General features: G+C 56.4%; 1 protein-coding gene across 1 annotated transcript; it reads right to left on the bottom strand.

Annotated features, from left to right (window-relative positions):
- Positions 1 to 6123: 6123 nt before the first annotated feature.
- Positions 6124 to 29371, bottom strand: ONECUT3 (one cut homeobox 3). The gene is made up of 2 exons (XM_074851419.1): positions 28342 to 29371; positions 6124 to 6416 (listed from the first exon to the last, which is right to left on the bottom strand). Exons 1-2 carry the CDS (start codon positions 29369 to 29371, stop codon positions 6124 to 6126), a joined length of 1323 nt encoding a protein of 440 aa, XP_074707520.1.
- Between the last annotated feature and the right edge of the window lie 31577 nt (positions 29372 to 60948).

Below are 60948 nucleotides of genomic sequence, written 5' to 3'. Positions count from 1 at the left end.
GAGACCTTCTTGAAGTTGGACATGAGGTCTTGGCCTCTAAAGCTTCTCATGCTGGAAAAGGTCTCATAGGAGGAAATGGGACACAGCAGGGATGCAGAGCTCCCCAGAGGACAGGAGGATTGGTTAGTAGATGAATGGTGCTGCTGGAATAAACATCTCTTCCTAAAACCCAGGTCCTCAGTCAGTGGGTCCCATGTCTTCCACCACCACCTGGTACTGAGCATCTCAGTGCTGGCCACAAAGGAGGCAAAGGCTGCAGGGACGCCACATTGGATAATAGATGCAGATTGAAAAAACCCAAAACCTACTCTGCTTTTGGGGGCCACTTTGTTGGAGCCCGAAGAAGCTGCATTCTCCTTTCTCGCAGTGGGCTGAGCTTTGAGGCCACCTCTAGTGACAGAGGCTAGATGGAGGGGTGAAGAGGCTTGAGAGGGATGAGGAATCAGCATTTTAAGATAAATGCTCTGATAATGGTGGGAAAGCAGAAAGAAGCAGGTACTACTGCCTCCTCCAGGCCCCCATCACCTTCCTGACCTCCAAAGACATTACTCCTTACTGCTGCTCTCCTCCCATCTTTAAGCAAGGAGAGGAGGAAGACCAGGGGGAGGAAGGAGTGGGGGATGCAGCCTGGTTCAGGGCAGGCTCTCTGGACATTTGCAGAAAGCTCCCTGGCTGTCTAGGGCAGGCAGGGAGACCTTCCAAAGTCCCCCGAGACCTACCAGTAGCCAGTACCTCTTCCACTGGCTGGACTCTTCTTCTTCTTCCCCCTTCAACCAGAGTGGGTGTCTTTGTGCAGGGCGAGAGCCAGGCTGGGTGTGCTGGGAGAGCCTGGCAGGGGCAGACACTGTGCTGTGTGGTGCTTCTGACCCAAACCACACCCTTGGGGAGAAAAACCTCTGAAATGGGCCACTCCAGTCCATCCCTGGGTCCGGATGGGCACTGATGCAACATCATCTTCAGCGCCTATTTCCATGCAGAGCAAGGGCAGAGGCAGGTCTGTGAGGTCACCCCAAGGATGGGGACTTGGGAGCATCACCTGGAAAGGTCTCAGCCCTGGGGGGAGGTTTGGGCTCCCTGGGGGTCATTTCCCTTGTCTCAGAGCACACGAGGAGCCCTTCGGCTTTTCCAGCTCAGGTCGTGGCAGCTGATTGTCTCTCCTTCTCTTGTCTGCACTTGGGATTTGACTCACAGAGCTGGATAAAGCAAAAGAAATCCCAAAAAACCAAACCCAAAGCACGGCAAAGAGCCAGACCCCATGACAACTGGTGGGACAGGTGGGCACGCACGCCGAGGTCCCGTGCCCCAGATACCCTTACCCTGTTTGCCGGGCACGGGGCCACGCCATGTGCCCCGTCCTCCCTGGGGGTCCTGTGAGCAGCCCCTGCCTCCCCGCGTTGCTGCCACGGGATTTTCAGCATGAGGAAAGAAAGAAAAGAGGCAAAGGAAGAAACCGAGGGGATAAACAACGACTCTCCCATAGTTGCGCGAGTTGGAAAAAAACATGATCCATGCAGAAAAGTCCTCATCACCTGAAAACTCATGGACAAAAAAAGCACAGTTTGTCCCCTCCCGCTCCCACCCGACCACCCCTCCCCGAATAATTATTACATTACTTCAAGAAAGAGTATATTTTTTTCATGCATAAATCAAATTCTCATCTTGTCTTTTTTTTTTGTCTTTTTTTTTCTCTTCTTTAAATTACATTTGAACACAGAACACATATAATAAATACTCTTGTACGACATGACTCAGAGAAAAGTAACACATCTGAACGCAAAGGTATCATCATTATTAGTTTTTCTTTTTTTTTCTTTTTTTTTTTTAAAAGGACTTGTTTAAATATGAAATCTGTAAACTCCAAGGGTCCTTTTTTTAATCTTTCTCTCTCTCTTTCTCTCTCTCTTTCTCTCTCTTTTTTTTTTAAATCGTGAAACTATCCAGCTTTCATTTCCTTAACATTCAATATGTCTCCCATTGAACGCATCAAAGAAATAAGAACATGCCGTCTTCTGCAAAATTATAATTTAACAGTATAAAGCTTCAAGTCACAAATTCCAAAAACTAGCTAAGTAATTTTTTTTTATCACATAAACTATACATTAAATATTTTGAGGTATTTCAGAGAACATTGTCAAAGGCTTGTAAGGTCTGTGCTGGGTGGAAAAGAAGGCTTTCTCCTGCATAGAGAACGTCTTTGGTATCACAAGCCATGTGGGTATCGGGTAGGAGTGGGTTGGCGCGGCCACGGGGTCGGGCAAGATCTGGCCAAGGCAATAGTGTGGAGGGAAGAGGGGGGATGGGGAGGGGATGGGGTCAGGGATGCTCTGACCTGCTCTGTCAGTTTGCCCAGCGGGATGCAGGACCCTGCGGAGGTCCTGGCCGGGCTTGTTGTTACTAGGGGTGTTGGCCCTGGGCAAGTTTGGTCCAACTCAAAAGGAGACGCCTCGGCTGGAGCCTGAACCAAGTAGGTACAATTCAACCCAAGATTTCTCTAAACTAGACATTCTGGAGATTGCTGTGGAAGAGCATCTTCTCCGTTGGGTCCTCCTGTTGCCTTTTGTTAAAGCCGAGTGTTGGAGTGGGGTGGACCTGGCTGTGCCCATCACCCCCAGTGAACCAAAAATGCCCCTCTGGGGATTTGGAAACAGTTCCTGCTGAAAGGCTTCACAGCTCCAAACCATTCCCTAAAGAAGGGGTTTGGAGGAAGCCCAGGGTGAGGCTTTCTACTGATCCTATCTTTGTCTTTCCAGACAGAAATGCCAAGAACTTTCCCTGTGCTACCAAAAAGGGAAACCGAAGCCCAAGTCTGAGCTGAGCAAGGAAGAAACACCCCATGATGAAAACCACGTCTTCATCTTGTGGGCTTCTGTGGGGTCCCAGCACTGAGGGCTGGCAAAGGAGCAAGACCCTTCCCCAGGAGTGATGCCCCAAGAGAAGGGACCCAGACACCAGGTCAGTGCTCCAGGGGCAGGGGGGCTGGATGGAAGGACCTTGCGGACCACGCCAGGTTGGGGGACGCAGGGACATCCAAGAGGGGGGACCACTGGGGAACCAGCACCTTTCCTGCAGCGGGCGGCAAGGGGGATGCTTTCTCTTCAGTTAGGACAAGGGTTGGGTTTCTTTCCTTTATCCCAACACTCAAAGACTACAGAGTTGCCAGAATCCGTCCCTTTGGAGAGCTGAGGTAATAGTGAGTCTTTAGGATCAAAGCATTGGAGCAAAGAAATGGCCACACACCTTTGGTACAAGAAAAAGGCACTCATCTACCACGCTGCCATCCCGGAGTCGCTCGCTTGCCTTCTCCCTCGCTCTCTGGGGACTCGATGGGGCTGGGGGGGGCTAGGGGCAGCGAGGGGCTCTTGGCCGGGGTGGGGGGTCTCGGCCGGCCTGTCCGCGGGGAGCAGGGAAAGTGGCATTTCCAGCACAGACCAGACAAGGCAACAAAATCTTTGGTATCAGACGTGATTTTCAAATCACAAAAATTGAAAACTCAAGTGAGGTAGCCTTTATTCTCGGGTTCTCACTAGAAATGTCTTTGCATCCTTGAGGGCCTGTGGCATTTACTCTTTTTTTTTTTCTTTTCTTTTCTTTTTTTTTTCTTTTTCTTTCTTTTCCTTTTTTTCCCATTTTTTTTTTCTGTGTGTTTTTCACTTCCCAAACCAAGGCCCCCTTCCTGGCTTTTCAGCCCTTGAGTACTACTCGATGGGGTTCAGGAATCCACCACCATCGTCACCACATCACGACAAGACAAGAAGAAACAACGTTAGGGGAAAAAATCAGTGGCAGGGAGTGGGGTCGTGGGGGGATGAGATTCACTTTGCCGTTAGTTTTTGGGTTGTGGTTGGCAAAATACGCTGCGGCACCTGCCCCTTCCCGCTCCTTCACTCTCTCCATCCCTCCCTCTCGCCCTCTCTTTCCAGCAAAAAATTGGTTTAGTTTGGTGTGACCATGTCCAGTCTGACACCCCCAACCCCTCCACCGCCCACCTACCCCAGGAGCTCTTTGGTTAAAGACGTCCTCTAACCCCGCCGGTGACCGCGGCCAGTCAGGGCTTCATGTGCAGGGGTTTTTTTCTTTCTTTCATTCTTTTGTCCTTTCTTTCCTCTTTTTTTTTGGGGTGCTTTTTTTGGGTTTTTTTGGTGAACACATACACTTTTTTTTTTCCTTTTTTCCTTCTTTTCAACAAGGTGCCTTCCTGTTACACAACAGATCGCTCTCAAAGTAAAGTGAATCGAAGAAACCATAGCGCTAGAACACAGATGGTACTATTTTACCCGCATAAATTCAATAGTGTCCCTTTTCTTTTTTTGGTTGATGGTTGGTTTTGGAGGAATTTTTTTTTTCCCCAAGTGGTGGGGGAAAGAGGGGACCTTGCCTCCCCCTCCAACCCCAAGCCTCTCCCAGCCCTTCCCCATCCCTGGCGGCACCTCCTGCTCCTCCCGAAGACACCCCAGGCTGGCAAGGAGCCCGCGGGGCGGCTGGGATGAGGGCTGATTGTAAGGGTTTGGCCTCGTGATTGCTTTTTTATATGGCACAAGTCACCATCGAGAGCTCGGAGGAAACGATCATTTTGAAGCTAGTACCATTGCTCCAGAAATTCGCGTTTTAAGGCAGGTTGTTAATTGGCACAAAAAAAAAAAATCTGGCGTCTTTTTGGTAAGTTGCCGGTCTTTGCGTTGAGCTTGTTTGGTTGTGGTTTCTGTTGTTATTCCTTTTTTGGAGTTGTTTCTTTCCCTTTCAATCTCGTCGGGGAGATTTCCCCCTTCTCACACCCAGGGCTGGATTTCACCACCAGATCCCTCGGATTTTTCTTTTCCCACCGTACACCGATGTTAGTTCCCAGGAGGGAATTTTTTTTGTGGTTGTTTTTTGGTTTTGTAATTTCTTTGGTAACAGAGATGAAGAGGGGGTACGGGAGGGGGCAATAGTGTGTGTCGAGGGGTGGATGGGGCGAGACACAAAGCCAACAAATCTGCTTTGTCTGTGTACATTCCTCAACCGAAATGTGAACCAGAAATCCAGCAATGAATGGTGGAGCCAGTCACCAGGAAAGATCAGATCCTTCGCTCCAAGTCTCTCCTCCCGTCTCCTTTCAAATATTTATTATTTTTAAATACCCGATTTCTGTAGCTAAAATGTGCTTCTTTGACCTGCTTGGGCGCCAGGCGACGCGGTGCAGCCGTGGTCCCCCTCCGGCCGTGGCGTTGGGGGATGCTCGGGTGCATGGAGGCGGGAGGCCACGCCGAGGTGTCTCCTTTGCCATGGAGTTTCTCTGGGAGGGATCCGGGCATGGGTGCTCTCGTGGGTCGGGGTGCATGTGTGCATGAGGGGCTGGGGGTGTGAGTGCTCTTGGGGGTGTCCAGGGAAGAGGAGGGGTCAGAGGAAGATGCCCGTGGAGGAGACTGGGGCTACAGGAATGCCCTTGACCAGGTTTTCAAGACCTTCAAGGGAGAGAAATGCCTGTGTGTCAAAGGCAGAGAGGGGTCTGGCTGCCTTGGAGGGGGGAAAGTTTCGGCAGCCAGAGAGCTGGCAGGAGCCCGGTCACCCTCCAGGCACACAGGGAGCATTTTCCCTGCTCATCCCCCTTTGAACCACAGCGGGTTTGGCCCTGGTTCGGTGGGATTGTGCCAGCCCCATGACTCCACCTCTTGTAACTCCCCCACCCTTACCCCTCCACCGTGGGAGCCGTAAGGGTGGCTGTGGCAGAGATCACAACTGGTGGGGGTGTCAGGGGGTGCCCCTCTCCCCAAAGACCCTGGTGGGCATGAGAAGACAAAGTTCTGTAGTCCCCAAGGACCAGGGATGCTTCCAAACAGCACCTCACCCTCTCCCTCCATCCCACATCATCCCTTGCTCCACAGGGTTTTCCTCCAAGCCCTCCTGGGGACAGAGCTGACCTGGTTGCAAACCCTGTCCCTGCTCCATGAGCTGGGAGGACGTGGCAGCAGGATGTGGCATGAGGCCCACGTCCAGGGGTGACGCCCAGCTGAGGATTTGGGAGGCCAATGGACCCGCAGCATCCAAAAGCACCCACCCCGGTTGGCTCAGGGCATGAGTGTGAGTCTGGGGTTGGCTTTGTCATGAGGAGGATGTCCGGGAAGGGGCAGGGAGGGCTGGGGGACATCATGCTTTGGAGAAAGTGCTTGTAGAAGAAGAGGGGACTCCGGGGTTGGTGCCTGGCTCCTCCTGCCAGCGGTTCATACACCGCCGGCGGGCATTCATGAAGAAGTTGCTGACGGTGTTGAGCTCCAAGCCCAGCTGCTGCGAGATGGTCATCTGCATCTCCTTGGATGGGCGCTTGTTCTCCTTGAAGATGGCGATCAGGGTGCGGCGCTGGAGGTCTGTGAAGACCAGCCGCTGCTTCTTGGGCTGCAGGCTCCTGTCTTTCTGCTGCTCTTGCTCTTTGCGTTTGCAAGCTAGATGTTCAAAAGAGAGAATAGGGCCATTAATTGGTGCTCACCACCCTGGCCCACTTGCACATTGCCTGGCTGCCTCACAAAAACCAGGCCCTCCCCTCCAGTAAACCTGTTGGCTTGTTGCCCACCACTCCCTAGGCTACCTCCCTCCTCTTCCTCCCTCTTCCTCCTGAGTGCCTGCTGAGATGGGATGACATCCTCTTACGACATCAGTATGAGAAAAGCCTGGGTGAAGCCCATCACCTCTTCAGATGCCCAGGAAAAGCCCAAGTCTCAGCATCTCCAGCTGACCCTGGGACTAGAGACCAAGGAAACTCCTGGGCTGACTCTGGTCCCACAGCCTGACCACTGAGACCTGTTCCATCCCTAAATTTTGGAGGTCATCCACCAGCCTCCCTCCCTTGCTGCACTCTGGCGTGGTCTCCCTCGCCTCCTCGTCACCTCTGTGGATCTCGCTGGAGGACTCAGGGAACCAGTGTCTCTTGGCCATCACATCCAGCTGCCACTTCCGAAACACAGGGAAGAGCCAGGGACAGGGACGTTGTGAAAAGGCTGGTCTGCAGCCACGATGTCCCACGGCAGATGGCCTGGAAGGACCGTGTGTAGTTCCACCTGCTCTTGGAAGGGGTTTTCCTACCTCCAGAGGCTGGAGAACAGCCTGAGCTACCTGAAGCTCCAGCAAATTCAGTCTCCCCTGTGTGCCTTTGCTACTGGATACTTTGGCATGTGTGTCAAGTTGAGCCAGCACCAAATTAAAAGTCTCCTCCTCTACAGCTTTGGCTTGAGCAGTAGGTCAGGACAGATGTGCTGTCACACAGGGATGGGCTGCCAGGAGCCAGGAAAGCCCCCCTGACACTGCCACGCTGCACCAAGGGAGGGAGGGCGATGGAGTACACACCTTTTGGTAAATATGTGAATTTTAATTGCAGGAATATTTAAGCACGCTGTTGGTGGAAGGGGTGAGAAAAGGAGCCCTTTGCTATGATATTTTTCTGGAAAATTATAGAATAACTGAGGTTGGTGGAGGTTGCTGGTCCAGTTCCTACTCGAAGCAGGGACAACCTCAAAGCTGTTGAGGTTATATCAGGGTACTCAGGGACTTCACTGGGTCAGGACTTGGACAGACATGTGCAGGCACTGCGGCAGCACAAGATGCCCATGAGCAGGGCAGGGCACAGATCTGACCCTCCAAGGCTGGGGACACAGTTTCCTCCTGGAAAGCTCAGAAAACAGCCAGGAAACTGTGGGCTAAAGACTTTCTGAGGAAAGACCCTCTTGCCCCAAACAGCAGCAGTTTTCAGCCTTTGGAGCTTCTTGGTTCCAATCTTCTAAAGGATTTTGCAGGGAGGGCACAGGTCCTTCAAGACATTTGCTGTCGGAATGTTGCTGGATGACAGTTTTCAGCTTGTTTCTCTCAGGCACTTCCAGGAGCCTCTTTGACCTGTTGCGCAGAACTTGGAGGGCCCAGAGGTCACAGCTGAAAGCCACTGCTGGAGCAATGGGATGGCATCTTGGGTCCACGGGACAGGTATTCTCCTCAGGCTAACCACCTGCCTGCTGTACAAACACACCTCCGCGGCCAGGCTGAGTAAAGGGTAGGCAGCAATGTAGCCTAGGAGTAACGGGAGGGTGTTTGAAGTCACTTCTTCCTCACTAAAGAACAAGCAAGGTCTTCCTCTGTATTTTCTTCAGCTGGCCTGCACTACAAGTCCTCTTTACATCACCTTGAACTAAGATAGAAGGATGACATCCACCCCTTCCACCCAAAGCTGGGGAAATCTAGAGCTCAGTGAAGCAGATAATTTATCCAACAAATTTAGCCTTGTTTCCCCAGTTGCTGGGCTCAGCCCTTGCCCCGTCTCCATGCGGGTGGTGGGAGCCATCGGTTCTGCTCCCACTGGGACAGGGGACAGGAGGCACCGAGCTTGGCACAACCAACCACACTCAGCCAAAATCAGCCATCCCTGGTAAAGATGGCTAGTGGAGAGCCTTCCCCTCCCCTTCTCCCCCCCAGGCAGGTTTGGCTGCAAGCCACCATCCTTAGGGACAAGGGACAGTCTGAGCCCTGGTGATGCCGGGGGGACCCTGTCCCAGGGGTGCCTTACTCAAACAGCCAGCAGAGAATGGTTTAGTGAAAACCTACCCTATGACCATCAGATGCTTGCAAAAAGAACAAACAAAAAAAGCCTTTATAGAAAATTTGACTTTTTTCCAGACATGAATTTAAAAAAAAAAAAAAAATGACCCCCCCAAACACCCCCCAAACCAAACCACGAACAGAAAAATTCCCCCCCACACCGTACGTGCACATTTGGAGCAGCGCGTCTTCGCCCTGCCAGACCACCCGCCCGCCCGCCTCCCGTCCTCCCAGTGTCCCCGCCGCATGCTGGGCTCAGGCCCCGTGCCGGTGGCTCGGGTGGGACCTCGCGTCAATAGCGGCCACCTCGCACACAGCCTGTGAGCACAGCTCTGGCTCTGCGTGGATGGGACTTGTATCTCTCCACCAGGAACATACAAATACATGTAGGTGTGTGTAAATACATCCATACCCCCATGGGAGATGGGGGGTGATGTGCTGACCCAGCTGGAACCCTCGCAAAGCCACTGGGATCTGGGTTGTCCTCTTGCTCCCCTGCCTGCTGGCTCCCATTCCCACCAGCGGTGCTGGACAGACAGCCTGAGACCCAGCGTTTCAGCTTTTCAACCTCACATCCCCACCCTCCCATTCAATTTTTAGGAGTAATTATTACACACCAGTCACCCATTAATAACTCAAAGCTCTGAGGCAAACATTAATCATCACGGTCTTGCTGGTAAAACTGTGATCCAGCATTTAAACCAGTGCCAAATATTGCTTAGACAGAGGCGACACCCTGCTCTGCACCCCTTGATACCCCTGTTATTTTTGGCCTCCAATGCCAGCGGCGGACGCATCCCACATTTCCTGTGCTCGTTTGTTTATTTATTAATTTCTTTTTCTGCTGACGCAGCCCAATACCCCTCTTCCCCAGTTCAATCTAATTACAGCTCCGCACAACAGAAATCAATAGTGACGCTGGTCAGATCTATTTACGGCGGCCATCAACCCCCCAACGGAGGATCTTTTTCCTATTCCACATTCCACATTCCCCAGGTGCTGCTTTCCCAGGCAGGCTGGAGGTGGCCGTCCCTGTGTCCCCGCAGGCAGTGGGAGCCAAGGGACAGCAGACAGTTGGGGACACAGCTCCAACTCCCACCCAGGTCAGCGCAGGGTGAGGGTTTTTCTCTGTGCTTCAAAACACCTTTTTTCCAAGTCCCGAGCGCCAAACGACTCCTCCTTGGCTTAATGCAGTTCTTCAGTCACATCCCTCTGGGGTCTCTGGGCCTGGCCGCAGCCTGTGGGGATGGGGACATGCTTCAGGGTGCTTCCACCCCTGCCTCTGCGTTATCTCCCCAGCAAATGTCCAAAACACGAGGTTTATTCCCTGCCTTGTCCTGCTCCCCGCTCCTCCTGGGGCACAGGAGACCGTGGTGGTACCAGGGCCAACAGTGGGCGAGAAGGAGCAGGGTCCCCCGTGGCCAGGGGAACGCTCCAACGGCCAGTAAGGGATTGAGCTCACCCACAGCAGAGGTCTTTCTCTCCTCTCTCCATCTCTCCCCAGCTCATTTCACAACACCTGCACCTCTGAGACCTCCACAGCCCAGCCAGGCTTGGCTGAAACCAGCCAGCAAGGGCAGGAGTGACAAGGAGGGAATGTCAGACGCACTGGGACGGGGTGATGGTACAAAGCACCTTCCTCTTGGACACGGAGCACACAACCCCAGCAGATTCCATCCCTAAGGCAGCTGACCTGGCTGCAGAAAAAACAGAGGGAGCAAAGGCAAGGAGGAACCTCGGGGGGAAAAGCAGGAGGAAAGACCTCCGAAAGCACAGGCATTCCGCCCGCTTCCCCGGAGGATTTCTGCTGAGGGTTTCTGCCTCCCTGGAGACTTATGTCAGAGGGAACTCGTTTTCCTTGACTTAACCTTGACAGCTCAAAGCAAAATATCTCCCAAATCATTTCTAAAGGGACATAATAGAGACAATCAAATGGCTGCTGTTCAGAAGCTGCGATTATGCCTCGCAGCATGAACTCCGAGAAGCATTTAACTAATACCTGATGGCTTTGCAGGCTTCCACAGCCTGCCAGACACTGGTTTCTCTATTATACCCGCAAACCTCTGTTTTCTCAGCCCCAGCGTGCTCTCCCTCTCCATTCACTTGCAATACAACCTGTAATTTTCTGCCCACTTTGCTTAAGTGCTGGTGATTTGTTGAAATCACAAAAGACAGCCAGGGGCTTTCAGAGCCAGCATGCTGGCTGTAAGCGAGGTTAGGGGGAAAAAAAAAAAAACCAAACCACCAGCTTTTCTCTTTTTCTCCCTGTCAAATTCACTCGCAGCAGTGCAAGGGGACTGAGGAGCGTTTAGGGGCTCAAAGGGAGGTGGAGGGAGGGATGGAGAGGGGGTACCTGGCTGTGGTCGGCAAGGTTGGGACAGGTTTCTTTGGTGCAGAGGTGGGATGGGCTCTTTCACTGGTGGTACCGGGTGGGAAATGGCCCCTGAGCAAAGCTGGCTACTCTCCATGCCTTTGAGATGAGTCTAGCCCCCGGGCTGCCTCAGTTTCCCCCTCTCCTTGAAGGGGCAGAGGGATCTCAACCTCTTTCACAGAGAAGGGGGAGCTGGGTGTAGGCTTGTGCAACGGATGTTACTGGTTCAGACCCTGCCCTGATACTCTGGAAGGTTTTGAGAGCTGCAGCTCTGAGCAAACTGGGATGAGCCCGGCGCCTCCCACAGCAGAGCGGTGTCTAATCTTCAGCTGAATTAACCTCATGGCATCTACTCCCCCAAGGCTGGAGCAGAGTCTGGACCAGAGATCAAGGGGCTTCATCTGCAAAACAGAAATCCTTTGGTCCACAGCTGGGCCAGCCAGGATGCTCAGAGCTGGGGCAACTTAGTAACTGTGAGAGGTTTGTTTGACTTTGCTTTACATTGTAGGAAAAGAGCCTAAAGAGATTTGTCACAAACAGTCTTCTCCAGTGGAAATTTGGGTCTTTTCTAGCTGGGAAGACTCACTGCTGACAGGAGAGTCAGCAGTGTACAACACAGGAACAAAGAGTGCTCAAAACCCAAACCACGACTTTCTTTTTGCCTTTTTTTTTTTTTTTTCTGAAACCCCATTTGATTCCAAAAACTAACAAACACACAGGCAAAGGGGATGCAGCGTCAACTATGCAACAGAGCCTGCCCCATGCTGCACATCCCTGAACGTGCCACTCGGAAATGCTGCAACCCTGCAATCCCCTAGACTTCAGCAGCACACAATTAAAAAAAAAACAACAACTTTCTTGTCTCCAAAATCTGTGGGGATTTTGACCGCTGTGGTCCCACAGCATCCGACAGCTTCGAACCATGCTGTAGTAAAAACTGCCCCGCTCTAGAAACCAGCAGGTTTGGAAAACTGCGTCAGGGGCCATCCAGAGCCCAAGAGATGCAGCTGGGAGCTGCGACATGTCTGTGGAGCTGCAGCCTCACAGTCCTGCTGGGTCGGAGTGACACGATCCGGCCAGAGCCACCGTCCCTGTGTGTGTCCCTGTGCCACATGGCCCTGCCTCTGTGGGGACAGGCTTCCCCGCTGGTGTCCCTGGGAGCCCGGAGGATGAGTCCTGAGGCCCGGGGAGAGCCCCTGGTCATTGGTATGCAGCCAGCGCGCTGCAGGGTGAGCCGCTTCCCCGAGCCCAGCAAATTAAATCTTCCTCTGAATGCTGCAAATGAGGAGATGAGAGGAGACAAAGCGCTCACCTCTCTGTTGCTGGGTGCATTTTCCTCCCCTTGCAAAGGCTTTCAGTGACTTGTTCCAGCGAGCAGCTCCAATCGACCCGTACGGGCCTACGAGGCATCATCAGCCGCCGGCACCGACCTCCCCAGCCCATTCCCCATCAGCCCAGGGGCGTTCAGAGCAGCGCAGGTTGGCAGCCAGAGGGAAGGGACTGGAAATGAAAGCGCAAGTCCTCGGTCCTCTGCTCGGGTGACAATGGTCCCTCCTGCGACAGGGGCTCAGCTGGGACCGGCAGAGGCTGGAGGAGACCAGCAGAGCCACCCAAACGTGAAGCAGAGCGGCAACACCAGCGGGATGCCTCGTTTTGCCTCTCCTGCACTTCGCAAGCTTTGTCTGGTTTTTCACAGCGTGGTATTTTCAGCTTTTCCAGTGCTGAAGCAGAGGGGTTTGGCTGGTCTGAGGGTGGGTGAAGGAACACAAAGAAGCTGTGGCAGCTGCAGTGTGCTTGGCTCCATCCCTCCACATTTCCCCTATTTTAATTCTTGTCCTTTCCAGGTAAGCTGCTACCGGCCCCGCCAGAGACAGCCCCAGGCTGAGCCAGCTGCATCATATCCCTCATGGACACGGAAACAAACAGTTTCAGATAACATTAAAATGTGGGTTTGTTGTTAAAAGCATTTCCTTTCTGCAGAGGTTTGATTTTTCACTTGCTTTTCCACAGACTTTCATAAAGGGAGACCTGGTGCCCAGCTCCACTCTCCCCAGCACCCCGGTGAACCAGGCTCAACCCATCACGTCTGCTGGCAAAGTCGCTGCCCCCATTTGTCCCATTTCCTCCTTTTCTAGGTCTTTTTTTGGACCGGGGTAGGCTGTTTCTCATTGTCCCAATGGAGACCACTGCCATCACGAGCTGCTCCGTGCTCATGCTGCCAGCATGGCCCAGGACCAGACCAGCTCCCTGGTGTGAGGCAGGGCCGGGCAGAGTTGCCCTGGGAATCCTCCCGGCTGCTCCGTTCGCCTTACTCTTCTCCCCAGTCATTGCCACTTAGTGTGACGAGCACAAATTGGTGCTAATGAAGTGCTGGAGTCAGGCAGCGCGGCAGGCAGAAGCCGGCAGTGCCGCGAGGGATGGCAGCGGCAGGGGAAGTTGTCGCCTCCTGGGAGAGAGCGACAATGTGGGGATGGTGCGAGGGAACGGCCGTGTCCAACCGCTGAAACACGTTTTCCTTGGAGGCAGCGACACTTGCTCATGCTCAGCTTTGGTGCAAGAGCCCCAGCTCCAGAATCTGGGAGGAAAAAGGGAGTTTGGGGGTTGATTCGTGCCACAATGACAGGGGGAGCCCTGTAACACTGGCCAAGGTGCCTGCCCCAGCAATCTGGGGCAAGTGACATCGCTGTGACCCACACAGCTGTGGGTCCTGCGCAGACCACCTCCGTCCTCGCTCCTTCACGCAGGAAAGGAGCAGCAAGGATCTCCGCTTGGCATCAACACGGGTTACTGCTAAGTGACTCTCCAGCCCGTTCCTGTTGGGCTCCTCCTGCCAAACTCCTTCTGCCTTCAGCAGCTCTCAGATCTGGCTCTCTGAGCAGGGACAATAAACAAACTCAGCAATCAATGAAGCATATTTCACCAGAGCGCATGTTGCTCCCGAGCTGCTCTCGGTGGAGAGATGATATCCAGAGAGGGCTCAGAGCTGTTATCAGCCAAGGAACATTCGCTGGAGAGAGGGAAAAAACAGCGGGGAGAAAAAACCAACCGTTCTCTGCATTTCCTGATTAAATCTGGTCTCAGGTGGATTTATCGGGTGTGAGGTGGGAAGCTCCCTTAGGGTTTGGCCAAGTCAATTCTCAGATGGCTGCTAGCTTTCTTGCTCTGCGGTGCAGTGAAAAACAGGAAAATCTGTAATCCTCCGTGATGGGATGTTCAAGGTTTGCTTCACCAGGGTTTGGGACCCTCTGAAGGCAGGCGGGAGGACCTGAGCCGGGACACCCGCTGCTCTCAGGTTATCCCTTAGCTCCAGCAGCGCATCGCAGGAGGGAGCTTCCAGATTTGAGCCCTTCCCTGCTGCCAGGCCCCGCTCTGCAAGGCCTGGGCACTCTCAAGGCGGTTTCCAGCCTGACCTCAGCACAGCTCCAAGAGTAACCCAGTTCCCAGCTATTCACACCCCCACAAAGCCGTCTGCGTCGCGAGGCAGCAGCCAGCACGGGCGGCTTGTGCCCAGGCTGGTCACTGCACACTGAGGAGGGGTCTGGGGACAACAGTGGGGTTGAGGGAACTGGGGGGGTTTAGTCTGGAGAAGAGGAGGCTGAGGGGAGACCTCCTGGCCCTCTCCAACTCCCTGAAAGGAGGGTGCAGAGAGGGGGATGAGTCTCTTGAGCCAAGGAACCAGCGGCAGGCCAAGAGGGAATGGCCTCAAGCTGCGCCAGGGCAGGGTCAGACTGGCTCTTAGGAAGGATTTCTTTGCAGAAGGGGCTGTTGGGCGTTGGAATGGGCTGCCCAGGGCAGGGGGGGAGTCCCCATCCCTGGAGGGGTTGAAGAGTCGGGTTGAGCCAGCGCTGAGGGATCTGGTGGAGTTGGGAACGGTCAGGGTGAGGTTCATGGTGGGGCTGGAGGAGCTTCAAGGGCTTTTCCAACCAAGATGGTTCTGGGATTCTGTTTTAAAACCACGCTGAGGGAGCTGGGGGCTGCTCGGGGGCAGGGGGGTGACACAGGGCAACTGCTCAGACCCCACGGGGGGACCCTGCCTGGTCCCTCAGGGTGTGTGTCCCCCCCAGACCCTGGCCCAGGCTGATGCTGGGCCCCCCCTCACCCCTGGCCTGGGCAAAGGGCCCTTGGCTACACCTGCCCCGGGGCTGGGCCGTGAGGGCAGCGGGGCGGACGCGGAGCGCGGGGGACGCGAGGCTCCCCCCCCCGCCCCCAGCGCCCCGCCGCCATTTTGGAGCAGGGCGGGCAGTGGTTTGTTCCGCCCCGCACCCCCCCGCGCCCCCCGCGCAGACACCTCGGGCCGTCCCCGCCGCGCTGGCGCCCCCCTGCGGATGGACGGGGACATCCCCCCCCCGGGGCGGGGCACTGGGACAGCCCGCCCGGCCCCCCCGCCGCTGCCCAAGGGCGCGTTGCGGCCGCCCCCGCCACGGACGAGATGGGCCATTCCGGACTCCCCCCACGGGGCAGATGGGCCATTCCGAAACCCCCGCCATAGGGAAAATGGGCCATTCCGGACCCCCCCGCCATAGGGAAAATGGGCCATTCCGGACCCCCCCGCTCAGCGCGATGGGCCGTTCCAGCCGCCCCGCACACACGGGGCGCGCAGGGCTGGAGCGGTCCAGCCGCGTCCCGGGGGAGGGACACGGGGCCAGGCGGCCCCGGCAGCTGCGGGAATGGCACCTCCCGACCCGGCTGCGGGGACCTGCGCCTGCCCCACGGCTGCCCCCTCCCTGCCCCCTCCCTGCCCCCTCCCTGCCCCTTCCCTGCCCCATCCCTGTCCCCTCACTGCTCCATCACTGCTCCATCCCTGTCCCCTCACTGCCCCATCCCTGCCCCATCCCTGCCCCATCACTGCTCCATCACTGCCCCATCACTGCTCCATCACTGCTCCATCCCTGCCCCATCCCTGCCCCATCCCTGCCCCGTCACTGCCCCGTCACTGCCCCATCACTGCCCCATCCCTGCTCCATCACTGCTCCATCACTGCTCCATCACTGCCCCACAGCTGCCCCATCGTCACCCCCTATAGTGTCCCATCAGTGCCCAATGACTGCCCCATGGCTGTCCCATCACTTCCCCATCACAACCCCATCACCGCCCCATCGCTGCCCCACAAACAACTCCACAGCTGCCCCACAGGCCTCACCCCCTTCCCATTGCTCCCACCCCAACCACACAACCACTCGCCCCCCAGGAACCTGCCGCCCCCCGGGGCGGCTCAGCCCGTCCCCCCACACGCATGGGGCTGGCACGGCTGCGGCCGGCGCTAAGCCAGTGACTCTTAATACACCGCTCTGGCGTTATTAGTTCAGCTCCCAAGGTATTTCCCGCAGTAATTGCACTGATCTGCCAGGGATTACGCGCTGCCGCTGTAACGATGGATGATGTTTTAATTCGAGCCAGGTACCGCCGGGGAGGGCAAGGCAAGGACCGAGACCCCTGAGCACTGGGAGAGGATGCACGAGCCCAGCTGGATGCCCTCACTGCTGGCGTGGGATGAAGGGGCTGCCCGGGTGCAGGCAGCAGCGCCTGGAAGGGGTTTTAGGATGAGGAGCAGCCAGAAACCTGGACCACACTGGGCAACCAACCATGAAGCAATTCCCTGGCTGGGAGCTGGGCCAGAAGATGCTCCACAATGGGCTCCCAATGTCAGGACACCAGCGATCCCAGCTGGCTGGGGTTCAGCATCTCCCTGTGACTGCAAAGCAGCTGGAGATGCTCCTGAGCAGCTGGGGAGGGCCCTTCCCAGCTCCCAGTTCACTGCTGGAGGGGGCAAACAACAGCCTGGGCTCTGTTCACTGTCGCTGCTCCCCGTGTCCAGCTCCCTGACTCTCTCCAACCCCATCCTGCGGGAAGGGAACCTCCTGCAGGAAAAGGGCTTTTGCTTCCTCCCATCCAAACATGGAAGAGAAACTTCCCCCACAACATTACCTTTAAAAATGACCCCCACGCAGAGCTGTTCCTTCTGGTAAAGCAGCAATTAATCACGGCAAGTATGGGATGGATTTGTAATCAGCTGCCCCCCTCCCACTGCCCCCATTTCACAGCCCTGGGTATTTTTCCTGCGCCCCCCCCAACCCCCCCCCATGTGGGGATGGGGCCAGGGCCGGCGCAGCCCATTGATCCTGCCCGGTCGATTTTATTGAAACTCCCACGAGTGGCTTTAACTGCGTGTTGGATATTGCTGGCACATCAGTTTGATGGCTACGTGACCGGCGGGGAGCTCACGGGCAGATCTGCAGGGAGGGAGGCAAAGGGGAAGGGGCTGCGGGCTGGGGGGATTAATCCCGATGGAGATAGTTTATTCCCTGGGTTCCTCCCTGGTGGGAACTGTCTGTCCCCAGGGCTTCCCCCCAAAGGTGGGAGAGTGAAATGTAATGGCACAGCTGGGAGGCGGGTGGTGGTGTTTGGGTGGTTGGTTAAAGGGAATGGTTTCTCTTGGCCAGAGTTCATTGCTGGCTGGGAAAGGGACTGCGGGGGACAAAATGGGCTGAGAAGGAAAGGAGGATAGAAAAGGCGGGGGGGAAGGAAAAAAGGAAAAAAAGAAAGAAAAGGGAAAAGGGAAAGGGAAAGGGAAAGGGAAAGGGAAAGGAAAAGGAAAAGGAAGAGGAAAAGGAAAAGGAAAAGGAAAAGGAAAAGGAAAAGGAAAAGGAAAAGGAAAAGGAAAAGGAAAAGGGAAAAAAGAAGAAGAAAAAGAAAAAGGGGAAGAAGGAAAAAGGAAAAGAGAAAAGAAAACAAAATTTTAAAAAAGAAAAGAGAAAAAGAAACTGAGGAGAAGAAAGAGAAAAGGGACAGACAGGAGAGGAGCGAGGGGAACCCAGCCAGGTGTCACAGCTCTATCCAAGCCCAACGCCCAGCAGCCCCTTTGTTTTCCCCATGTTCCCGTCCCCCCTTCCCCTTCCTGTCTATTTTCTCCTGGTTTTGCACAGCAGGAGACAGCCAAGGGGGGGGTGTCTGCCAGGTGACAGTGATGCTGCCCAGGGAGCCGCCCCCTCCCACCGCCAGCACCCCCCGGATACCCAGGCTGGGCTCCGGCTCCTTCAGGAGCATCACAGCGAGTCGCTGTGAGAGGAGTCAGCTGGAATGAAATCATCATCCAGAAAAAGTATAAACCCTCCATAAACACCGCTAGAAAAGTTTCTGAGCAGGAGCCGAGGGGGACGTCTGAGCCCCCCAGTTCACCAAATGTCCCCCCAAGGTCCCTTTTCCAGTGAGGTGACGGTGCTGCAATGGCACCCCCAGGGCTGAAGATCCCAGCTCTGTCTGTATCGACTAAGCAGCATCTTCTCGTGCAGAGCACAGGGCCAATCCTTTCCCACCCCCGGGCACCCACCAGTGGGGCAACCACCTCACGACAGTGCCAAAAATCAAAGCAAATAAATAATTTGGTTTTTTTCTTGGAGGTGTTGAAGGCACAGGAATCGCTGGGAATCATCAATTTGGGGCGGAAAAGGCTGTTTCAGGTTTGGGGAGATGCTTTCAAATTTTCTCCAACAAAAGCAAGCTGATTTGAAATCGGCATTATTTTGAATAAATGCCCTGATTTGTATGACTTATTTTTCAGTTTCTTTTTTTAGCTTGTTGTGCAAAGCATCCGGTGATCCCTGTACCCTTCACCACATCGTCGACTCGTCTCCTTTCGCCCCATTTCTGACCTACCCGAACCGAAACCAGCTGCAATGCAGACGCGGGTGTGAGCACCCACCTCACTACAAACGCGACAGAAAGCAAATTAAATGCCCTAAATCAAGCATGGTCCTGCTCTGGCTGCCTGTGTGTATGGGCAGGCAAGTGAGCGGCTTTGGGGGGGGGTCCAGCAGGAGGCCCCCCATACAGGAGCTCTCCTGGGAATATCAGGGTAGGGGTTCACTGCCTTCCACTTGTGAAATGTTATCACTATCCTGAAGTTTGGCCCCCAAAAAAAGAACTAAAGGTGGGCATTGATTCATGGACCCATTTTCAGAAGCCTCTTAAAGCTTTGCGTCCCTCTGGGTGACTCCAAAGCCCAGCAGTGCGGTGCCACCATCCCACCCACCCTCCTCCTCCTCCTCATCGCCTGCAGGCTGGGAGGCAGATGCAGAAGGGACACCCCCATCCTGGGGGGGCTTTGGGACCACAAACCACCACAGCATTGACCCCATCATTTTTTCAAGCATCACATTTGAGCCAAACCGGGCCAGATGCTGGTCCATCCACTGAGCAACCACTGAGCAAAGCCCAACGGAGATCCATTCCCCCATCCCAGGTTGTAATTGACTGGGGGCGGATTCCAAGTCCAGGGTAAACAAGGGACCCTCAGAAGATGGGAAAAAAGTAGAGTAGGGCCAAACCTCCAGAGAAATTGCAAGGGATGGGATGCTGCATTGCCCTCCCCGGCCCTGCGACGGGCACTGAGCGCCAGGGTCTCTGAGGCTCTGTAGTGGGAGCAGCCGCTGCCGGCAGCAGAGCAGAGCTGTTGATGTCTCTGTCAGCCCCTGATACCATCACCCGTCAGCAGCTCCTGATACATTCACAATTTTATCCCTAATGGAGAGAGTTTGCTCATTACCTGCTCTTTATCAGCTAAGGGTAGCGTGACTCCCACAAAGGGGCATCACTCGCTGGAGCTCGTCTTCCAGCTTAAAGGTTTGGCTTTTTATGTGGCATCGCTGAGTTCCTCGGCTTTAACAACCCGGTGCTGGTGTGTTCATACACTCTGTGAAAGCACTGTCACCCCCACGCTTACACGTGGGGAAACTGAGGCACGGGGGGATTTGCAGATGCTCAACCTGTCAACCCACAGCCGAGTCACAGCTCGTGTCCCTTCAGCTGTGTGGTGGCACTTGGTGTGGGGAGGGGAGACGAGGCTTTGGGACATTTCCCAGTGACCAGACCCAGCCTTGCCGTGGCTCTTGGCTTCCCCGTTCCGTGCCCTCCCCGTGCCAGGCACCGCTGTGGGGGGTCTTTGGGGAGACCATCACCTTTGCAGCCCTTTGAAGAGCGCTTTAGCATGTGGTGTTTCTCCTGATTTTGGTCCACTTTGGGTTTTTATAGGGTCCCTGACAGCCAAACCTGATGTACCAGGTTCCTGGCTGTGCCCTGCATTGCCGTGCCACACACCGAGCCCTCCCATCATGCCCCAAGCCCACCAGCCCCCGATATTTAGGGTTCCCTGGTTTCATGCCAACAGCAGGAGACCTCGGTTCTCCTCTGACCTGGGCAGGAGACCAGCAGCCCCCTGCTCCCCTTGCTGCCTCCTCCTGCCGAGACCTGGACTCAGCAGAGCTGGGTTGGTTACCGCTGCCTGTGCCATCAGCAGCAGAAAAAGCTTCAATTTGCTTTATCTTTTTTTGTCAAGATGTTGGGGTTTTCCTCACTGCTCTGCAAGCAAGGAGATGATGGCCAGTCCCAGCAAGTGCCTTCCCACAACCAGCCGCTGCTTTCCCCTCGGCAGGCTCCCACATGGGGATTTTCCACCTCCTTCTCCCCAGCTGAGCAGAGCCAAGCCACCTCCAGCCTGCCAGGGGTGACGAGGTTCCCTGGACCCCAAAGGGATCACCCCTGCTTGGTGATTTCCATACGCTGAGTTTGGGAACAGAAAAAGGACACAATCACAGAGATACAGAACCCAGACAGGACGGCAGGGCCAAGTGTCCCAATGGGGACACAAGGCAGCGGTGGTGGTGGCTGCCACTCCCCAGGTTAGAGGCCAGGCAGCAAATTCTACCCCCCAGCTCCCCAAACTCAGTTCACGGTAACACCAAGTCCTCCTGCATGGAGGAAACCAGGGCACGGCTTGGTTGGAGCGACAAGGTCCTGCGGTGCAGAGCTTGGAGGCAAAACCCCAGGGATGTGAAGGTGAAGGAAAGGACCGTCACTGGTCCCCAACGAGGGGGCAAAAAGTCAGTACCCGCAGCAGGGAATACGAGCAGCCTCGCTGCAGCCCTGCCCATCTCAGCCCACCACCTCTGCCCGCATCCCACCCGTTGTGGGGGTATGTGGCTGTACGTGGGTGCCCCTGCTCTCGCCATGTGGCACCTCCGGCCCCACTTTTGTTCCGGGACAGCATTGCCATCTCCACGCCTTAACATCACCACCTGTGAAACACCTTGAACCCCACTGAATCCCTTTTAAATAATTTCTGGACCTCCTCGCCTTGCAGTGCAGAAACCACCAGTTCTTAGAGCAACGGTGCATATCCCTCACAGAATATATATATGTTAAAAGACAGAATTATTACGATCCTTCTTGAAATCCTACCCATGTCCATGCAAATGTGTCTGGATTTTAATATCAGCTCTTTATTTTTTAAATATTTTGGTCTCTCCTTCCAGCACCAGAGAATCCAGGTTGCTTTTTGTTTCGTTATTTTTTAACAACCCCAAATGTTTTAAAAAATCCATCATGCATTTTGCCTGTCCAACCCTGCCTTGGTTTAAATCTCGCTGGAGATGCTCTGTATCATTTGAGGTATTCATGAGATTTTTTAAATTTCTGTTTAATCAGCAAAATCTTGCCACTCAATGGCTATGGTCCTGCACGGAGCCCACAGTAAATGCACTCGGCTGCCAAGAGCTGCTGCCGGCTGCTCACCAGCCCCTCACCGCCCCGGCGCATACCTGCATCGCTCCTGTTGCGCCCACCCAGCATCACTTTTGACTGAGGATGGATGGACTGGAGGAGAAAATTTTTGGCTCTAACATCCCTTTTTGGCCAGCTTTCAAAGCCAGGGGTTGACCCCAGCCTCTCTGTGCTGCTGGTGGTGCTGTGCAGGAGTAGGGCCATGGCCAAGAGCACATCCTGGATTGATGGGACACATCCCGGGTTGATTGAAGCCTCAGCTCGATGCTGAGCCACAGGATTTGTGCTGCCCAGCTCAGCTCCAAAAAGGGAGCTGGGGCAGAGCCGCACAGGTGGGTAGATGTGGGGTGAGCACAGATCAAAGCTGCCTAATTCCTCCATCTGTACTCAGGGTGCCTCTGCCTGAGCCTTTCTGAGAAACCTCAGGGAATCAGGCAGCAACGGGGAAAATCTCTTCCCCTGCAGCCAACAAGGTGCTGGGGCTGGGAGGTGACGGGTCCAGCTTCTGCCGCGGCCAGGGAGGCAGCGATTCCCGTGGGAGACACAGCCCGTCCTAAGGCAGCGGCGTCCCAAACTGCCCCCCAAGGTCTGGAGCAGGAGCACAGGTTGGGCCCCTGAATCCCCACCAAGCTGCAGAGCCTCAGCCCTTTTGAGCCAGGCTCTGGTGGGCTTTTTTTTAAAATTTTTGTTCTTATTTTTTTGTTGGCGTTGCAAGTCGGTCATCACCACCCTGCCATGAGCTCTGCGAAGGTTTCACACGAGGAGACCCGTGTGCCCGGGAGGTTTCCGTAGGGGATTTCTGGTCCTGGGCGATGCCGCGGGGATGCGGGGGGACGTGAGGTGCCGTGCCCAGGGCAGGGTGGGATCTTCCCAGGGCAGGAAACCAGGCGCCTGGGCCCTGTCTCTGGTCTTCTCCTGCCTTCACCATCCTTCCCCTTCCTCCGTTTTGGACACACTCCGCGTGTGTCCCCAGTTTTGGCACTCGCTCCGCGGCACCGAGGACGCCGGGCAGAAAACCCTGCGATGGGAGCAGAGGCAGAGCCTCCCCCGCGGCCGCGGCTCGGGGGGGACGGCTGCCCTCTCCCACAGGCACAGGCTCCCCGGCCCTGCAACCGCATCTGAGCAGAATGAGAAAATATTGGATTTGTTTTCTGGAGGAGGAAAAAAAAAAAAAAAAAAAAAAAATCCAATATTCTGTCTGCGATCCCAGACTCCGTGCCTGGTTATGGCAGGAAAATGCTGTAAATCTCCCCTTTCCCCACCAGCTGGGGAAGAAAGACCGATTTTTTTTTTTAATATTCTTATTTCCCTCCTGGTTTAAGCCCCATCATTTTGCAGGTGGCTCCACAATCTCTTTGTTGACCAGGGCTTAAACCTGCTTTCCCGGCTCCCCCGACCCCGGGAAGTCGCCTCGCACACCCTTCCCAGCAGCTCCCAGGCAGCGGCAATGAGATTTTAATAGATGTATTTTCAAATTAGTTCTGGGCCTTTCAAGACTTATCAGTTAAATGAGGTTTTTCAAATTGATTCAAAGGTCACTCTGAGAGTTTTCTCTTCTCTGTTATCTCTCCCTTATGGTTTCGGTGGCGATTGACAGGACAGAGAAAAAAATATCACCCCCACGTTGTACCCCCAGAAAAAGAAAAAAAAAAAAAACAACAAAACCCCACCCAAAATGTGCACCCCAAAATGAGGAGGCGGCAAGAAAGGCCCTGGGTGCGGCTCCGGCACTGGATCTGCTTGGGGGTCGGGGGGTCCCTCCCGGGCAGGCGATGAGTGGAACCCCGGGGGGGTGGGGGGTGCGGTGTCTGGGGGGAGCAGGGCGCCACGGACACGGGTGGGTTGTACCTGGAGGTGCCGCCCCGCAGAGAAGGGAGGTTATTTCCTCCTTGGGGGGGTGGGGGGGGAACCCCATTTAATATTTAACCGACGGGAGGTTTATTGGCCCCTTCTGACGCCCAGATTAGGAGCAAACAGAAAAACAGCCGCGGGCGGAGCGAGGCGGCCCCGCCGCGCTGATAAGGGCGGCAGCGCGGAGCGGGGCGCGGGGGCGGTGCGGAGCGGGGCGCGGGGGTGCGGAGCGGGACGCGGGGTGCGGAGCGGGGCGGGGCGGGGCGCGCAGAGGCCGCCCCCGCGGAGCCGGCGGTCCCGGCGGTGGCTGCTCCAGGCGGGCGGCCCCGGCGGGCGGCTCCGCGCCGGCGGAGAAAGTTGTCTGTTATTGACGTGCTAAAAAATATATAAAATAAAATAATAATAATTTCAGAAAAAAAAAAAAATAAGGAAAAAAGCCCATTTTTTTTTCCAAGGGGAAAAACGGGTTTATCCCTTTTTTCGCTTTCTTTGTGTTTCCCTGAGTGGGCATCTCTCCCGTGCCGAGGGGGGAGGCGCTGGGCGCCTGCAGCCCCAAACTCTCGTTTTCCTGCATTTTACGGCTGCAAAATAATTTGCTCCGGATCCCACAAACCTCCTCCGCGGCCTCGGCGCGTTTTCCCCGTCGCCCCGCGGACACGCGCGGATCGAAAGCAGCGAAACCGCCCGCGATTTTCCGCCTCTTTCCCGGACCAGAGCCGCGGCCGATGCCCGGTAACTGCCGGCGGGGAGGAGCCGTCGTTGGGCCAAAGTCGTTTGAAAGAGACTGAAATTGAAGCAAAACTCGTGAAAAAAAAAAAATCCCGAGTTTTTACTCGGCGCAATCTTGTCCCTGATTCTGACAATTCTGTGTATTAGTTCGCAGTATTAATAATTAGCGGCATTAATTATTGGCGTTGCCAAAGCTCTCAGGCATTTACCTTGGCCCAGCCCCGCGATCGTGCTCGCAGTTTCAGGGTGGTTTGGGGTTTTTTTTGAATAACGATGGTTCGTGCTGCGGCAGAGATTTGCTCGGGGAGAGACCCCTGGCAGGAGAGAGAAAAGAAAAGAAAAGAAAAGAAAAGAAAAGAAAAGAAAAGAAAAGAAAAGAAAGAAAAGAAAGAAAAGAAAAGAAAAGAAAAGAAAAGAAAAGAAAGAGAAAGAAAAGAAAAGAAAAGAAAAGAAAAGAAAAGAAAAGAAAAGAAAAGAAAAGAAAAGAAAAGAAAAGAAAAGAAAGAAAAGAAGCAAAAAAGGAAAGGAAAGGAAAGGAAAGGAAAGGAAAGGAAAGGAAAGGAAAGGAAAGGAAAGGAAAGGAAAGGAAAGGAAAGGAAAGGAAAGGAAAGGAAAGGAAAGGAAAGGAAAGGAAAGGAAAGGAAAGGAAAGGAAAGGAAAGGAAAGGAAAGGAAAGGAAAGGAAAGGAAAGGAAAGGAAAGGAAAGGAAAGGAAAGGAAAGGGAAAAACAAAAAGAAAATAAAACACGAAAAGAAAACGAAAGCCAAAAAAAGGGAGAACGAAAAATGGGGAGGGGCGAAAGGCTAAAGGAAAGAGAAAACAAAGATGGAATAGGGAAAGGGAAAAGAAAATTTTAAAGCAGAAGAAGGAAACGAAGACGCTCGGGGAGCGCTGCCCAGCGCCCCGGCCGCAGCCCGCGGGTCCCTCCCGGCCGCCGGCTCCCACGGGCAGCGCGGCCGCGGTCCCCCGGCTCCGCGCCACGGGAAACACTTTGGGGCAGAAACAGCTGATCCCGGGTGCCGGGAAACTCCCCACCCGCGGGCCAAACGCTTCACGCAAGAGGGTGAATCTCGCGCACAGAGACGACTCTCGGGGAAAAACACGGGAGGGTGGATCGGCCGTTCGAGTTAAGGACGGCTGAAGGCGGCGAGCGGGGAGCCGCCGTGTCGCGAAAGGGACACAACGGTGTTGTCGCCGTCCCGAGAAATAATCACGAGCGAATTTTCTAGTCCTGAGTGTGGGAATAAAACCGTGGCGGAGGGGGGGGGGGGGCGGTTTCCACCGGCGGGGGCTCTGACAGGGTGGGAGCGCACCCACAGACACACATGGTGGGAGGGCACCCAGGGACACGCATGATGGGAAGGCACCCACCGCCCTCCGCGGACACGCGGGGATGGGTGCGCACCCGCTTCCCACATGATCCCACGAGAACGAAGCTTTTCTCGCCCCCAAGACACCGAGGGGACCGGGATGGCGGGTTGGGGTTCGCGGGTGGGGGCTCGGAGCCCCGCTCCGCCGTGGACGGGCCCCCACAGGTGCCACGGTGGGGGTTCCCCGCCACCCACGGGCCCTCGCAGGCCTCATGGGGGGGGGGGTCACGAAGTTTGTAGAGCTGCATCCGGAGCGGGGGGGGGGGGGCCGTGACAGCGGGTCGCAGAGATGGATGGCCCGAGGGGTCGGGCCGGGCCCCGCCAGCTGCTGCCCAGATGTTTCCCCGTGGGACCCCCCTATTTTGCGGAGCCCCACGGGGCGAGCGGAGCCGGAGGGAGCCCGGGGCGGGGGGGACCTGCAGCCCCCCCCGGGTCCCGGCTGAATAATTAATGGTTCATCTGCGGACGGAGCGGCGGGAGGGGGAACTGGAGTGGAAAGAGGAGAAAAGCGGCAATTGCCATTTATAGGGGCCCGGCGTGTTTATTGATCCGCGATTTACTGACTCGGACTAATCCATCAGATGGACTCCAGCAGCCGGGCGGGACCGGGACTAGAACCGCGACCAGGACCAGAACTAGCTCTACGAGTAAAACCAGGACCAGCCGTCTCCCCGGCCGTGCTCCGCGTCTAACACTCGTTTTTTTGCTTGCACTGGGAGGGAGAAAAAGCCGATCGCTGCCCAGGCGGGGAAGGAAGGAAGGGGGGTCCCTTCCCTGCTTGCCGGGGGGGTCTCAGCCCTCCGGGCCCCTCCAGCCCCCCAGCCCGGGGCGGCCTGAAAGGACGGGCAGGCTCGACCGGCGGCCCCGGGGTGGGTCGGGTTGGGGGGGATTCGCCTGCATCGGTGGGGAAGGCCGGGCACGGCCCCCCCCAGCGCGACCCCCTCCCGCAGAAACCCGCTTCTCGGGGCAGCCGGGCCGGGGCTGACCCCGCGGGGCTTAAACCTGCCCCACGCCGGGGCCCGGGTGGACGAAACGGCGGAAGGAGCGAAACGAAAGCGGGTCCCAGCGGGGCGGCAGCGGGGCCGGGGGCCGGGAACAAAGCGGCCGGGCCGGGGGAGGCCGCGGGGAGGTCGAGGCGGCCCCCCCCGCCCTAGACTGGGCCTCTCGGGGCAGCCGCGGCCCGGTCCCGCGTGGGGAGCCGGGGTTCAACGCGAATTGATGGCGGGGTGGTTGGTTTGGTGCTTTGCTGGGTTTTTTCCTGTCTTCGCAGAAAGCAAAGATTTAAACCCCGTCCGCAAGAAATTTGAGGGTTTAATTTCGGAAATAATGCCTCCAAGGCGCCTCTGGGGCCGAGGGAAACTCGGCGCTGGGGAATAAAAACCATTTTAGGGAGAATAAAGCTCCCCCGACGCCAGGGATCGCGGCGGGGACAGAGCCCGAGCCGGGCCGGCGGGCAGGGACCTCCCCCAGCCGGGGCCGCATTTTTATCATCACCATCATGGTTATTATTTCATATTTTGGAGAGTCAGAAACCAGCCACCCGCTGCTCAATTAGCCCGAACAACGGGGGCATTAAACGGCCGATCGCGGCAGTGTTTAAATCTTTATTTACCAGAACCTTGTAAAGCCAGGAACAATTTGCATTCTATTAACTGCTTTTCAATAGGGCATCGACTGGAACTAAAAGATGCCACTACCCTGCCCTAATTAAAGAGCAACTGAATTACACTAAATACATATGAACGCCGCTCTCCGCCATAAATAACGGCGGGCTCCTCGCCGTGCCGAGCGCCCGGCGGGCCCGACTCTACCCGGCCCCACGAGGAGCTCGGATTTATTTAAAAAAAATAAATAAAATCATACATGCGTGGGTTTTACCCCACGGTCACCCCCGCTTGGCCCCGCGGAGCCACGGCGCGGAGGAGCCGGAGGAAGGAAGGGCCGGAGCGGCTCCGGGGCCCGGGGGGTTCCGGCCGGCGCTGACAGCCCTCGGCCCTTTCTCCGGCGGCGGCTCCGCGCAGCGCGGAGGAGCGCGGAGCCGCGTCCCCCGCCCGCTCCCCCTGCAGCCACAGCGCGGCCGCGCAGAATAACCGCGTTTCTCCAGCAAACCCTCGGCCCAGCGCCGGCCTGAGGCCGAATGAGCCCCGCCGGGGTCGGCCGCGGGGAACGGCGCTGCCGCCGCGCTGCGCTTCGCACCCGCGGTGCTGCGGGACAGCGGCCGTCCCCCCCCCCCACCCCCCGCCCCGCCCAGGCCGGGAACAGGGGGCACGGGGCGCGGGGGTCGTCGCTCCTTCTCCCCGAGGGCAGCCGGTGCCCCGGCGGGAGCGGAGCGCAGCCCCGGCCCCTCCCGCCTCTCCCGGCCCCGCAGCCGGGCTCCCGGCGGGGAGCGGCGGGACGGCCCGGACGTCCCCCGGAGCGCGGCTCCGGTACCGGGCGGCGGTGCCAAAGCGGCGGCGGAGGAGCTCCACGAGCGGCTCCGCGGCTCAGCCCGCGCCCACGGGCGGCGGGGAGCGTGGGCCGGGGGCTGCCAGCGGCTCCCTGGGGTCCGCCCGAGGGACCAGGGGCCGGTTCGGCGGGCGGGAGCGAGCGGGAAATCACTGCCGGGGCTGGAGGCAGCCGAACGGGCGGCGGGGGGCGCCGGGCCGCTCCCGGCTCCCGCCACCCGGGATCCCTCATTTCCCGCTGTCAGGAGCAGGCCCGGGGAGGGAAGCGGGGGGTTTCTCCTTAAATAGGATTCGCCTTAAATACCATTTCCTTCCCTTTCTTCTACAGGCTCCACGCCCGCTCGGTAGCCCCCGGCCCAGCCCCGGCCCCAGCTCGCGATGGTCCCCACGCGTGTTCGCAGCACCCCGTCACCCACCCGCCCGGGGGTGGGGGCGGGCGGCCGCGGCAGCAGACCGTGCCGTGCCCTACCTGCCAGCCTGAGCGCCGACATCCTCTGAAATTCCGGCTCCTGCAACCATTTCCACATCCTCCGGAAAGTCTCCCGGCCCGACTTGAGCTTACTCCAGGGCTTGGGGTTCCGCAGCAGGTCCGAGAGGGTCCCCTGGGAGCGGCACAAGATCCTCTGCGCGAAGATCGCCTGCGGGATGCTGTAGCGCTTCAGCTCGGCCGTGATCCGCTGAGCCACCTCCTTGGTGTTGATCTCCTCCACCTGCCCGGAGCCGCCGGGCTGGGAGCCGGTGGCCGAGGCCTGGCGCTCCCGCTCGCCCAGGAGGGAGCCACCGGGCTGGGCGTGCGGGTGGCCGTGCGGGTGCATCCCGTTGAGCGGCGGCATCATGGCCGAGCTGGGGGCCGCCAGCCCCCGCGCCAAGTGCTCCTCGCCCCGGGACAGCATCGCGGCGTGCGAGTCGAAGCCGTTGGGCGAGAGCATCTTCTCGTTGGGCAAGTGGCCCCCGGGGCCGTAGGGGGCCAGCGGCTGCTGGGCGTTGTGCAGGCTGCCCAGCCCGTTGGGCAGCGGCGAGAGGGGCTGCCCCATGGCCGGCATGTCCTTGGGGTAGTGGCTGTAGAGGTTGCCCATGGAGGCCAAGCTCCGCTCGTCGCGCATGAGGGTGAAGCTGCCGCTCACGTTGCCGGCCAGGCGCTGGTGCGGGTGGTGGTGGTGGTGGTGGTGGTGCGGGTGGTGGAACTTCTCCGAGACGGTGGAGATGGGCGGCAGGTGCTGCAGGGGGGTCAGCGTGGTGTAGGTGCTGCTCAGGCTCATGCCGGAGGGCGACTCGCAGGACATGCTCATGGCGGGGTGCAGCGGGGCGGCCAGGCTGTGCTCGGCGCGGTAGTCGCCCCCCTCCAGGATGGAGGCCATGCCCGAGACCATGGCGGGCCGGCCGTGCGGCACCAGGTTGCGGTGCGAGCCCTGCCGCCCGTGCGCCGGGCTCAGCAGCTCGGCGGGCTGCGAGTGCGGGACGCCGTGCAGGCTGCCCAGGTTCTCCATCGCCAGCTCCATGGTGGCCGCCGGGCTCTGCCGCTGCCTCGCCCGCTCGCTCGCTGCCTTCCTCCCCCACCCCCCGCCGCCGCCGCCGCCGCCGCCGCCGCCTCCTCCTCCTCCTCCTCCTCCTCCTCCTCCTCCTCCTCCTCCACCGCCGCCTCCCCCCGCTCCCCGCGCCGGCTGCCCGGATTAATTCAGACTCCGCGCTCGGGGGATCGATCTCCGCGCCCCGCGCTCAGGCCGGCAGCATGATGCGCCGCGCCCGCCCGCCCCAGCCCGCCTCGGTGCGCTCTGCGGCGCGGGGGCCGCGGCCGGGCGCGGAGCGGGGTGCGGAGCGGGGCGCGGGGCGTGCGCTCGGGGCGGCTGCGGCGCCGGCTCCCGGCAGCCTCGCTCTGGGCCGCGGCGTGACGTCAGCGCCGCCCCGCCCCCCCCCCCCCCCCCCCCCCCCCGAACGGAGCCGCGCCGCCCCCCCCCCCCCCCCCGCCCCGGTGCGGGATTTGGGGGACACACACACACAGGCGGGGCACACGGAGGGGCCGCACCGCGCCCGCACCCCCACCCCCCCCCGCCGGGGTGACTCCCCCGCGCCGCACCGCGGTGACCCCCCCCGCTGCACTCGACACCCGGCCCGCATCTGGTGGCGCTGCCCACCTGCGCCCCCGCACATCTGGCTGCCCCCCACCCCCCGTGCGCACATCTGGCTGCCCCCACCCCTGGATGCGCCTGTCTCCAGCGCCCACCAACAACTCCCCGCTGCCTCCCACCCCTCTTCGGGCTCCCCCCCACCCCCCCCCCGCGTCCCTCCTACGGGCCTGGCTGCGCTCGTCTACCCAAACACGCCTGTCCCCACGCACCCGTGTTTCCCCACCCGTGTCCCCAGCAGCACCACCGACCCCCGGCGGGCGCTGCCTCCCGTCACCGGGCAGCGGGGGCTACCGGGAGGTGGGGGGTTGTCTTGGCACGGGGGGAGGGGGGTGAGAGGGACACGCGTGGGGCGGCAGGGCCCTGGGCAGCGGTGGTGGAGAAGGGGAAACGGGAGAAAGGAAAGGGGAAGGGAAAATGGAAAGGGAAAATGGAAAGGGAAAGGCAAGATGAGATGAGAAAGGGAAAGGGAAAATGGAAAGGGAAAATGGAAAAGGAAAATGGAAAGGGAAAGGGAAAATGCAAAGGGAAAATGGAAAGGGAAAGGGAAAATGCAAAGAAAAAATGGAAAGGGAAAGGCAAGATGAAAAGGGAAAGGGAAAGGAAGAGGAGGAAGACGGGATGAAGAGACGGCACGAGCCGAGTTTAGGCCACCGGACGGGACTCGGTGTCCTTCCCGGGCGCGTTTCCCGCCGGCCCCGCCGCGCCGAGCCGGGGTTCCCACCCCCGGGGGCCGGCGGCAGCGCCCGCGGCTCCGGCTGAAGCGGCTCCGGCATCTCCCGGCCGTGCCCAGTCCTGCAGGCCGGGACGTGCCGGTTTCACAGGCTTTATTGAACATACCAAAAAATACAAATAAAATCCATAGTTTCCCGCGGGTGGGCCCCGCCAGCCTCGCGTGGGCTGCTCGGTCCCCGGTCACTGCCGGACTCCAGGCGGCTCCCACGGCCGAGGGTCGTAGGGGCGGGCCTGGGAGCTCCGGTGTGGGGGCAGCAGCAGCGGGACGGCAGATCCCGGCTTTCCTGGGGGCTCAGGGTGCCACCCGCCAGCCGGCTTCGCAGTGAATAATTCAGCAAAAATTAACATCCCATCCAAACTCTGTGCATTTAATCCAACCCATCCCATCCACCTCATCCCAACCATCCCATCCCATCCCATCCCATCCCATCCCATCCCATCCCATCCCATCCCATCTACCCCACCCCATCCCATCCCATCCATCCCATCCCATCCCATCCACCCCATCCCATCCCATCCTATCCACCCCATCCCACTCCACCCCACCCCACCCCATCCCATCCCATCCATCCCATCCCATCCCATCCCATCCACCCCATCCCACCCCACCCCACCCCATCCCATCCCATCCCATCCCATCCCATCCCATCCCATCCCATCCCATCCCATCCCATCCCATCCCGTCTACCCCACCCCATCCCATCCCATCCATCCCATCCACCCCATCCCACCCCACCCCACCCCATCCCATCCCATCCATCCCATCCCATCCCATCCCATCCCCGGGAAGCCGCCTAAGTGCCCAATTCAATAAAATAAAGCCCCTCAAGTTCCCGGGATGCGGGCACAGGGCGGTCACCCGTGGAGCAGAGGATGAGCCGAGGGGGAGCGGGGGTCCCCCCGCAGCGCTTTTTCTGCCCCTGTAACCCGGTTACACCGCGGTCCAGCCGGTCTCCTCTGTCCCTGCCCCGCTCCCAGCTCTCTCCCCCGCTGCGTCCCTGCCTGGAGGGTCCGCAGGCCGTTAAGAGGGACCCCGAAACCGGGAGGGAGCCACGTCCCGGGGGCTCCGGCGGGAATGGGATGGGATGGATGGGATAGGGTGGGGTGGGATGGAACGGATGGGATGGGATGGGATGGGATGGGATGGGATAAAAATGGGATGGATGGGATGGGATGGGATGCCCAGATGGGCGGGGGGGGGGGGTGTTCCAGACAGGTATCGGGATACGGAACCAAGCAGGGCTGGGCAGGGGGGGCTCGAACCGGGCAAGGCTGGGCGGGGGGGGTGTGTGTGTGTGCCTGGAGCCGGGCAGGGCTGGGCAGGGGGGCGGGCAGCGCCAGAGGATGCTGAGGTGGGGGGTGTCGAGGTGCGGAGCGAGGAGGAGGTGGAGAACGAACCAGGGATGAAGCAGCCGCGTCTGGAAGGGTTTCATCGAGTGTAATAATGGCGATAGCGCATCGACCGGCCCATCGACCGCCCATCGATGGATCGATCCCTGCAGCTGCCCAGCGCGCCCGCCGGTCCGCACAGCGTCCCGGGGCCGGGCTCAGGGCCCCCCCCGCCCCAGCGCCCGCAGCACCGGGAGCCCCCCGGGGCAGTCGCTGGGCTCTGCCCTCCGCCGAGCTTTGCACGAGCAAACAGCAAAAACAGAGAGAGACTTTTTAGTAATTAGTGCGATATAATTGAGTAATGCCGTAGCCCTGCGCCCCCCGCCCGGCCCCCCCCTCGCCCCCCACCCCCTTCCCCGGCTCTTCCCCGATCGATGCAATATCATTAGGCGAGAGGCCCCGAGACACGCGGGGCCGGGGGAGCCGGGGGGCGGTGGGAGCTCCGCGGGGGCCGTGCGGGAGCCCGGCGGGGTTTGCTGCCCCCGCGGCGGCCGCAGCCCCGGGGAAGCCCCTCGGAGCGCCCAGAGGCTCTGGCGATGGGCCGGGGCGCAGCGCGGGGGAGAGGCCCGGTCTCCATTCGCCAGCTGGATGCTATTGATCCCTTCTCTCGCCTCCTCTTTCTTCCTGAGCTCCCTCTCCCGATTTAATTCCCAGCCCTCTGCTCCGCCCGGGCGCCGCTCCGAGAGGAGCCGGGCGGTGCCGGCACCCTGGGGGCGGAGAGCGGTAAGTGCGGAGGGGGACCGCGGGCCCAGGGCAGCCTCCACCCGCCCCCCCTCTCCCTGCCCCCCCTCCCCGCAGCCCCCCCGGAGCGACCGACGGCTTCGCTTAGACGGGACGAGCGGAGAGAGGCGCAGCCGAGCGGACCCAGTAACACCCCCCCCCCCCCCAAAAAAATAACCCTTCTGCCAGCGCAGAGCTCCGCTCAGCGCCCCCCCCAGGCTGCGCCTCGCTGCCCCCTGGGCCGAGCGGGGCTCCCGGGGCTGCCCGCACCGGAGAGGCGGCCCCGCTCCCGGCCGGCCCGGGCAGGAGGCGGTGGCAGCGGCCGGGCAGCCCCGGGGGGAGGCGGGAGGCAGGACACACGCTGCTGCCCGCTCCCTGCCTGTACCCCTGCCTTCCGGGGCCGTGCCGCGCTGCACCACGGCTGGTTTGCGCTCAAATATTTTTTTTTCCCCCCCGCCTCACTTAGGAACAGCTCGAAAGCCCAAACGACACGGCCAGCAATAAACCCAGAGGAGCGGGCGCGCACCTGCGGGCGGTATTTATTGCAGCCGGCGAGCAGGTACAAGGCAGGGGATAAACCATTTTGTTTTACCGGGCAGGGAAGGAGAAGGAGCCGGCAACGTGGCTCCTGCGCACCCCGCCATAGCTCTGCCCCTGTAGGAGCCCAAGTTCCTTAAAGTTCTTTAAGGCTTCAAAATAACAGCACCATCGCCTGGCAGGTGAATTATTTAGTGCCTATAGATTCCTCGCAAACCCTTTCATTTCGGTTCCAAATCTTCCCCAGCCCAGCCTTTGCCTATGGATGTCTCGATTTTACAACAATCAAGCGGGAGGCAAAGAGCGTGGCAATTTCTGCTAATCGATTTTCCATACAATGGGCCCCAGATGATGTTTTAAAATGTGAGAAACTAAAATGTGTTGGTTTAAATAAGACTTTTGCAATCAATAGCTTTTAAAAAAAGAGACTTTGATACCGGTTCTTGAAGGGGATTCAAACGCTTTCGCTTCCAAAACAAAACAAGGCAGGAAAAAACAGCGACGCTGGAAAAGTTCCGCCCGGATTTGGGGTTATTAAAGCGGGATATGGGAAAACCCGCCCCGGGGGGCGCAACGCCACGACCGAGGCCCCCAGTCCCGCCGGTTCCGTTGCGCGCCCCCGCCCCGGGGCTCCGCGCGGCTCCGCGCTGCCTCCGCGCATCCCGGAGCGGCCGCGGGTGGGGGCAGCCCCGCACCTCCCGCCGCACCCTGCCCCCCCCCCCCGGCCTCTCCTGCATTTTCGGGTGCGATTTTCCCCTCCCCGGTTTCCCCGCGGCGCCCAGCGCGTTGCGCCGGGGTTTGTGGCGCTTCGGGCAGGAATCCAGCCGGGAAAAAACTCCGGCCCTTTCACCACCGACCTTTTTCTCTGCTAAAAATCCCGGCCCTCCCCTACTCCCTCCCCCGCTGCTCTGCGCCCTCGGTAGATTTTTTTATAATTTTAAAACAATTTTAGCTGCAAGATCAGGACCTTTCCCCGCCGCTCCCGTCTTCTTTTCCTTTCCTTTTTGCGGGATATAATATATCTATATATTTTTTAAAATTCATACCCCCTGTGAAAAATTTCCCTCTCTCTGCAGAATCGGCCCCGGAAGCGTTTAGGGAGAGGGACAGGCTGGGGGGCCCGTCGGGAGCTGCCCCCCCGCTCCGCCCGCCTCTGCCGCCCGCCTTCCCCGGGCTCGGTGGGTCGGGCCGGGGCCGGGCTGGGAGCGGGGAAAAGCGGCAGCAACGGGGGGAAACCGAGCGGTGGGGCGGCGGGGCGGGGGTGGGGGGAGAACCGGCCCCTCCACAGCCCTTCCGGAGACTTTTCTCGTTTACCCCGAAACTTTGGGCCGCTCCGAAACTCGGCGGCCGGGAGCGGCGGGGCCACGGCGGTGGCGGGGAGCGGTGCCGGGGGGGGTTTTCCATCCAATTTCGCCCCGGGGGGGCAGTTTGAGGACGGGCGGTTGCTCTTTTCGATGTAACCCCCGCAGGTTTCCCCCGAACGAAGCGGCCCCGCCGAGCTCCGGCGCAGCCCGGGCCGGGGCCGTGCGCCCCCGGGACTCCGCACCCACCTGCGGCCGGGGGCCGGGCCGGGCCCCCCCCGCTGCCCCCAGCTCCAGGAAAACCAACGGGGGCCTCCGGGAGCCTCTTTTATCCACAATTTGTTTTCAAAACTTCCCGGCAGAGCAGCCCTGAACTTTACACCCTGGCAGCGGCACGGGGAGGGCTCGGCGCCGCCGGGGCTTTGACGGGAAAAGCGATGAAATCGCTGAGATTTCGTCCAGCTCCGAGGTGGGATTTACATTTTTTTTTTTTCCTTATTTTTCCCTCTCCCTCCCGTCCCCTCTCCGCCATTCCCCGGTCGGGCCCGGCCGTCCCCGAGCCGGGCTGGGGTGCGAGTGGATTTATAAGCCACAACGTGAGACATGCAACGAGTTTGTCGGTGCTCTGCGGGGCGGGGAGGGTGTCCCCCAGACCTCCGAAATGCCTCTCGCCCCCCGCGCCTCTGCCCTCTCTCACTTTCCGCTCCTTGTGCATTTCGGGGACCCTCAAACCCGAGTCTCTGAGCACCCCAAAGGCTCCCCGAGGGCTTGGGGGGGGGGCCGGGGGGGGGCGTGAGCGGCAGCCTCAGAGCGGGGCCGGGGGCGAGGGGCCGGGACCGGGGCCGATGCGCTGTGAAACATCGAGGAAACGAGAGGAACCGGGCGCTTTCCGCCGCGCTGCAGCGCGTTCCTGCATCACACCGTGCACCGAAAGCTCGCGGATTCAATCGAGTCATTTTATACATCATAGACAGAAGAATATATATATAGAAAGATACCATATTTCTTTTAGATATAAGCGATATATATTTTTTCATATATATATATAAAAAACCCTGTTTTTCTATATTTCCCGCAGGTATTTTCCTGTCGCCGCAGGGCTGCTTCTCCCGGCTCGGAAAGCATCTCTGCTTTTTCGAAAAGATCCTGGTTTTGGAGACTTTTCTCCCCAGGCCCGAGGGCTGCGGGAAGGTACGGCTGGGGAGGGGGAGGTGGGGACTGCCGGGCCCGGAGCCCCCCCGGTCCCTGTGGCTGAGCCCCCGCAACAGGTACCTCCGCTCCCGGGGGTTGCGGGGACCCGGCGCGCCCCGAGGCAGCGCGTCCTGCGGCAAGAGCCGGGGCAGGCAGCGGCGGGGACGGGCAGGGACAGGGGCAGGCAGGGATGGGAGGAGACAGGGAAGGGGACAAGGCAGGGGTGGGGATGAGGTAAAACAGGAACCGAGGCAGGAAAAGGGGACGAAGCGGGGGCGACGCAGGGACCTGCCGACCCCCAGCCAGCCCGAGCAGCTCCCCCGGGCTCAGCGGGGACAGGCAGCGGGTCCCCGCAGGGTGCCCGGGGCCTGCCCTCGCCCAGCCTGGCCTGCTTGGGTCACGGTGGGCTTGTCGCTAAAACAATCCCCAGGGGCTCATATCCACCCAGGGCTGTTGCACAGACACAGACAGACAGACAGACGCATGCACAGGGCGCTGACAGACCTGTCCAAGGGGAACATGTGCATCCGCTGCCCCCAACGCTCCCCCCAGACCCTACCACTGTCCTGGGCACAAAGCCACCCCCATGGCAAGTGCCACCCCCATGGCAGATGCCACTCCAAGAGCCAGCCTGGCTGGGGCACGAGGCGGTGGCACCCCTTTCCCCGTGCCCTCCTCCCTCCCGCAGCAGTAATTGCTGCTGTATTTATCCAAACTAGGAGGGGGTGGCAGAGAAAGACTTCGAAGAGTAATTTTCCGGGAATTCTCCTCGGTGTAATTGTCTTGATAATAAATCCAGACGCTTAGCCTGTGTATGAATTGCTTTTTACCATTTTCATTTATTATTGAACACAGTGGGGAGAAGGGGAAACGCAACAGGGCTCTTTCTTGTGAGAGAGAAGGGGCGAAGGGGCCGAGGAGGCGATTTCTCTGCAGATCCGGGAAACCTGGATGTGTTCATCATCTTGCTCTCTGTTGTTTTGTTGGGTTTTTTTTTTCCTCCCCTTAATACTTAGCCCATTTCTCCACCGTCCACTTTTTTGGGGGGGATTGAAAACTAATTAAATAACCCGTTAGATAACACGTTAAATTAAGATCCACTCTTGGATTTAATGATGTCTCCGGAAGAATTGACAGAAATGTGAAGACAGACTGTCAATAGATTCCCTCCCTTGGTTACACTGTATAAATGTGATTAAAACAGATCTCAGAGAAGGGTGTCCCGACACAGCGCCCACACAGGGATGGAGCCATCGGGTCCCCCGTGGGTCTTTGGGGACAAACTGACGTGGGTGCTGAGTGGGGAGATGGATGGCAGGACAACGCTGCTGCTCCCAGGGGTGGCCTGTGGAGGACTGGGGATGCGAAACTGCCCCAAGACATGATTTGGTTTGGAGCAAAAGCCTGGCAGAGGCTCCTGGCTCTGGGGAAGGGGGATGCATCCCTCGGCCGACGTCCCCCCGCAGTCTGTGTGCTGCAGCACCGAGTGATACTGGCCAGTCGTGCTCCTTCATCCCCAGCCCTTGGAGCGGGCCGGGGCAGCCTCGTGCTATGCGGGTGGATGCAAAGCTGAGCCTTCACTTTGTCCTGGCTCCAGCGATTGCAAACAGTGCCTGGTATGGTGAGCATACACCCGTCGCTTTCTGCTTAAGCTCTCAGGTAAAGGTTACCTTAGCATCCAGGCTGAAAAAAATCAATGGCTGATACAGCATGAGACTCAGAAAGACAACATACATCTATCACTTAGGGATTCGATGGGCTTAGAATAGTCTTGTCAACAAATGATTGTTTAAACAGAATATCTCAACTGTTTATGGCACCCTTAATCCATACATCTAAGCACCACTGTAACATGTCCTGAGCATGGATTGCTCTGTAGAAACCTCTGTTGTTAGGTCTGGAGCTGCAGAACACTTAAGCATGTGCTTAAGTCTCTTAGACTTCAAATTAATCATGTACTTAAGTGTTTTGCTCGACTAGGGCCGGCCTAAGAACAGGGAAATACCTGTCATTATGTTAATGGATGAAGTTTTTGTTTCCTGCCCTTCATTTATGTAGCATATAAAGGGCTAAATGCACACACGTGTGCTCTGGACACCGAGTCTTCTGGCTGATTTATCCAGCCGGTGCACAAACAGACCCAGTGTCACAGCCGTGGAGGTTATTTCGTAGCTCTTCCTTCTCCCCTGGGTGCTGGAGGCCTTGATGTGGTATTTCAGGGAGGCTTCGGGCCAGCGAGGCTGGTGGTGGTGGTGGGTGAAAAGCCCCCAGGGGTTGTGAGTTAAATGATGCAACAGGAAAGAGGAGAGGAGCAGATGGAGATGGCTGCAAAAAAAGGATGCTGAAGAGAGTGAAGAGCAAAAAGAGGCTGGAAAAGCATCACAGACCCAGAGCAACAGCTATGATGTCCACGGGGACCTGAGCAGGGAAAGCGAGGGAGGTCAGTGCCCGCTCCAAGCAGCCTGGAGCCCTGCAGCCCCCACAGAGCCCCCGCGCAGCAGAGCCTGGCAGTGCAGATTCACAGGGAGATGCAGCTGCTGAGGAGATGCTGCCCAAGCGGGTGCTGGCCGGAGCCCGCTGTCCCCCTGGTCCCTACATGGGTGGCTTGGCTGTGACCTGGGGAGCAAAGCCCAACGTTAGCATCCCCTTCTCGCGTCTGTCGCCTGCCCTGGCTGGCTCTGAGGTCTCTGTGGTGGGGGAGATCTCTTGCTGTGGGCTCCTCTCTCAACACTTGTCTCATGTTAATTATACAACAAATTTATTTGGGAAGGAGGAGCTTCTGTTTCCTCCCCCAGATAACTGCAGCTTCAAAGCAAACTTGAAAAGAGGCTTTCAGGTGTTTGGGGGCTTGCAAGGGGACAGGGGCTTATGAAAACACAGGACCTGCAGAACAAAAAATACAGTGAGAAAGCAGAGAGTGAAAGAAATAAAGGAGCATTAAAGCACATATCAATATTTCTCCTCAAAATGTAGAATGCATTTTCTTTTCTGAAAAATTAATAACCTCACTTTGTCAATGGGTTCTCTCCCCCTCCCCACCTCCCCTCCCTCCTGCTCGCCTCCCTTCCTCTTCCTTCCTCTCCTTGTTTGCAGAAGATGTTCAATGAAAAACAAGCAGAGAATAAAAAAAGCCAGTTAATCCTCAGCAATTCCCGACTTGAGCTTTTTAACGGCCTCTCAGGGTTCATCCCCCAGCCACACGATCTCTGCAGAGAAGGGGAACCCTCCCCGCTGGCTGCTGGCCGGCTCCTGGCTCCGGTTCAGCCGTGCATCTCCAGCCAGCGCATCGCCCGGCGTGCTGCCTTCAGGCGAACCAAAGTGCATGGCCTGAATTCCCCGGGAGGGTGTCCCTGTGCAACCTCGGGGCAGTCCGAAGGAGGTTGCGGGGAGAGATGGGATAATTGCCAAAACGATTTGGGGACTCGGCCCGTTGTGCTCCAGCGAGACTCAGCCCAGCGCCGGGGTGCATGGGCTGCTGAAGCTTATGTCTGCATTTAATCTCCACCTTAAAGCCAAGCAGCTCGCAAAGTGAGGCACCCCCTGAGCAGTTCTGGCTGGAGGGGACTGGGATAAGTCCTTCCCAAGGCGCCACCTCCCTCTCTTCCCGCCAAATCCACCCCCCAAGCTCAAACCCAGCGGCAGGTACCCGAGCCCAGGGAGACCCTCACCATCCCCTCCCTGTGAAACCTGGCCTGGCTGGAGGCAGCGGATGGGCCCCTTCTTGTGGGACCTTCCTTAGGGCTCCCTGAGCAACCAGCAGAGATGCCGGCAAGAATCCCTATTCCAGCACATGCTTAACTTCAGCGGGTTATGAAATGTCCTTGATGCCAGTGTGGTGCCTGGAAATCTGGGGGAGGCTGGGGCAGGGATGGCCACAGTCCTGCCCCCATGGGGACACCACAAAGGGCTCGAGCTGGCATCACACCCGGTCCCCATCGCTCTGGCATCCAGCGGCTCTTGAAGGCAGAGCTGTTCGGAGGCTGCCGGACCCAGAGAGCCCGGGAGAGGTGGATGGGAGAGCAGGGGAGCATCGGCTCTGCCAGGATGCTGTGACTCAGGATCAAACCCGAAGGATTCTGTGGTGATGAAGACCAGGAATATTTTCCCGAGACGCTGCTCAGCTCTTGGGGCCAGTGGAGAGCTTGTCAAATATTGAGCAGGCACGTCAATGCTGCAAGCTCTAAGTGAAAGCAAAAATCAGTTAATGGTCTTCCTGAGCCGTCCTCTTGGCGTGGGGAGTCCTCGCAGAACCTGGGGCGAGCGATTCGCGAGGGGTTGATGTGCTGCTTAGTAAAGTGATCATTCAGCAGCCATTAACATGTGTATAAAACAAAATATCCGAAAAATCCCAGTGGGAAGAGGAAAAGCACTGCCCCGATTTGAGGAGGTGGTGCTATTCATCAGAGCCTGTAAGTATCCGCTCAAGCCCCCCTGGGAATTTGGAGAAGAAATTTGGGACCTGACAGGAGGTAGGTTCCTTGTTCTGTGAGAATTTATGTGAATTTTAATTTCTTCAATTAGGAAAAAAAACAAGAAATCAAAAAAAAAAAATCAAAATCATTACAGACATTGTCAATCAAAGCAGGTGGTTTTGACAAGCTTTAAGGTTGTAGCTAAATTTAAGCTTGGGCGGTTTTTCAAATTTCCTTTTAGTGTAAATTAATCATGATTTTAAAACAAAAATAAAATCACACGGGGCTGTAAGAGGAAAATTATTCTTTTGGAAAATGCTGAAATGGGACAATCTGGTAACTCCCACTCTTTTCATGTGGCCAATGAAATGTTTGAAAAGGGAGATTTAATGAAGCAGCTGGCTCCTTTTAGGAAAAGGGTTCATTTTGATGAAATGACATTTTTCTGATTTTCAAAACTTTTGGAGTATCCCTGCTCTCTGCTCAATGGGGAAGGGCTTCAGATGCTCCCAGGAACAGAGCCCTGCACCGACACGGCTCTCAGGCTGCCGTCCCTCTCCTCCATGGTTTGTGTCCTGCCTTCCTCCAGGTGTAAAATTAGTGTAGGACAAGAAAATTCAAAAAGGTAATTGCAGAGGAGAAAATTGTAGCAGCAAAGTCAGGATGACTCTTCACGGCAAAGGACTTGGGTCCTTGTGTCACCCTGTGACAGGATGGGGACCACAGCTGAAATTCAGCCCTACCTGGATGCCTGCGTGTAGAGTCTGAACGAGAGCTCCTGACTGCACCTGCCTTGGGCTGACTTATGTGCAGCCCTTCTAGCTGGAGGAAACTACTGGGATTTTTCATTTGCATTAATATTTGCATTTAAATATAATAATATATCTTTAAAACAGGATAATAATATACACATCTTCTGATTCTTCCTCCTTTGGCTGAAGGATGCAAGGTCAGATGAGGGTCCATCACCTTCACACAGTATCTGGAGGTCGCATCAAAGACCCACCTAGCCCGGTTCCTTGTCTCCACTGGGGAGCTGTGATCTACCCAGATGCGGTGCAGGTACTTGTTGACTCACTTTTCCATCAGGACCGGGTCAGTGAGCTTCTCCACTGCAGGCTGACCTTGAACTGTTATGGTGGAGAGCCCCAGAGTTGTGTGTTGAACCTAAAAATTAAGCAAAGAGGTGACTCAAACAGCACCTAAGCCAGAGATAATATGGACATACCAGTGTGGGGGACCCTGAGCTTAACTGGAGTCAAACAGGCTGCAGCAAGGGCTGAGGGTTGGGGTCAGAGGCCCATCTTCGCTGAGCAAACACCGGTCTCATGTTTTCTTTCTGGGAAGCATCTTTGCATGTGAATTACTTCTTGTGGTAACTAATAAAAGTGGCTGACTCAGATGACCCTGGAGAAATGCGGCTTTTCTTGGCTTTTGAGGGAGCCGATCTGCACTTGTGGAAATGAGGCCACTTCACACAGGTATCTCACAAGGGAAAGCATCCACTTGTGAGCACTTGTGGTCTAGTATTAACCCCTCTGTCCTTCGGCCGCGTGAAGGGTTGTAAAGCTCTTGTACAAAGATTTTGGGATCTAGGTACGACATCATCTTGGGACCACAGTAAAAGGCATCCTTAGAACACACACACACACGAAATGCATGGATCTACAGTGCGATGGGTTGAGAGCAGGATCAATATCTGTACAGTAAATACTCTAGAGCACCTGGGAAACAACCACCCACCCCTGATCTTCATCTGGTGGAAGAGAAGCAAAGCCTGGGCACCACTTTTAGGATGAGCTGTTGTAGGCTGTTGGGTAGGCCAGGGGAGCAAGAGCTTGGAGGCTTTTGTGGCAGTGAGATTTGCCTAATGAATGGCTCTTGTGAGAGGAGGGATGGACCTTGTCTACACACAAAATTGCAAGCCAAAATTGGTCTTGTGTAGACACTCTTAAATCATTTTAAAGCAGGTTGGTATTGGTTTGTATAATTCGATTCCTTTACCAAAGCGAAGCGAAATCGATGCAAATGGGGTTTACATTGATTTCAGTACATCCGCACAAAGGTTTTGCCCCAGTTTAATGAAATCAGTTTAAAAACACACCTTTAGCTAAACTGGCATAACTTTGTGTCCAGCCAAGGTGAGAGAGGGAAAAGGAGAGGAGGCAGCGTGATCTACCCTAAAAAGAGGCGAGGGAGAAGTGTTTATGAAGTGCATGTGCAGGCAGTGAAGCCCCCGTTTGAGCAGGCTGCAGTGGCGCAAAGTGATAAGGAATGGGTCAATATAGTTTTCTCAAAGATTTTTTTTTTAAAGAAAGGTTAAATGTGAGGTGATATCGATTTCCCTTTTCTCCCCGTCCCTCCTCTCACCACCCCCCGGCCCCTTCCCCTCCTCCCTGCCCTTTCCCCACCTCCCCGCGGCCCGGAGCCATCCTTGGAGGAGGAATTGCAGCCCAAAGTGGCCAAGTGACCAGGGAGGACCACGGCGCCCGGCCGCGGCGCTGACCAATGGCCGCCCAAAGGAGCCCCCGTTGCTTAGCAACCCGCTGCAGAGAGAGAGGCAGAGAGCGCAAAAAGATGGATTTTCAGATTGCAGCAGCCAAGCAGATCAATTCTGCAACATGGGCTACAGTGGCCAAGCGGAATCTCTCTTGCTCCCAGCAGGTATTGATCCAGCCATGCTATAGGCATTGAATGAGCTCTAATAAGTCCTGAGTAAACAGGAACAAGGACTTAAGTGATAGCCCAGCAGTCAAACATCAACTCCCTTTGTCTTCTTCTTCCTCTTCTTCTTCTTTTTTTTTTTTTTTTTTAATTGCTGAAGGGTTTGCAAGAAAAGTACAATAAACTTTATTGATAGAAAAATAAAGAGTCAGAATATCACTTCTTATGCAGCCTGGGAGGGTTTGGAAGTGAAAAGTCCCTGCCTCAAAAATCCAGGTTGGCTTTGCAGAGTGGTGACCCATGGACACATGTGATGAATGTTGCTTCCAGCTTCCCTGGGCATGTCCGAGACTCCATGACAAGGTCCTTCAAAGTGAATTTTATCAGGGATGGGCTCATGAGGGAGTGCGTGTGTCCAGAGCCGCCCATTTGAAGCAGACATGGAGGTGAATGCATTTAGGAGTCTGGACTCAGGTGTTGAGCCTTCTCCAGATCTCCAGGGGAGGAAAGGGGAGATTAAACCTCCTTGTGGGGAAATGAAACCCAGGCCTGACTGCAGGAAGGGGCTGGGAGCAGTGAAATTCCTTTGTAGATGCCAGCGCAGGCAGCAAAGCTGGGTCTGAATGCTACAGAGCCTGAAGGACATATCCAGAGCTGCAGGATGCTCAGGAAGAGGAAGGAAGCAAACTTGGCCTTGGCTGTGAGAGGGGCTTTGTTTGATGCAGAGAGGTGCCAAGGCTGAGAGCAGAACCAGGCAAGGAGGAGTCTGGACCAATCCAGGACAAAGAAAGGGACACGGGGAAGCATCTGGGGGGGATGTAACCAAGCTGAAGGACCTGCTGTTGTGGGGAGTGTCTGGCTGAGACCAAGGAAGAGCCCAAATAAGCTCAGCTGGTGAAGACTTGACTTGGTAGGTCCCAGACACTCAGCTGGGGCCAGGCTTGTGCAAAAACCTCCATTGCTTGGGGTTTTCCAGCTGCCCTCTACTCGGGGGCTGCGGTGACCGGCCCATTGCAGGCCAAGAGCCTGGAAAACAAACTCCCCATGGCCATGTCAAAACCCGTGGCACTGTCCCTGTCCTTGTCCCTGTCCCTGTCTCTGTTCCTGTCCCCTCCTCCATCCCTCCATGTGTGGCTGCTTTGCTGCCTGGCCCATCCCCGTGCCTCCTCCTGCCACATCTCCATCCCTTCTTCCCTCCCCAGCCTTCACCTCCCTGCAGCAAGGAGCCCCACAGGCTCAGGACCCTCCAGCTCCCCATGTCTCAGCTTTACCCGTTCTCTCCTCAATTTCCTAAATGTCCTAAATTTCTACCTCCAGCTCTTTGCACGGTGAAGCCTCCAGCCACAACCTTCACCCAACTGAATAACTGCTGCGGTCGGTGCAGTTAAATCGTCAGCAGGAAGGACAAGGATCCCATCCAAAGGGCTGGATGCTGCTTTCTGTTGCATCGCTGGCAATTCCCAAGCAACACCAGTTAAATAACGAGCTGCTCCAGATTTATGCCCATGTAACCAAGATTACAGGCCAGGTCTGCCTCCAGCGATTAGGGGACTGGGGAAATGAGAGCTCTTTGCTTGCACTCTCAGTTCCCTCAACCCACATTTCAACAGCCTTCGTCATAACAGGGCTGATAATTAATTGATCTGATATTAAGGTGGCTGGCTCCTGTGCTCACCCGAGCTCCCTGCTGCAGTTTAACATCAGTTAAATCAAGTGAGTCCTTGAATCTTTAACATGATCCATGGTGAGAGGGAGCAAAAGAGAGACAGGTACCTCTGTGCAGATGCACAAGCGTGTGGGTGCATGTGCGTGTGCGCACGCGTGTCTTGATTATTCTGGAGGTGGGAGAAGGAGAAAATAGACAAGCACTGGCCCATCCCCAAAGATATTTGCTGTTTTCCAAGAAGAGAGAAGATGTAGTCTCTTTTTCTGAAGGTTTCTGCATTTCAAAGTAATATCAGAAGGGCTTGAAGCTTAATCTTCGTTACCCAGGAGGCTGTAGGAATCAGGCAAAAGGAGAAAAAAAATCGAATCGATACGGCAGTATGAATTTATTCCCAGGGGGGTCCGAGGCACCAATATTTTCTCTCCCCTCTGTTAAAGAGATAGCACCAGCCTGATGTAGAGGCCCCTCATGTGTTCGTCACAGGAGTTACACCGTGGCAATAGGTATGATGACACAGGGGATAAAAATCACAACAGGTTAAATGGTATCACCCAGAGGGCTGGGAGAAAAACTCCCCACTGTAGCAAATGACTTCTTTTATTTGCCAGTGGTTTCCCGCATCCCTTGGCTCTGTGTGATGCTGGCGGCTGAGGACGAAGGGAGAGGGGCAGGGATGATGCAGGGAAGAGGCGCTGGGATGCTGAGCAGGTCCCAGGGCTGCTGAGCTGGAGATGTGGGAGGACCAAAATACCTGCGGTCCCTGTGGTGCCAGAATTCATCTAAGCTGGGTGCCTGTAGCTCCTTTTGTGCAGGATCGACAGGGGCTCATGCCAACCACAAATCCAGGCTGAAGGCAGTGGGATGCAGGGTCCTGAGGAGATCCTGGTCAAGTTTAACATTAAACCCTTCACCCTGAGGAGCCCACGCTGGGGAGGAGCCCACAGAGGCCCCAACCACCATCCAGGGCTCAAAGTGGCCAAACAAGTGAGTCTCCAACAGCTCAGTGCTCACGTCCTGCCCAACAGAACCATGTCCTCGGGCCTGTGACCCAGCCCCAGAGCAGAAAACAGAAACACAGCAGTTCATCTGCACACCAAAACCAGCTGAAGCTTCACTTCATCGCCCACCAGCAGGAGCATGAAGCCCCCGGTGTCCCATGGGATGTGGGTCTCCTCTCCTGGCATAAGAAATGATGGGCTGCACAGCTGATGAGGGAGGAGACCAGCGTGGTCCCAGCTCTTGCCTTGCTTCTCTGCTGCAGGTTATTGCTCTTCAGCAATGGCATGGGGAGATGCTGACCCTCCCGCACCAGCCCCACTCCATGGTCCTTGTTGGTGGCTGCTCTGCCTTGGGCTTCTCCTCCCCGAGCTCTGGCCAAGGTCTCCTGGGAAGGAGCAGCATGGAAACACCAAAGACACATGGTGAAACTTGACATCCCGCCCTGGAAAAAGCCACTTCTGCAGCCACAGGAGAGGGATTCATCCTTCCCTCCACGCTGCCAGAGCTGAGCCATTATCTCCCTGTTCATACTGGGAGAAAAAAAACCCTTTTCTCTCATGCCAACCAAAGCTCAGACTTTTCCTTCACAAGCCAAATTTAGAGAAACCTCAGGGGCTGCAGCACCATCACGTTAAATCCACCAGAGCACCAAACTGGGCACAGCTGGGGGATCTGCGGGTTGGAGCTAAGCAGCATTTGCTGAGTTTTGGGGAGGGCAGCAAGGCCAGGGGCTGTGTGGGGCTGGGACATGGGGCAAACAGCGCAGGGGGGTATTTATAGCCTCTTGCTGCACGGCTCTAACCAGAGCTATCAGCTTCCCACCACAATGCGCCCAATCGTTTGAAATTTAAAACAAAATGTAAAACAAGGAATAATGGTAACAAAAAAGCCTTAATTAATTGAAGTAAATTGCATCACAATAGTGATTTCTCAGTAACACGGCTAAGTGCCCCATTATTCTGATTTCACTCAGTATTCATGGATACTAAATAAATCACAGGCCCTCCACTTACAGCCTGCTGCAGAGGGGCAGGGGGATGGGGGTCCTGCCATCTCCTCAGTCTATATGTCGATAACCCCAGCACTTCCCGAGTGTCCGTCTTAAATGGCAGCCAGAAAAATTACCATAAAAATAAATTAATTGTTCAGCGGTTTTGGTTTTTTTTTTCCTTTTTATTTTTTTTTTAACCTTTGCAAAAAATTCCCCTGGAGATTCACTAAGAAGGTTTTTCCCCGCTTGTTTCCCCTCAGTGCTGCCCTGGTCTGTTTATCAATATCCTATTAATACCAGTTTATTTGAAATCATTTATTTTTCCACTGCTCGGGCAGCCTGGCTGCCCCCAGAAGTGATCGGTTTGGCTCAGCTCGGCACTGTAGCCCTGTGGCTGGCAGCTCCCTGGGCATCATTTGGCAGTGGTTTGTTGGAAGGGATGGGCGAGCTGGCACCCAGTGCCCGAGACCACAATGAGGGCCAGGGACAGCCTATAGACTGGGTCGAGGAGCACACATGGGAGCTCAGTATGCATTTGCTCATGGCTTTGCTCTTTCCACCCGTGTCCACGCTTTATTCAGGGCTGATACTGCTTCAGGAGCAGTTTGGAGCCCTGCTAAGGGCCAGCCCGGAGCAGCTTGGAGCTGACAAGCTGCTGTTTCAGGTGGTTTGATGAGATGCCAAGCTGGAAGGATGGCCCTAAAGCTGTGGTGAGGACGTGGATGCCGGACCACAGCCCTAGAGACTTGTCCCCTCAATGCCTGGGGTGGGGTCTCACATCCCACATCCCCAGCATGGACCCTGTCGGGGCACAGCCAGTGGCTTTGTTCTCCTGCCCTCGCTAATCAAGCTGGGCTGGGAAGCGCTGCTGGATGTACCAAGCGTGTGCAGCGCGGAGGCATCTCCTTCAGGAGCCTAATGATGGAAAAATACCTATGAGGTGCTGCAGACCCGTCCCTCCTCCCCGCCGGAGCAGGGCTTGGTACGGCCAGCATTGATTTCGATAGCAGGTCAATGGAAATCAGCAACGGGGAGGCATGGGGGGGGGTTGTGTGTGCAGACCCTGCAACAAAGAGGCATCGCCAGCCCGTGGCTCAGTAGGATCCCACCCTGGGATCCGCTCGCAGGATCTCATCGGTGTCCCCGGGGTCCCTGGTGGCCGTGTCCCCGCTCTGCCGCGGGTGGCTGCACGGAGGAGGTGACGTTATGCAGCCGGTGCCGTGGTGTTAGCGCTTGGGCATGGTGGGAGAGGGGACGTTGGCTTTTTCCTCTCTCCTCTTCTCAAAAACAACGTCTCCTCTCTCCTTTCAAGCATCCCCTGAGCCCCTGTCCCCAGATCTCACCTACAGCTAGCCCAGCCACCTCACCACCGTGCAATTCCTATGGAGTGGCTGCTGCTGCAAGGGGCCCAGGAATCAATTAATCAATCTCAATCAAGATCCCAGGGTGTAATCATAATTAATGTTCAGCCCTGATTGATCATGTCATGGTTTTGCTGTGTTCACGTGAGCTGGGATGATAAAACTGACTGTTTAATGGTGCTTTTGCAGATCCTTTCCTGTTCCCAGCCCTTCCCAGGGCTGTCCTCTCTCCTGCAGGAGGGACAGAGGTGACCCCCCAGAAGACCCAAGGAGCCATTTGGGGAGGGGGACATCATGGTGGGACTTTGTGGGGGCTGGGTCTGCCGGGAGCAGGGAATCACAGGGTGTCTGTGCACAGGGTGGGTGACAGCAGCGCCCTGGGTGGGCACCCTTGCCATGAAGGAGGGCATCAGGATGACACCCATCGGGTGGGTGTCACAACTGAGTGGGTGTCATCACTGGGGGGGTCAGTGGCCCCTTCCCCAACTCATCGCTCCCAGGAGTGGCCCTCAGCTGGGCAGGTCTCTGTCCAGCCAAAATCACTGGAGCCGACAGACGCTGGCTGGGAGCCCTCTGAATGTCACAAACACAGTGTAACTAGACTTGGATCAATCCATCAATGTGCAACGGTGGTTAAATAGTGCTGTGCTCACCTCCCTCCAATTAAACTATCATTTCTGATAGATCCCTTTGTGTCTCCGTCTCCCTGCCGGGCCACTGTGGCCAAAGGCAGTGGCGATGGCTCAGAGGGTGCTCCCTTCTCCCACCGCAGCCAGATTGACGCCAGCCATGGGCATGGTGAGTTGAAGAGATGTGGAAGGTCCTTCATGGCTCGTGTGTGTGGACTGGCTGCTGTGCTTGGGAGCCCGGAGAGGATGAACCCTGGGGACCATTTGTAGTTTCATCCCGAGGTGCAGACGGGAGCAGCGGGGAAGCAGGCAGCTGCGCTGCTGGCGTGTTTCTCCTGCATCTTGTGGCTGTGCTGCTCGGTGATCCCTGCCCGTGGCTGCAGCAGCAGAGGCAGCCCCGCTCCCCAAGCTGCTGGATGCTCTTTGCTTTCCACCCGCGCGGGGAGCAGGGACCCCACGCCAGAGCTGGCACTGGCTCTGAGCCCTGATGTTTTTTGCAGGCTGGGGCTGCTTCCTCAGCACCCTCCCGAATCAGCTGGGGACATGCAGTGGCTGGGGCTCAGCTTGGCTGTGAGTCCAGTCCCTCCAGTCCCTCTGGGGGTTCAGGGTATGGCTCAGCCCCAGCCGAGCTCCCCGAAAAGCACAGAGTCCCCGGCTGCCCTGCAGACCTTTGCCTTTAACCTTGCCCTAGCAGCTTGGTGGAGCTTCTCACCAGGGTGCCAAAATTTCTTTCTCCCTTCTGAGGGGCTGCACGGGGGGGGCCCGGCCGCAGGGGTCTCGCCAGGAGCCATCCCGCAGGGTGTGGGAAGTTGGGGAGCGCCCAGGGAGCACAGTGGCAGCGGGGCCTGGCGGGAACCCACGAAGCAGAGCTGGGTATTGATTTCCCATCGATCCCATGCAACCACATTCTGCAGCGGCTGCTGTCCTACATTTCAATCCCACACCTTCGCCTCTGACTTTAATGGGCTTCATCACAGCCCAAAGCTTTATTTAACCAAAAGGGGAGGGAGCCAGCAAGCGGCTGCCAGAAATTAGAGCAATCCAGCCCCTGGGGTCTGCCTGGGCACAGCCGTGTCCTCCGGATCCTTCCCAGCTGCAGGGAGCAGCGGACAGGCTCCCCAGGGCATCTGGGGGATGCAGATGCACTCATGCACCCACAACCCTGCAGGTCCAAGCCCTGTCAGGAAGGTGCTGTGGGTGTCGGTGATAGCACCGAGCTCTCCAGCAGCTCTTCCACCTCGAGGTCTCTCTCCACCTCATCCTTGCTGTACCTGCACAACTCCATCTTTCGAACAAAGGGCTTCAGCTGCTGCCAGAAGGGCAAAATCAAGCTCCACCTTAACGGGGATCTGCATAATTATGTGTGTGTGTGGAAGCGCTGCACACCCGTCCACCCCCAGATGTGAGGTTACAGACAACACGTACACACCCACGACAACTGGAAGATGAATATGGAGGAGCTGGATCCAGCCGAGGATGCCTGCGTCTTCCTTGGGCGTTCCTCGAGCATCCATCACAGCAGCAGGCAACCCTGGTACCTACGCGGCCCCGTTCAGCTGGGCCATAAGCGATCCTGATTTATCCTCCACACCCCTCCCTCCCAATCGCATTTTTAAGCCTCCCTAGATCTCAGCCCTGTTGCTCAGATGAAAGAAGATGCCATTGTCCTTTTATGTTTAAAGCGCTGGCCCCGCGCACACGGCTGAGGCCCCCGGGCTGCCTGTGCGTGGCGGGGGCAGTCCTTCCATCGGTTCAGAGCAAATCGATGTTACCACAATCTGAAATGTTGGGGGCCAGCTCCTGTGGGCAGCCCAGGGGACAGGCAGCAGGGAGACAGTGCAGGCAGAGGAGAGAAATACAGAGAGAAGCAGCTGGGGACGGGGTCACCCCCGGGACTGGGGATGGAGAGGGCAGGCACTTCAGTACCGCTGTGCTCCAGCCAAAACCCTCTTGGACAAGGATCCTAAGAGATGGGAGAAGGAAGCAGAGGGAAGGAGGGATGGTTGGTGGTCAAGACCTGCTCAGGCAGGTGGCCCTGGTAGAGGCAGAGTAGTGTCCTTACCCTTCCTCTTCCTTCCTTTCCAGGTTTTCCTGGACTGTCCGGGTCACAGGCACTGACACACCAGCTCTGGCTGGTAATTTCCCCCAGCACTATCCCAGTAACCCAAAAACGTCTCCCAGAGGCTACCAGTAGCCCAGGTAAGCCATGGCTGGGGGCAGGAGGAGATGGAGGACCTGGGAGCAGGAAGATGGAGGACCTGGGCACTGGGAGTTGCCCAAGAACACCTCAGGCTTTCCCCGCAGCAATGGGCTCACAGCCCAGCTCCACTGCCCCCTTTCATGTCTCATCTCAAGAAGCTTTTTAGTGCCAATTTCAATGGGAGAAGCTTAAAGCCAACGCCAGCCTCTTCCAGAGAGCCCCCACTGCCATCCCATCCTCCCACCGTTCCAAAGCAGCTCAGAGGGGCCAGGGGACCTCACTGCAGAGCCAGCTCAGCATCTTCCAGCCCACGTGCCTGCTTTCTCCCTGGGGCAGAATGTGGATGCTGTGTTTATTTTTGATTTATGCCAAGCCGAAAAAAGAAATACATTTTCTTCAATTATTAATCAGCGAGGTGTGAGAGGGGGACACAAGCTGGAAATTAACTCCATGACCTTTGGGGGTGGGCTTTTACCTCCCTTCCTCCCTCCACTCCTGAGTCCAGTGCATTTTGTCAGTCTTCTCAGCGGAAACGGGACTGTTCCTGTGAACAAGCTCCTAGCAGACGTCTCTAGGGCTGTTGAAGGTATTCAGATGATGGGGATGGTGCATGATGTGGTGCCCCAGCCCAGGCTATTTGGACATCCAAAGCTGTCCTGGCCCCATGGGGTGTGTGTTCACACACCCCTACACCTGAGCCCAAAGGGCATTTCTGATGCCAACCCCCCTTCCCCGCTCTGCTCCATCCCATCACACCTTTCTGGATGCCTTTGGGCATCTGGCTGCCCTTGGTCCTGCCATGCACAGGTCCTTGGGCAGGATAGGATACCCCAACCCCATATCTGCTCCTACACAGCAACTGTCCTATAGAGAGACATGGGCCCTCTGGGGAGCAGGAGCGGGTGCCCCACAGCTCCCTACACTCATTTGGGTGCCCTCAGTGGGTTCCAAGCCAAGATGAAGATCACACCTACCTCTCCCTCCTTTGGCTCTTGGCTTCTGCTCTTGGCATTGGAGGGATGCCTTGTTTTAGGTATCTAAGGAGGCTTTGGCAAGAAGGCTGTTGGACAGGAGAGAAGAGGCTTTTTGGACTGCTATTCCACCCTTCTGCCTCAAAAACACCCCCTGAGCCAATGTGTGAGGCTGGAGCTCAGCCTGACTCCCGCAGAAGGGCCGAGAGGCCTTGAGGCCAGCAGGAGAACACAAAGTTGGCCTTGGGAAGTTGGAGCATCTCCGGCGCAGGCGTGCTCTCGCCTCCCTGCCCCCTCCTCTGCCTCTCCCTCCCTTCCCGAAAGCAGCACTGCGGCAGCACACACCAGCAAACTGATCAAGGCGAAAGGACTGATCAATAGGCGTATTGAGCACTTTTCAAGGTACGGTGATTTTTGCGGATTCAGTGCTAACCTCATGCCGGAGCCCCGAGCTACAGCCTGTCCCCCAGCACCATCACCCCCAACACCCGCTGCGCTGCCCACTCCCAGCACACTTCCTGGCCACCTCCTCTGGTCTGGCAGGGGCACCCAGCTTGTGCCCAAAGGAAGCAGAGACCTTGCAGGCTCGAATCACTGGTGGAACTTTCAGCTAGAGGGAGAGGGGACTGTTAGCAGCCCCCAGGAGCATTTCTTCACAGTGGGTTCATACTGCAGTCTTGGGGACCACCTTGCTCTGAAGCAACTTGTGGGGTTCAGAGACTCTCAGAGAGGTGCATCCAAGCTGTGAGATTCCCAGGGATGAGGATGGATGAGCTGGAGTCATCGTGATGGTGGGAAGAGGAGGGCTGAGGACAGCTGTTTGTGGCTAATGGGGCTGAACCGAAGGTAACGGTGGGAGGGGAGAACCCTCCAGCAGCCCATCCTTCCCAGCAGTGCTTGTGTGGAAAGAGCCGGATGAGCGAGGACCTACCCCACGCTTGGTGGCATTGCAGGAGATCGGGCTGGAAGGGACCTCTGGAGGTCCTCAGCCCTGGCCGAGTGTTCCTGGGCTGCAGCTCTCAGGAGAAACCCAGGGAACACGTTCCTGGCTCGACTGGGCTGGCTGAGGGCTGGCTCGGCATTGCCTGCACTGGGGTTTTCACGGAAAAGGATCTTTGCATTTAGCATCCTCCAGTTCACTGACAGCCCACAAGGGGAGGGATTGGGAAGGCAGATAGCCCAGAGTGGCCGATAAGGTGCTTGGAAAGATAACACAGAAATTAAACGGAACTTCATGTTAAGAGCTGCTGCTTTAAACATGTCCCAACCCCTTCACAACTGAGGCATGGATAGATATCACACCTTGCAAGGTAAAAATAGCACATTTAATGAAGCTGGGGAAAACGTCAATTGTATTTTGTTGGAATTGCAGAGACCTCTTTTCCACGTTCCCCATGAAAATGCTTCGGCGTTGGAACAGATACGAAAGCCCCGCTCGTTGATTGGCAAAGCGTGCTTTAAGCAAGAAAACCAGCAGAAACCAAACAAAACCGAAGCTTGTTCTGCACCCCCAGGTTTGACCTTTATCACTGTCACACAGCTCAAGTTTTCAGACTTTGGTCACCTAGAAAAAAAAATTACTGTATTTTAACCCTGATGAATTTTTAATAGAAATTTGCCATCTGAACAGAATTCTGCTCCAAAATTGAGGGCATTTGGGAATGAATGGTGGAGGGGATGGGAGACGGGCCAGGGCTGCTTCCTCGTGACTGGGGACCTGTGCTGCTCTGGGAGGTATAAATGCATTTAGAGGGGAAGGGTTGGACTCTTTGTCTCTCTGACACTGCCTTTGATTTAGGAGAAGGGAAATATCTGCCTCTGGAGAGGAAGGAAATGTCTTTGCTCACTTTAACCTGGAGGGAAGGACGAGTCCTGGCCCCCGTCCCAATGCCACTCCGGGAGGATGGTGCCAGTATGGATTTTCGAGGGAGGTGAGCAGTGGGGAGGGGGAAGGATGCTACCTAATGCCATTTCATTTCACTTAGCAGCACTCTGCTTGCGTAGTCTCCAATACGCCCATCCGTCACGCTCCTCGTTAGGGAAAATCTATTTAAAAAATCTCTAATTTTTATTTTAAAGTCTAATAGAGCTCGGTGGTAATTTTCACTTTAAATAACGATTACGCGCTCCGAAATACAAGGTGTGCCTGGGCTCCAGACCGAGTACCCCCACCAGTGGTGAGGAGCAGTCCCTGGCTGCTCTCTTCACTCAGGGCAGGACCCAAGTGACAGTGCTCGGTGCTGCACAAGTGCAGTTCTTATTTGCACCCTTTATGTCAGCCCTTTTTATACTTAGAAGGAGGGATTTAGGGCAAATTTTTTATTTGGAAGTGCTGATGCCAGGCCTGATGCAGCTCTTAAAGCAGAGATGGTGACACGAGCTCCATCACTGCTTGCAGAGGGGCTTTGCTAAAGGAGCATCTCTGAAACCCAGAGCGATTGGGCACCTCCCAGGCAGAGCCAAAGGGCTCCCAAGAGCACCCTGAGAGAAAATGATGCAAGATGAAAGGGGCTCAGCTCCTGAGGTTTCTGATGCGCACCTCCCCTCATCTCCCCTGCCCTCTCCTGCTCTCTGCCCCTGCCATTTCCCATCTCCCTGACCCCAAACTATGACCCAGGAGTCGCTGTTGTGCACCCTGGAGAAGCTGGCCTGGCTCCACAGTGTTGTGTCCTTGGCAAAGCTCTCTGCTCAAGAGCGGGTTTTCTCATGGGAGCTGCCAGGGTGCTCCACCGGGGATTGTCCAGTGAATCGGCTGAAGGAATTGTCTCGCTCGGAGCATCGCCTACCTGGCCAGGATCCCCCTGTCTGGCTGGGGAGCGTGCAGTGCCCAAGTAAAACACACAACAACGGCCGAGCTCTGCTGGGGGTTCTGCACATTTTTGCTGCAGCCCAGCAAAAGCCCTTGCAGGAACTGGAAGCTCTGCTGGAGACGGCCTCCGCAGGAGCAGAGCACCCCAGGAGGGGCGGGGAGATGGCGGTGGTTGGGCAACGCTGGGGCTGCACGGAGCTGAGACAGCAACTGGGCTTTTGGCAGGGCCGTACCCCTCCCCGAGCACACGAGCTGCTCTGGAGCCCCTTCCCTCATCCTCCCCTCCTCCTTCTGCATCCGCGGAGCCGATCTCCAGCCCCTCTCCTGCGCATCAACTCGTGACGCAAGGTCTCAGCCCAGCGAGCAGGGCTGCCTCGAGCTGGTCAGACCTCCCAGACAAACAAACTCTCCTCCCTCTGCCCCGCACCCGTCAAGCCCCGTCCATCCCCATCCACCCTGACAGCTGCCATCTCCCCTTTCTCCTGGCCAGTACCCAGAGGATGCACGGGGAGGGACAGGAGGGCATGCTGAGGCCCCGCTAACCCACCCAAGCAACAAGCAAAGAAAGAGATGCAAGGATGGAAAATTCCCCTTCATAATTAATAAATGAAGAATATTGTTGTTAATCGATGTAGCTGTGAAGAGAATATCGATCCCAGCCGCATGCTATTTTTTGTGCGGCTTAGATTTTTACACCTCATTTAGAGGCAGGTCTCTCTGGGGACCTCTTAACACCAAAAGATATTTGCAAGAGTCCAAAGTGAAGGGAAGAAAAGGGGGGAAAAAGATTAATTATTACCAGAGCTGGAGAATTATGTGTGTGTCCCGTTGCGGCCAACTGCAGTACTGATTTGAATATTTGATTAATAGCGAATTATAGCCGCAGTTGATAACTTATCTCGGCGCTGGCTATTTAGTAAACAAGTGGGAGCCATTAGAAACATTTTTAATATTAATCCCAGGAAATTATGTTTATGAAGGCAGTGGCTAACCCTTTGTGTGCTAGGGCTATGCAGGGAGGATGCTCCACTCACTTGCCTCCTCCTATCCTTAGGTGGTTTAAATCTCTCTGTGCCTCAGTTTTCCTTCTTCAAGATGAATAAATCCTGAGTTGAAAGTGGCACCGGTTAAAGCACCGAGCAAGGAGTTTTCATTAGCACCAAACCTTTAATGAACAGCCAAGGAGATGGTTGTGGTGAGAGCAGCAGGCTCAAAGGGGTGCTGGGGGGGTCCTACAAGACCTTGGCCGCAGGGTGGGTTTGCTCCAGGAGGGGTTTCATGCTGGCTGTTGGTTTGTGGGTCTGGGATGACACAGAGCAGGGAGCTGCATGTCTCTGTGCCAAACTACATGTGGGGGGAAGATGGCTACAGCCTTCAGCACACCTGAAGTGTTAAGAGCAGATCAAAGAGCTGCTGAGAGCAGCGGCATTCCTGAAAAGCTGCCCCTGCCTTCCTGGCAAAAACCACATCAAAGGCAACAAGAGGTCCCTGGGACACGGTTGCGGACCTGCCTGTCCTGGTTTCCAGGCCGTGCTCCTCCAGCAAACCATGACAGGTTCGTGCAGCCCATCGGTCGTGCCATCAGGGCAGGGTCAGATGCTGAGCACTCGTACGAAGCCCTGGGAGATGGGAAAATAAGCCCTGCAGTCAGCTACCCCTCCTACTGCAAAAAGGTTTAAGAGAGGGCTGGGGAGGGGAGAAAATAATCCCTAAATAGGAAGAGAGCCTCTGCTGAGCAGGGTGGTGCCAGTGCTGCCCACCCAGGGAGGACGCAGAGGAGTTTGGGGTTTGTGGGATGTTCAGAGCAGGTTTGTGAATTTGGGTCAAATTTCAACCAGGAAGGGAGGGAAGAATATGCGAGAGGAAAAAAAAAAAAAAAGAGAAAATGCCAAATGTTCAGCTTTCCACCATCACAAAATGTCCCCCAAAATAAACACAGGGAGAAAGGTCCCCAAAAAGGGGACACTGAGCCTGCCTGAGGTGGAATAAACATTGTCATTTAGGCATGATGCAAAGAAGGAAGCAGCTGAGCTCTGTGGGCAGGAGGGGTGGGATTCACCCGAGCAAGGCAGGGGGAAAGCAGCAGACCCAGCACTGGGGATGCCCCACGGTGTTTGCTGGATGTGAGATGGCAAAGGGTACCCTTGCTCCAAAAAAACCCCCAAGGTACCACTTAGGAGCTGAAGAAAATAGCAAAGGGTGCAGGAATGTGTTAGGGACACACACGGGGTGTGGAAGAGGACAGGATAAGACCCGCCAGGATGTCCCACCCCTGGCAGGGTGCTCCCAAAATGAATCTGTGCTCCCTCCCCCCTGGCCCTGCTTTGAGGACAGATCTGTCACCTCCGGCCACGGGAGTCTGGGGACAGGGGGCTCCAGGATGAGCCGTCAAAGCCGGGCTGTGGAAACGGGAGCAGCATGCCCAGGATGTGCTCCCTCCTCCACACTTCAGCAGGGCTCACGCATCCATCTCCTCCTTTGCCCATGATAGGCCCTGGTGCTGCAGATCCATGCAGATCAATGCAAAATTAATTAGAGTAATCAACTCAGCTGTACCACAGAGATCATACAGGCAGGGTTTTAGGTGACTAATTGGTGGAAGCTGACAGCCAGTGTCCCTGGTGTCTTAGAGGTATTAACACTTTTTTCTCTGTAGATTAATTACCTTTTTCCACCTTTCACTTGATGGGTCTGTCCGTGCCGCGCTGTTTGGGGGGAGCAGTGATGGAGACCAGGCTTGAGGAGCATCCCACCTGGTGCGGTGCCTGGATTTGGGAGCTGGCAGGAGCCTCAGGTTGCGTTGTGGGTGACAGCTTTTGCACCAGTGGCTTGATTAAGGGAGGGACGAGTGTCCTTGTCCCCCCTGCTGAGACTCCAGCCCTGTGCCATGGCAAAGTCCCCCACGTGCACATGGGGCCACTCTCCCACTGTGCACTTCCCAGCAGATCCATGGGCTGTCCAATGTTACATCCCCCCCACTTCTGTCTGGGATCAGGGTCTGACACCACTGGACCATCTTTCAGCAGAGGTTGGTGTCCACGCCATGAGTCTGAGGCTATTTCACAGGTCCACAAGAAGGTTAAAAAATGGGTTTGTTCTGCAAATACCAACATCAGGTCTCTGTGACAGACCTAATGAGACACTTGTGCTGCTGGTATCCAAGCCAGGAAGAGGGTAGACAGTCTTAATAGTCAGGGTAATTAATCACCAGCACTTATCTAGCACTAGAGATGGGTTCTCCATCACTTGGACACTAAATTGCCACTGGGCACCTTCCTGCTGAGTGTGCCCTGGCTCGGACAGAAATTCTGGCGCAAGAGAGAGATGGACATGCAGCGGTCCCTTGTCATGGTCCTGGTGGCCTTCACACCACTGAACCTGGGGAGAAAAGGGTCCCCTTGGCTTCAACAGATGATGTGCACGTGAGTAACCAAAGATATCTGCTGCCTTACTGAAAGGCATCAGTTAGACATGGAGGAAGGTGGCAGAGTCCTCCTGACCCAGGACTGTCATGACTGAAAACCCAATGAATTGAGCCCTTGGGTGGCACTTGTCCCCTTGAATCATGGGAGCAGCAGCTTTTCCCAGCTGAGTCTTGGGCTTTGGCTGCCCAAAAGTAAGGTGTTAAATCCAGACTGGTCACCCGCATTGATGGCCGGCAGAGAGGGATAGCCACCTTCAGAGAGCCATTTGTCCCTTCTGACGGCTGGTGTCCAATAGCCAGGATGAATTGTCCTCTCGAGGAGGCCGCATCTCCCCATCCAGCCGCCCTGGCCACCTCGCTCTCATCCCACTCAGGTGATGGGAGATGGATCCTGCTAGCATTGATCAAGGGCTCAATCTCAGAAGCAGGTTTTATTGGCAGAGAAAACAGAGAGGAGAGTGGGAAGTACAAGTGAGGGAAGCAAAAGCATCCAGCCCAGGCGGTCCATCTGGGCACGGCAAGACCGGCTCCAGTGAAATGGTGCTGCTTATTTGAACGAGCAGGTAAGTGGAGTCAGCAGAAGCTGTTATTTCTGTTACAGCAGCATCCTGAGAGGGGTGTTACACCCAGGGAGGGTCAGTACTTGCTCCGAGGAGCTCAGCAGCATGGACAGACAGCCACCACCGGCGAGCTGCAGAGCTGGTGGCCAGTTAGTGACTCTGTGGCAGAGCTGACACCTGACTCCAAATTTTGGCAGCATCAGACTCACATCGAAACCATACGATCTTGCCTTTTTATTTACTTTTCTTAAAATAAAAAAGCAAAAGCCTGTACCATTCCTGCAAAGGGAAAGGTAACTTTTCCAGGAAAAGTACCTCCCTTTCCACGTAGCTTCAGGAAGCCCCCTCCAAAAATCAAACTTCCAGGTGTCCTGGCTTCCCCAAGGAGGGGGTTAAGGGTGATTAAAGTGGTTGTGAATAGAAGGCAGCACTGAGAAGCCGTGTCCCACAGCAGCACGCCTGGTCCCCCCTCCCCAGCAGATCGTGATGGAAATCACTGCCCCAGGATGGGGTGAGGAGAAGGATGCTCCTGCCTGACCATATTCTTCATCTTGGTACCCAATTCCTGGTGTCACCGGGTGAGTCACACCACCCCAATGGGTTCAATACCTCCATAAGGCACCAACCCACACGCCACACCAGCTCCAGAATCCTGAGGAGTGAAGATTCGCTCCTGGCTTGTGCTGTGAAGGCTGGTGCGAGTGCGGTGACCCTGCCGCTGCCTCCCAATCAGGCAGAGGGATGAAGGAGGGGTATTATTCACTACTCAGCTCCGAACACTGAAGCCAGCACTTTAGAGTGCTTTCATCCCTGAAAGCTTTGGCGGGGAAGAAAGGCGAATGGACTGATCCCCCAACAGCACCGTAAGTGCTTTCTTTTTTTAACAAAGCATCAGTGAGGCAGGAGGACGGGAGTGCGGGCTGAGCAGCGTGATGGCCTCCAAGCAAACCCCGCACCGGCACAAGGCACGACCCCTCCCGCCGTGGGTTATCGGGATTTGCCCAACCTTAAAAATAAATCTTCCCCTGTTTCCTTTTATAGGGCCTTTCAAGCTGTATCCCCCAGGTCCTCGTGGAGGGTAATGAACGTGCAACGCATGGCTTAGAGCTACTTGAATTATTCATCGGGAATAATATTTGTTGCCCTTTTCTTCTCGTGGTGAATCAATGGCGATTTATGGTAGAGGGTCCCTGTTATTGGGGGACCATTCGCTGTCTGGACAGCAGCATTTGCAAAACTGGGGTATTCACAACCCTCTCCCTGGGCCTCAGGGCACAAAGATCCTTGCTCCAGGCACAGCTGCAAGGATTTCACTTGTCGTTCCCCAAAGTCAAGCCTGACCTTGCCTGGGGGTGGCACAGAAGCAGAAGGGGAGGATGGTCCATAGTGGGAGGGATGACTTCAGACCCCCCCAGCAACACCAGAACAGGCCAGGGACCACCCCATGCACCGGGATATTCACAGATATGTGTGCTCAGAGGTCACCTGGCAGAGCCCAACATTAATCTGAGACGTGTCTTCACATCCTCATTGGCTTATTTAGGAATTTGGGGTTGCCAGCCTGAAGCAGGGGCTTAACTTTGTGAGAAAGCTCTTCTAAAGGAATTTAAAGCAGAGAGGTTCTGCCGGGAAAGCTCCGTACATGGTGCAGCTACTCCTGTGCTTTAGGGTACCACTGAGCAGGAGTCCAAGGAAACTCCTAGGAGAAGACCTGGACCCTCTTCCTAGCTCTGCCACTGGCTGCAAGGTCTCACCTTGTGCTTCCTTCAGCCTGGAGGGAGGCAAGGGGAAACCTCACTCCTGCCTCCATGCAGGTATTTAATGCTGTGATGAGCCCTGCATCCCATCCCATCCCAGCCCAGCCCATCCTGTCATCCCCAGCTCCAGTCTACCCTCAGATCACTGGAGGAGGAGACGAGGTGGGGGGACCTTCGCTTGAGAGTCCAAGCCAGAGTGAATGAAGCTACTTCTTTGCGTGATTCCAAAGAGTCAGATCTTAATTAGAAAATGAAGCCATGGCACAAATGCAGACACAATCTTGGCTCACTAAGGGGGCAGGGGAGGCGTGGGGGAGCACAATGTGTTTTCCACCTCTGGCATCTGCTGTGTCTCATAAATCCCAACCCTGCAGCTCTGTGAGCTTGCTGATCTTGGAAGGGTTTTTCTGCTGATATTGGAAGGGTTTTTCTGAAGGGCAGGGGAAGGTTCTGCCAGGTGGTTCACATCATGTGGGTCCACACCTGCCCTTTGCCTGGTCTGTGTAAGCACAGAGGCCAAATCCTGGCTAAGTGGAAATCAGCAACCCTCCATTGACTCCTAGGGACAATTTATACAAGCTGATGAGCTGGAGATGTGTTTCTGAGAGATTCTTTTTGAGGCAGTTGCATTTTTAAC

This window comes from Strix uralensis, chromosome 27 (genome assembly GCF_047716275.1).
Source record: "Strix uralensis isolate ZFMK-TIS-50842 chromosome 27, bStrUra1, whole genome shotgun sequence".
In the NCBI taxonomy this organism is placed as follows: Eukaryota; Metazoa; Chordata; class Aves; order Strigiformes; family Strigidae; genus Strix; species Strix uralensis.
This window is presented reverse-complemented; position numbering and strand designations above follow the sequence as displayed.

What these genes read in the sequence shown, in the direction of transcription:
- ONECUT3 (XM_074851419.1), bottom strand. Translation starts at nt 29,371, where the DNA reads ATGGAGCTGGCGATGGAGAACCTGGGCAGCCTGCACGGCGTCCCGCAC. An exon ending in GTCGGCGCTCAGGCTGGCAG is followed by an intron (nt 6,417 to 28,341) that starts GTAGGGCACGGC and finishes TTGAACATCTAG; the next exon opens with CTTGCAAACGCAAAGAGCAA.